This window comes from Ambystoma mexicanum, chromosome 6p, assembly GCF_040938575.1.
Source record: "Ambystoma mexicanum isolate Mex_15411 chromosome 6p, UKY_AmexF1_1, whole genome shotgun sequence".
NCBI classification, from domain to species: domain Eukaryota; kingdom Metazoa; phylum Chordata; class Amphibia; order Caudata; family Ambystomatidae; genus Ambystoma; species Ambystoma mexicanum.
In genome coordinates, this window is record NC_090935.1 from 1,222,513,548 (window position 1) to 1,222,585,636 (window position 72,089).

The following is a 72,089-nucleotide window of genomic DNA, read 5'->3' on the forward strand; positions in this document are numbered from 1 at the left end:
CAGACCGAAAACACGTGTCTGGGGTTGCTGTTGGTACTATTGTTGAGGGGAGAATTGCGTAGCATTTCGGTGCTGGACTGCCCCTGGGCAGGACAAAGACTGATATGATTGGAATATTTTTCCTGTGTAAAAGGTAGTGAGCTAAAGAATCTGGGTAAGGCTCTTGCACCCAGGTCTAATGTCTGGCAGAGAGACTCCCAGGAATCCCTTTGTTTTTTGCATATTTAAGTAACCTTGGGTTACTAGTGGAATCCAGACGTGGGTCCCTTACCCACTATTCTTAGAGAGGCATAGGTCCACCGTACTGATGAAGTCCAACCAGAACGAATGACGTGTCTGGGGTTGCTGTTGGTACTCTTGCTTAGAGGAGAATTGCCAAGAAATTTGGTGCTGGACTGACCCTGGGCAGGACAAAGACTGATATGATTGGGATATTTCTCCTCTGTGAAAGATAGTGAGCTAAAGAATCTGGGTAAGGCTCTCATACACAGGACTAATATCTGGCAGAGAGACTCCCAGGAACCCCCTGTTTTCATGACATGGGTAGATGGAGCACACATTTTTTTTCAATCACTGTGATAAAAGAAAAAACACGTTACTGTAGGTAGTTTATAATGAGTATTGCATTGCATAGCAGACATTTATGTATTTTGTAGACCCTCATAGTTAGCACTTTAGAAGTAATTTAGTTTAAACCAGTGTACTGTCCAATTTGCTCAGTTCCTGTATTTGTTGATTAAATCATTGGGAGTGTGGGAAAAAATCCATGCTGGATTAAAAAAAAAAACGTTCTACGTTGTGATACAATACATTTCTTTCATTGAATTCAGTAGGAGGAATTGAATATGTGTATGGTTTTTGATTTGGTGTATTTTATTTGTTTATTTCTTTTCCCATTGTAGTGGTATTCATCTATCTGTTGGCTTGTTGCAGATTTTTGGGGCAGTTAGATACCTGTTGGTGTCTTGTAACTGTTAATTTCTTGTTTTATTTTAATGGTATACATTGATTTGTTTGCATGTTGCAGAATCTTGGGGCAGTTAGGTACCTGTTGGTGTTTTCTAACTGGTTATAGTTTTGAAGTTCAAGTTTTGTTTAAGTTCATACACAGATTAGTTAGTAAATTTTGGTTTTAAGAATATTAAGTAAGTGTTTACAAGATTTGCTGGTAATCTCTGTTTTACAGTAATGTTAGTATCATTACATTTGACCCATCCACAATTCTTTTTTATATATGCAGTGTAGTGACCTGCATTGGTTGTGGATCCTGCGTGGTAGATTACACCTATTGTTGTAAAGGTTTCCTTACCAAGTGATACTTTATCATGTGTGAATCCACTTAGCTTGCCATTGTTTTTGGTACCTTCTGCATTATAACGTAAAATCATTACTATTACATATTTACTATGTGTCTGTATTTGTAAGGTGGCAAGACCCGCACACCGTTCACCTCGCTAGTGACCCAAAGTGGGATAGTACAAACACACGTGTGCAAATTATAGGCCTCTAATTTACAACTGCGGTCATGGGGTCAAGGGACCGCGGCCTTGCCGGAGGGGGTTGCAGTAGGGCTTGGTCGGAAATTTTCATACGAGCATGTTTTGTCAGGGCTCGAGACTGGCTCATTGCAAAGAATGTTTACGTGATTTGCCGTGTGAAGAGGACATGGGTTGAACTGACAGGTGGAGTGGCCTGGCTGTGGAAGTTGCTGGGGGAGTGCAAAGTTCTCCAGAGGAACAAAGTAAATACGTAGAAATGGTGCCTGCATCAGCGAATGGTAGCACACAATTGATATCTTTCTAAAAATATTTCTAATGCCAGTATGGTGTGAAAGGCTGTTGCCTCCCATTTTGAGTGAAGGTCAGCGCCGTTGAATTTTCGCTTTCGAGGTGAGAAAACCCACACATCGTACAGAGTATAAGGTTCAATAGTTTTTTTACCTTGAAACAAAAGGAGGATTGCATAAGGAATGCAAGAAGGGGGGGATGTAACACTGTTAAATATGATAAGGTTCCCCATTCCAAAACTGGACAAAGGAACAGGTAATTTAATTTTATGAACATATGATGACCTGAACCGAGTGTCTGCGTTACACTGAGAGAATGGAAATGCCAAATATTATGTAAGTTTTACTTTTGACGATTTTATAGACCAACGATTCAACTTATCATTCTCCGACCGTTATTGCTGGTTTATATTGTACTTGGTTGTTGTTTGTGTCATATTGCAACGACATGCAAATACAACTTGAGTGTGTACTTGCCTTTGTCTGAGGCACATGGGCAGTCCAGGATTGAGATACGTGTACTCCACTAGTGGGTTCCCCCAAGTTCCACAAACGCCTAATTCAACACTAATATTTAATTAAAATTAATTAAAATTCCGTCTATGTGTTCTTCCAATTGTAGCGCTAGCCTCCGCATCTCATTTCGAGCTCAACATATTGCATAGCACTAAGCTTTGAAGTAAATTGAACACTACTGCCCACGTTGTTTTCTCTGTGTTCCCATTGTTTCACATCCGTATTCATCATTAGTTTTAACACGGGCCGATCTAATGGGTAAAATGATAAACTGTACTAAAGATCGGATACTGAGACACATTTCTGTTATCATTTTTAACAGCTATTCCAGATACCAACTGATGGGTTTTTCAATCGGCAGCTGCAGATACACGTGAATAACTGGATAGGAATTACTGTTTTTTGGGATGATCGCCATGGGCCGATATGCCCTTACGCGGTACCAGCGATAATGAGAAACCTGACACCATTTACGGTTGCCTAGCGCCAAGCTGATGCCAAAGCCTTGCAATTCACAGTGCGTCCAATGCGCTTTTTATACCCAAAAGGAGCACCACGTGACTCACTATAAAGATTTGTGGATCGAGACTGAAGAAAAAAATTACCCATTTGCTTGAATATGGCAATCACTGGATATTCTCGGGGTGCTTATTGTGAAAGAAAAGTGCTTTAAAAATTGGACATTTTTGCTGTTTCCTTTAAAAGTATGGTTTTATATTCAAAATTGGGATGCACTGTGTTGTGAGATGATGTGTGTTGATATTCCAGGTTCTGCATCAACTAAAGTTATAACGTAGGTGATGACTGGGTGTGTTTGGCTATGGTGTCCAGTAACATCTTGGGGATGGGCGGAGAATATCACTAGGTTTGGTGATATCAGCCTCAGGGGCTGGGCATATGAATTAGTGCTGCCAGGGCAGTCCACCTTGGGCGATGCGGCAACGGATAAGATTATCACAAGATGACCGCACCCTGCTGCCTGATGTCGCATGTGTAAAAAAGAGGAAACCTATGGTAAGGTGCATAGGAAATGTATGTAACATTGATCAACATATGCTTAAAAACGCATGCTGGAACCCTCCGGACAATAATATTTCTGAGTGCACTATTCCTTTAATAGATCCATTTTTTGCTCCATTCGCTGTAGATGATATTCTAAGGTCTCTGCTTCTGTGTTATTTTTAATGTTTGTATGGTGTGTTTAAAACACAAAATTTGATAAGTACACAATAAGTAAAGGGTAATAATTGGTTTATATAGAGAAGTGTAGTATCTACCATTAGTATCACTGTTTTCACTCATTTCATCCTGAGGAAAATTTTCTTCCAGCCATTCCAAAGTACTAGACATTTCTGTTATCTATATTCAGTGAAAAAAACGTTGTTACATGAACGTTATGCTTAAGTTGCGCTACTAAAAACCTATGAAATTCAATTAAAAAAACTTTGTTATAGGGACGTTATGGTTCCAAGTAAAACCGAAAAACCCATGAAATTCTCCAGTTATGGTAAGCTAAGCAACCATGGGGCCGATTCATGGAACAAATGTGTGCCGAAAATCGCGGCGCAAGCTCACGTAAGTGTGAAAAAGCAATTCAATTCATGGAAGGCCCTGCGTGTGTTTTCCCTGGGATGGCTGCCAAATCTGTGCGTGGTGCACACGGGCACACACTTCATTGCAACATCCAGAACGCCATGTGCGACGGGCACAGCGAAAGCGCACAAAGTTAGTGCACACACCAAAAAGGGGGCAGAACACGGGGCGGAAAGTGCGGAATGGGGAACAGCGCATGAAAATAAGGGCGTAACTGGGGAAGTACTGCTGGGAAGTACACGGAACGCCCACACGCACGCAAACTACATGTATTCATGGAATCGAATAGGGGAAACCCGCGCATGGCCAAAGACACGCAAAGGCCTAAACATGTCTGCCACACGAAGGCAGGTGGTAGCGTCCCTGCGCATTACAAAAGTGCGCGCAAACAACAAACGCGTATATACAGCTACGATGAATTTCCCATTCTTTGGCCCCCTAGGAGAAATGACATATCACGCAACGTTCAGGCATCCCAAAAAAGCAAGAAAAAGAGATAAGCGACCCATGTAGCCCACGTGCATGTAAAACAACACACGCAATAACTTGTGGCAGCCAAGAATCCAAAAAATACATACGTGATCAACACACAGGCTAGTATGCCCAAAAAAAAGGGGTACGCAACTAACAGCGACACCCGCATTAGGAAAAATAGCGTGTGCCACTCACCGTCTGCCTTGCGTGTAGAAGAAGAATGCGTAGCCCACGCCAAAAGAAGAAGTACGCACTGTAGCCACTGTGAAGTAATCGCGTGTGAACCCCAACACCTGGAAAACACGCGCACCGCTTTCCACGAAAAGCATGTACAGAGCGATGGAAACCCACGTGGGACCTTCAACCAGTGCCAGGGAAATGCCTGCGCATGCGTTACGTCACCTAGACACTTACGCACGAAGGGCCTTTCATCGGAATTCATGCAAACGTGCTGTTTTTCACATGCCAAATCACTCCGTATCAAGCTGCCCACACGACAACACACGTAAGACCACGCTCCTGCCCAGAAAGCCGAATTACTGCCCTCCAGAGCCCAGAGCAGTCTCCCACGAGCCATCTGCTGCTGCCTGCATGCTGCAACTGTGCCCTGCCATTTGGTGCCTGCACATCTGCCATCTGCAGGGGTCCAGTTGCTGTGACCACCCCTGCTGGAACAGAAGACTCCCGACTGGTGTTCCATCACTCCACAGCCCAGCCCCAGGACCCAGTTGACCACCCTCGCCTGCCTCGGGGGTTGCCATGTCCGACACAACACCTTCCGGCACCAGTGGCAACCCCCCAGTAGAGAGGCAGAGGTCTACCAGCTTCAGTGAAAAGGAAGTTAGTATCCTGGTGGAGCAAGTTCTGGGGCATTATGATGCCCTCTTCACACCATCCTCTGCCGACAAGGAAGGACGGAAGAGGATATGGAAGGACATAGTGGGTGCCACCAACTCGGAGGGAGTGGCAACCCGTGACATCAAACACGTCCAGAAGTGCTGGGAGGAGTACAAGTCTAGGACCCTCAAGAAGGCCCGCCGCCTCTTGGAGGCAGCGGATGCAGTGGGGCGCCGGGCCCCACTTAATACCCAGCAGATGAGGGTCCTGGAGCGCATTCGCCAGTGCTTCACCATCAGATCCTCAGGATGCAGGCCCGTCTGGAGTCGAGCGGTAAGTGACCATGCATTCACGTTTAAAACAGTGCATGTTGTAGTGTACTGGTAGTTAGCTACTGGGCTGCATGTGTGACATGGGTCATGTATGGATGTGTGTGTGTGCAGGGACATGATGGTGCTGCATGTGAGTCCAGTCAGGCATCACCCACATGGATGGTGTATGTGTTACAATGCATCATGCGGGTCCGCATGCGGAATGCACATATGTATGCATGCATGTGCTGCTTTCATGGACATGCATGGTGTAAATGTCCGTCTGTCTGAGTAGTGTGTGCGCCATGGATGCATGACACATGTCCGTGATGATGTGTTGAATCACTGATACAGCCTAGTCATCCTTGAATCCACTGTGTCTGGGGGTGTACAGGGCTTGTTCCCCCCTCCCCCACTCATGCCCCGTGTCTCCCTCCAGTACCCCCCAACCCCCACTCATGCTCCGTGTCTCCCTCCTGTTCCCCCCACCCCCCGCTCATGTTCCGTGTCTCCCTCGTGTTACCCCCATCTCCTGTGTCTCCCTCATGTTACCCCCCACTCCCCGCTTATGCCCCGTGTCACCCTCATGTTCCCCCCACCCCTGTTCATGCCCTGTGTCTCCCTCGTGTTACCCCTCACCCCTCGCTCATGCCCCGTGTCTCCCTTCTGTACCCCCCACCCCCCGCTCATGCCCCGTGTCTATCTCGTGTTGCCTCCACCCCCGCTCATGCCCCATGTCTCTCTCCTGTTGCCCCCACTCCCCGCTCATGCCCCGTGTCTCTCCCCTGTTCCCCCCACCCCCCGCTCATGCCCCGTGTCTACCTCGTGTTGCCCCCACACCCTGCTCATGCCCCCGTCTCTCTCTTGTTCCCCCAGCCCCCGCTCATGCCCCGTGTCTCCCTCCTGTACCCCCCACGCCCGCTCATGCCCTGTGTCTCCCTCCTGTTCTCCCCACCCCCGCTCATGTCCCATGTCTCCCTCCTGTACCACCCCGCTCATGCCCCGTGTCTCCCTCGTGTTGCCCCCATCCCCGCTCATGCCCCGTGTCTCCCTCCTGTTCCCCCACCCCCGCTCATGCTCCGTGTCTCTCTCTTATTCCCCCCACTCCCTGCTCATGCCCCGTGTCTCCCTCGTGTTACCCCCCAGCCCCGCTCATTCCCCGTGTCTCCCTCGTGTTACTCCCCACCCCTCGCTCATGCCCCGTGTCTCCCTCCTGTACCCCCCACCCCCCGCTCATGCCCCGTGTCTACCTCGTGTTGCCCCCCACCCCCTGCTCATGCCCCGTGTCTCTCCCCTGTTCCCTCCACCCCCCGCTCATGCCCCGTGTCTCTTCCCTGTTCCCCCCACCCCCCGCTCATGCCCCGTGTCTCTCCCCTGTTCCACCCACCCCGCTCATGCCCCGTGTCTCCACTGTTCCCCCCCATCCCCTGCTCATGCCCCGTGTCTCTCTCCTGGTCCCCCTCGATGATGCCCTGTTGTGTTCTCTTTATACACCCGCCTTCCCTTTGATTTTCCTTCCTACACCGGGACACCGCAGGCGTTCCGGTTTGGGAAGAAAAAACTTTTTTTCCCAATTTGAGAACCTAGGATGCTAGTGGTCTTCATCCATTGAAAAGGACGTTATGGTTACGTTGCACTAATACAAACCTGTGAAATTCAGTTAAAAAAAAATGTGTTAAAGGAACGTTATGGTTAAGTTGCACTAATAAAAACCTATGAAATTCAATGAAAAAACTTTTTTAAAGGGACGATATGGTAAAGTTGCACTAATAAAAACCAATGAAATTCAGTGAAAAAACTTTGTTAAAGGGACGTTATGGTTAAGTTGCGCTACTAAAAACCTATGAAATTCAGTGAAAAAATGTTGTTAAAGGGACTTTATGGTTCCAAGTAAAACCAAAAAACCCTTAAAATTCGCAAGTTATGGTAAGCTAAGCAACCATAACTCACGCCACCATTGTGCACTGCTAAGCCTAACACCCAGGACATCAAAGATGACATCACAAATGCCATTGATGACATCACTGATGACATCACATGTGCATTTACCTTTCATGAAAAGTCTGTACAAGGGATTCATAGTGTAATGTTGATAAAAAAAAAGTGTAAAGGATTTTTGGAATTAATTAGTGCATTAAGCTATGCATTGATAAAAATAGCATTCTATTATTAAGTTCAATCCAGTATACTAAGGTACTCGTGTAGAAACATAGGCATTGTGTGCAGCATACATGATGGAGGTGCAATATTCATAAGCTTGCCATGTTGAATAGTGAAATGATAACTGTTTTCTTATTAGAGTTGTGCGTACTGTGAAACATGTGATAAGTTGGTAATAAAACCCACTTACTAGATAATTGCATTATTATAGACAAAACACAAAGAGACAACACCACATACAAATATGAATATATACAAGGAAATAGAAGTACAAAAAAACAGCAGTAGTAACACAAAGTGTTCATAACCTAACTGATTACCTTTATGCAGACCAATGATTGCTCTGTTTCTAAGCTGTTACTTACCCTATGTATATATATCACATGATGTGCTTGGACCCTAAGGTAAATAGTGTGAGTACAACATATAAAAATAGGAGCATATACATGGAAAGTACAGTAAGAAAAAAACATCAGAACTATTAGAAAGTGCTGATAACTCTACTGATTATTTTAATGTACAAAAAGGATTGCTGTCTTTCAAGGTTGTGTCTTCCCCTATGTATATGTTTCATGTGATATAACTGGACCATAAGGGAATTATTGTAAGAACATACTTGAAGGACAAGTCTACAAATATAGTATGTTTACAATTCTTAGTTCCTAACTGTTACTGAAGAAAAACATGTGGCCTAGATATGTCAGTAAAGAAAAAAGGGGGAGCCAGACATGTGATGTCATCAGTGATATCATCAATGACATTTGTGATGTCATCTTTGATGTCCTGGGTGTTAGGCTTAGCAGTGCACGATGGTGACGCGAGTTATGGTTGCTTAGCTTACCATAACTCGCGAATTTCAAGGGTTTTTCGGTTTTACTTGGAACCATAACATCCCTTTAACAACGTTTTTTCACTGAATTTCACAGGTTTTTAGTAGCGCAACTTAACCATACCCGTCCCTTTAACAACGTTTTTTCACTGAATATATATATATATATATATATACATATATATATATATATATATATATTAAACAGGCACAGTAGTGGCTGTGTAGTTATGTTTAAATTGCTGGTTCCATAGGAAGAGCCCTTTTTGGGTGGCTTATAACTCTGTTCTCCCTGGACGAATCCTCACTAACCTTTGCAAAAAAAGTATATGGGTCACTCTGAATGTATTTGCAAAGTTTGGTGAGGTTTGGTCCAGGGGGAGCAAAGGTATAGGGGGGTCCCAAAACTTCTTTTTTTTCCATAGACTGAATGGGGAAAAACTTTGCTCACGCCTACAGCCCAAACCGCTGGACGGATTTTCACCAAATTTGGACCAAGAGCAGCAGCTTGGTCCCGAAAGCATGCTTTTGCAAACTTGGTGAAAATCCGTCCAGTAGTTTTTTTAAAATGACCAAAAAGTAGGTCACAAAAAATTAGTGATATCTATGTTTGGTCCACGGACACACTTCTCGGTGCGCTCCGCGGACAGTGTCCTGATTGGCTAAATGGCTTGCGTCATGTCCGTGGACATGAAACGTGTTCGGTGATTGGATGGTGAAGAGCGTGAAGTGCTTCAGATTTTTGGAAACGCCCACCATCTTGGATTCGCGGACATCTGCGAACAGCGCGGTGAAACTTGGTGGAAAAATACTACTTAGTAAAGTGTGTTGGTGTGTAAGACTATTTGGAGAGGGTGGGAGAGTAAGAGATGGGTTAAATGTTGTAATTACTTAGGTGGCAGGCACCCCTGTTGTGTTCGTTCTGACCGCGGACAACACGGGTGTCCTGAAATGTTTGTAAATAAAGGAAATGGTAGGTCCTGAGGACACTACGCCTGTACGTATGGTTCGTAGGCAAGTTGAAACTGTTCTAAGAACAGATCAAGTGTCCTGGGATGTTCGTAAATAAACAAAATGGGGGTGTCCTGATGACGCTATACCTGTTCGTACTGTTCGGAGGCAAGTTGAAACTGTTCTAAGAACACATCAAGTGTCCGCGGATGTTCGTCAATAAACAAAATGGGGGTGTCCTGAGGATGCTATGCCTGTCCATATTGTTCGTAGGCAAGTTGAAATTGTTCTAAGAACACATCATGTGCCCTAGGATTTTCATAAATAAATTAAATGGGGGTGTTCTGAGGACGGTAGACCTGTCCGTATTGTTCGCAAGCAAGCTGAAACTGTCCTAAGAACACAAGTGGTGTCCTGAAATGTTCGTAAATAAACGAAATGGGTGTATCCTGAGGACGCTATGACTGTCCGTATTGTTCGCAGGCAAGTTGAAACTGTTCTAGAATACAGGTGGTGTCCTGAAATGTTCGTAAATAAACGAAATGGGGGTGTCCTAAGGACGCTGTCCGTATTGTCCATAGGCAAGTTGAAATTGTTCTAAGAACACATCATGTGTCCTGGGATGTTCGTAAATAAACAAAATGGGGGTGTCCTGAGGATGCTATACCTGTCCGTACTGTTATTAGGCAAGTTGAAACTGTTCTAAGAACACATCAAGTGTCCTGGGATGTTCGTCAATAAACAAAACGGGGTGTCCTGAGGATGCTATGCCTGTCCGTATTGTTCGTAGGCAAGTTGAAATTGTTCTAATAACACATCAAGTGTCCTGGAATGTTTGTAAATAAACACAATGGGGGTGTTCTAAGGATGCTAGACCTGTCTGTATTGTTCGCAATCAAGCTGAAACTGTCATGAGAACACACGCGGTGTCCTGAAATGTTCGTAAATAAATGAGATGGGGGTGTCCTGAGGACGCTATACCTGTCCGTACTGTTCGTAGACAAGTTGAAATTGTTCTAAGAACACATCAAGTGTCCTGGGATGTTCATCAATAAACAAAAACGGGGTGTCCTGAGGACGGTATGCCTGTCCGTATTGTTCGTAGGCAAGTTGAAATTGTTCTAATAACACATCATGTGTCCTGGGATGTTCGTAAATAAACAAAATGGGGGTGTTCTGAGGACGCTACACCTGCCTGTATTCGAGAACACACGCGGTGTCCTGAAATGTTCATAAATAAACAGAATGGGGGTGTCCTGAGGACGCTATACCTGTCCGTACTGTTCGTAGGCAAGTTGAAACTGTTCTAAGAACACTCATAATGTTCGCAGACATTAAAAGTGCCCATATGGCATAATTAAAATGTTTGACTCTATGGGTGTGATCTATGGGTGTGATATGCTGTGGTGGTTGTGGCCAGGGCATAGAGTCTTGGGTGCATGGCCGTACACCCAAGACTCTATGCCCTGGCCACAACCACTGCAGCATATAACACCCATAGTGGCTTATAACTTTAGGACCCAAGAACAAATTTATAAGCAAGAAGGTTATAAGCCAGTATGAGTGTGATATGCTGTGGTGTTTGTGGGCAGGGCCTAGAGTCTTGGATCCATGGACAAGACCAAATGTATAAGCACCGAAGTTATAAGCTACTATGGGTGTGATATGCTGTGGTGGTTGTGGGCAGGGCCTAGAGTCTTGGGTGCATGGCCAAGACCCACATTCGAGGGCCCCTGAGGGACCCTCGAATGTGGAAACAAGGCAAAGTCACCACACACGAATAGATACGCCAAACACGAGGTTTCGTTCTCAAAATCTAGGGTTTATTGCAATACAAAATAGTCTCAATTGGCCAAGTGGTCTCACGCCCCGCGACGTGTGTCTAAAAAGACCTCAGGGGACGCAAGCAAACAAACGACGTACATCAGTTACATATATACAAAAGGAGAACCTTACAATCAGCAATGACACAGTATGACACATTTGATACCGCCTCCAATTCATTTCCCTTTGAATTAGAGGTGATGATTGACCAGTGTGACAAATATGACACCTTAGACCACCATATTTAGTAACAGGTTGCAATCTCCAGTTTTGCAGACATCATTCTTTGTTTGCGAGAACACAGTGTTTCTGTTTCTCATAGGCAAGCTGTGCGTAGGAGACTGGCGCATACCAGGCCTCACAATCTCTAAGTTTCGATTCTCGCTCTGGAGGTCAGCCCGCTCTCCGGGGCCTCAGTGGGCTCAGAAAAGGGGGCCGCAAAGAAGAACATAATTCAACTCTTTAAATGCTAGTTTCGTACATTGCTATTCTTTCAAGAGACTCGCTGGCATTTATGTACTGATTAAATGCCTTGCTCCCTGTCTTCAAGGATATATGAGGGAGGGAATTGGGCATTTCTGTCTGGCTCTCCAATGTAATGTTTCAACATGTTTTCATAGCCTTGGACCATTGAAGCGAAATAATATCTATCTACAGCAAAGCAGTTTTACATGAGGCAAAGAGGCAACGTTAAAGAGAACAGAGAGAAAATAAAATGGTGATTTTAGTCATCTTAAAGTGCCCACACTCTAGCTGGGCCAATAGCTACGTAATAACTAATGAGCATGTATTCTTAACACTTTAAATGAGGCGATTGATCTTCGGCCAACCAATTATCCTACATCTCCTTCCACTCAAGGGGTGTCCAGTTTTCCCGGACTGACAAACCCTCCTCTTGGCCGTATGCCAAACGCCTCATCCATACATTGCATCCTCCTCCGACCAAGTACCTAGATCAGATTTGGAATCTGATTCGAATACTGACTCATATATGCTTGTTGTCTCCTCCTTATTATTATCAATGTCGATTGCCATGAACTCTTTGATCGTTCTAGATTCATCACCTGTGTGGGTGTCTGGCCTGATTATATTCTTGTGTGTTACCATCTGCACACATTCTTCACTGATTGCAGCGCACACTATGGGAAGACAGTGTATGCAACAACAGCATGTCACAAATATTCCCAATATTGCTACTAAGATTGCAAAGAGTTTCCATCCCCAGGACCACAACACTCCACAGAACCAGGAGCTTATGTTCAATTCCCAGCCTCCTTCAGGGGGGTGGAGATCTGAGCTTGACACATGTAATTTTCTTATCGCCTCGAAAATCGTGGGGGAGGAATCACTTACAAATATGCAACAAGCTGATCCCACAATTTTGCAAACACCACAGCGATCAACTAAGATTATATCAAGGGCCATTCTATTTTGTAGTGCCATTAATCTAATTCCTTTTTCCTCAAGAGTCATATTATATAATATATCAGTAGTTTCATTTATTGTTTCTTCTAATATCCTTGACAGTCGTCTTATGTTATAAGAGTTTATCGCCTGGCCCCAAAACGGTATGAATGATTTTGCTATGTCCTCTACAATCAACCCGTCTTCAATATTATGGCGAGGTCGTGACCTAGTAAATTTGGTTATGTCTGATGTTTTTAAAAGAAACACCCCAGGAAACAGAAATCCCAAATAACACGTACCTCCCCAGTTCCTAGGTAACCAAGGATATGCTTTTTCTCCGCATATGAAATAAACAGGATCTCCCACATATATTGGTTCCACTTCTTTATCAAGGAATGCTATATTCCTGCATCTGCTAAATGTTCCTACCTGGAAAGAACCCTTCTTCTTTAGACAGAATGGGACAGAATGAGGGTTATAATTCACTGTATATGAAGGGGGTTCCACATCCTTATTCCCATGTGGGTTTCATGTGAAACGTAATCACAGAAGTTTTATAAGGTACAGACAATCTATCCTGTTGCATTATTGCTGGTGTAATTAATCGTCTTTTTTGGAGCACGGAGCAGCCCACCGGTTTCATAATTACTTCCTCGAATTCATTCATATTTGTTTTGTCTAGTTGACCAGTTTCAGTTTCGTTCCATTTCCCATAATATAGGCACTTAGAGAAGCATAACATGCAGAAATTAAGGGCAGGGGCTGTACATACCATCCTATTCCCTGACCACTATGCTGCGGCAGGTCGGCACAAACCCAACAATTATTTTTTCTTAGGATTGAGTGTGTCATATTCATTATTAATAGCAATGTGTTGTTCCCATATCCTTCCCTATGTCTCTCTTCCATTGGGGACAAGGTATAGGAAATCACATGGACTGGGCTTTCTGTTGTCGAAATGTTCATAATTGCCGAAAGTACTTCAAGAGGGTGCATTTACTCTAGGTACCATAACACTGTTATGGTCAACACTGGGGCTAATATACTCATTATGCACATTACTATAGTTACACCCAGCATACAATTTGTTTAACCATGTCCTTTTTTCGCTTTCTTATGCACTACGTTTAACTCTCTATCGGTATCGGTGCAGGAGGGGGCATTCACTGATTTCGACATTCTTCTCTTGTCCTTCTTCTTCCGTTGTGCTCGTCGTGAATATTGTTTGCTCTTGTGCTTCTCCGGATGTTGAAATAGTTCAATCAATGTCTACAATCTTTTTATGCCAGTTTTCTGTCTGCCTGGATTGCCTATTCATCTGGCAAGGCCTCTGTGCATTTTCACATTGCTCTAGAATTTCAGAGCAGCTTCCTTTGTACCACGTGCGCCCCGCTTGTTCACTCAGGTTCCTGACACGTGGATTTAGCACCAAGGAGTTGCGTTTCATGAACTGTCTAACTTGCACAACTCTTACGCCACCCTCCTCTAGGCCTCCGGTTCCCACTTCATCCGAAAATAGGAAACAGAGGCAGGAAATTCACAAAGAGATGAAAATGTGATCACTCCTTCTTTCTGCTCCGCAGGTTGTAACGATTTGCTCCTGGTACCGGGTGATCAACAAAATAGTGCGGATGCACTTCCAGTTTCAAGCTCTGAGTCAGCCCGGGGCACAATTTCAGATGATGAGTGCCCAGGCAACAATGCAAGATATCTACTGTGCAATTTGCTCAGTTTCTGTGTTTGTTGCTAAAATTATTGGGTCTGTGAAAAAAAAAAAATCCATGTTGGATCAAAAAAAAAACTTTTTTTGTTATGCTACAGTCTATTTGTTTGTTTGTTTTCAGTGTTCACTTGTTGTTTCTGGCTAATGTTCTATACGTTGGCTTGTTGCAGATTTTTGGAGCAGTTAGATACCTGTTGGCATATTCTAACTGTCTATTTTTTTGTTATAATGAAGTGGTATTGATGTATCTGTTTGGATATTGTAAAATTTTGGGGCAGTTAGATACCAGTTGGTGTATTCTAACTGTCTATTTTTTGTTATAATGTAGTGGTATTGATTTATCTGTTTGGATATTGTAAAATTTTGGGGCAGTTAGGTATGAGTTGGCGTATTCTAACTGTTTATTTTTTTATATAATTTAGTGGTATTCATTTATCTGTTTAGTTGTTGTTGAATCTTGGGGCAGTTAGATACCTGTTGGCATATTCTAACTGTCTATTTTTTGTTATAATGAAGTGGTATTGATTTATCTGTTTGGATATTGTAAAATCTTGGGGCAGTTAGATACCAGTTGGCGTATTCTAACTGTCTATATTTTGTTATAATGTAGTGGTATTGATTTATCTGTTTGGTTATTGAAAATCTTGGGGCAGTTAGATACCAGTTGGCATATTCTAACTGTTTATTGTTTGATATAATTTAGTGGTATTCATTTATCTGTTTAGTTGTTGTAGAATCTTGGGGCAGTTAGATAGCTGTTGGCATATTCTAACAGTTTATAGATTTTTAATAGAGATTTTGTTAATGTTTAAGTACAGATTAGTTAATACATTTTGGTTTTAAGAAGATTAAATAAGCGTTTGTAAAATTTGCTGGTAATCTCTGCTTTAGAGTAATGGTACTATCATTACATTCAAACCATCCACATTTTTTTTAATATAATCAGAATAGTGACCTGCATTGGTTGTGGCTCCTGCGTGGTAGATTATACCTATTGTTGTGAAGGTTTTCTTACCAAGTGATACTTGACCATGTGTGAATCCAGTCAGCTTGCAGTTGTTTTTGGTACCATCTGCATTGTAACGTAGAAGCATTAGTATTACGTATTTACTATGTGTTTGTATTAGTAAGGTAGAGCGATTATCCGAATTGCAGGTAGTACATAATCTACCATAGTTTGCATTTTGTACAAGTTGCTGAAATGGAATGGATTCACAATTAGGTATGGATACATATACGAAGCGCTCATTAGGGATTTGTTCTTGTGTCACATTGTTGCAGAGAGTACATGTATGTTTCCACATGTATGAAATCTAGAAGATTTCATTTATAGGTATGTTTTTGTTTTCCAGTACTTGTAGTAGGTACATTAAAAAATGTTGTGGATCGTCCTGTGAGTGTATAGTGAATTTCACCATTCCAGCACAGTAGTCCAATTGTTGTCCTATTCCATGAACACTATACATGTTGTCAGGATTGTTTGTTGTGTTTCTATGAAGTACTAACATTTGCAAACACAATTGGTCTGTACTGTGTAATTAAAGGTTGACAATAATTGGTGGTAATTGAATAGAATATTCATTGCTACATTTGCGTAGCAACTTACACCAGTTATATTTGAACGTTTAAATGGACCAGGTAGTTCTGTATCTGAGTGTTTTTTTTGGAGTTTGTCTTCCTTCTTTGAAAAAGTACCTGGTTTACTTTCCCTAATGGATTCTTTTTTGCTTGTGGTACTTGAAGTATTAGTTTCTTTTACTCTCTTTGGAGGATTTGCAGTGACATCCTGTTGCATTTCTGTTTGATTTAGTTTTCTTTTACAACGTTTTACTTTTTGTGGAACAGGATATGTTTGTGGATGGGGGTGTATAGTGAACAAAGTCTATTGTATTCTAAAATGCAAGGAATATCAGCGTATACTTTACTTGCATCAAAGTTGATTAGAAATAGACCTTCAAGTGAACGTAAGTGTGATAGTGCTACGTAGCTCATGCCTTCTTTAAAGACTGTATTACCAATATCTATCAATGCTTTGGGCCTGATCATGACTTTGGCGGTAACGTCGGCGGTATTACCGTCAGTGGTATTAGCCCTACCGCTGAACTCCCCGGCGCTAATAGCGCCGGATCAAGAGTTCGGCGGTAATGTAATTCCTCATTCCCCATTGAGCCCATTCGGGAATGCCCCATTCCCCATTGGGCTCAATGGGGAAAATTTGCGCTCTTACCGCCAGCGGATTTCCCGCCGGAGGTAATAGCACAAATTTTCAGCGGATTTCCCCCCAGCCAAGAGCTGGGGCGAAATCCGCCGAAGTCCTGATTTGGCGGACCCTTAAATCTGGCGGTAATAGCGCGACTGCCAGATTTAAGGGTTACCGCCAAAGTCGTGATGAGGCCCTTTTTCTAGGGTAAGACCTTGTGATTTATGAATGGTGACTGCATATGCAAGAGTTAGAGAAAATTGTTCTCTGGGTACATACATGTCTTTGAAGAGAAGGAGTCGAGCTCTTGAGCGTCCTATCCTTTTCAATTCTGAAAGTTTGTCAAAGAGAATATTGAAAACTGAATGTTGTTGTCACGTGGGTATGTTTGAAAGCCAACAACTGTACCCAGTGCTCCATTAACTAGTCTTTGATCCACATCAAGGTTATGTTTAAGCATTACTCTACAATTTAAGGATAATTTTTTCCAATCCAGCTGTGTTGGAGATTGAATTTTCTAAACTATTTAGTCTTGTTGTGGCTTGCTCACACATGGGTAGTGTCATACCATGTACGTCTAGTTTGTCTGTGGTGCTAATTTCAATTATGGTTGCATTTCTTTTTTTAACATTGTTTCATTGAATTTTAAACAGCTTGCAAGAGTTGGCATTAAGGCCATACAATTGACATTTTTGTGCGCTAATTGTTCTATAACATCCGTAACACATGCATTATCGCCATAAAGTGCATGAATGTGCCGGGTTTTCAATATTGCTTGTGCTTCTTGAGATAGTATACCAACTCTAATACTTTTTAAGATGTTGGCATAGCAGGACGTTTCGCATAGTACAGTTTATAGACTAGATTTGTTAGAGTTGAATGATGTGTTGAAATCATTTTGATATGTTGGAAGGTGGTTTTGCAAATAGGTCCTGAAATACAGGCCAATGAATGTCCTTGTAGTCCTGTGAACTTGCGCACTGGACAGGTATCCATATTTTACAGTAGTTTAATTTTGATTTTGTCTTTGTGTTTCACATACTGATTGAGGAATTGGCGTAAAGACTTGAAAGTTTTTTTGGGAATGTTACACATTGACGTGCATGGCCATTTGTATACTAGACATTCTGGTTCAGTTGAATTGAGAGGTAATTGTAAGTTTTCTGGGGATATTTTTATAAGCAGTATTTCTCGTTCCATTATGGTGATATTAACTTTTTCATAACCTCGTCCACTGCTATGTATGACAATTGTATTTGTTCCCTTTTGTTTGTATGCTTCTTCATTAAAATATGGTTCTGTGCTTGTGATGTGACTCCACTCATCTCCACAGATATTTAAGAAGTTATTTTTGTTGACATTTCATTTATTGAGAACTCTTTTTTGTAATTTAGTCATTAGTTTTGTTAGTGGTTTCATTTAGTTTAACACTAAAATAAATAACTTTCTTTTGAGCGAGTATTGCACTGTCTATCAAAGCTTCTAAGATTAATTTCCTACGGTAGGTTTTAAGGGATTTTGAAGGACTCTGTGGCGGAACATTTTTGCTAAAATACTTTTTTTGGTATGCTTACTTGGCACTATATCAAGATTTATAGGAACAGTTTTAAAAGTAGTGTTAGCTGAATTCTAGTTAATCGTTTTCTGTTTCGTTTTACATTTTGATAGAGGAGACAAAGTTTCTATACTTGAAGCTTGTTTTGTTTCGCTAATTCACTGTATTACTTGTTTTGTTTGAGCTTTTTGTACAAATTCTGCTAGAGATGGGTGCTTATTGTGGACACTTCGATTTTCATTTGGTCTACTTCTGCGTTGCTTTCTATGGACTTGATTTTTGAGAGGCATTCTTTAGGGTCTGTTCAAATAAATAATGAAGGTGTGGGTAAGGGTGTCCTGCAATGTATGTGTGTTGTGTGCATGAGTGCCTGAGTATGATTTTAAAGATGTATGTGATGGTGTGTGATTGTGCATCGGGCAACTACAACTAGTTGGGATGGGTATTCTTGAATGTATGTGCTACTAACCTGGGGTTCAGATGAGAATAGAAAGTAAGCTAGTGGTGAGGAGAAGCACAAATAGTAAATCTAATGGCATAAAATTAAAATAGTTGTTTGTTCTATAATATTAAAATTCTAGGGGCTGAGTTATGTCATTTGTGCACCGAGAAATGGGGATTTGTGCGCCATTCTGCCTTTAAATCCCCGTTGAACAAATTGGGATTTGTGGACAGAATGGTGCACAATGACTGTTTTTAGGCGCAGAAATAGCATGAATGAACCCCACAGTGTGTTTGAGTAATAGCAAAAATATTATGGTGGTATTTAACTTAATTTTTTTTGTGGAATGAGCAGGTTTCTTCTTAGTTGTTCTTTGTACTTCAAATTCTGCTGCTGCTTTTCAGGAGAGTTGTCTTCACTGCAATTGTGAAGGAAACAAATTAGTAATTTTGTGTATTGATAGCACTGATGTTAATTTAGACAGTGGGCCTCATTACGAGTCCGGCGGTAACCGTGGCGGTAAAACCACCTGGTTACCTCCGGACTCGTATTACCATTCCGCCTCTGTGATTCCCGGAATTACCAGGGCATTACAAGCCCGGTTTTCCGGGAATCACGGATGCGGAATGGTGTTAATCCCCATTCCCATTGAGTCCTATGGGGCTCGATGGGAATGGGGATCATGGAAACACCGGCAGCATCTCGTAATGCTGCCGGTGTTTCCTCGGCCACCTGCAGGCGGGCGGTGTTAAACCCGCCAGGTCAGACCTGGCGGGAACATCACCTCCCGCCTGCAGGAGTCGGGATCAGGAGGTCCAGAAACAACGGTGGCGGCGGGTTTACCGCCACCGTTATTTCCGGACCGCCTGAGTTGTAATGAGGCCCAATGATTTTTATGTTTTTGTACAAGTATTCTTGTTTGATATCTGAACATAGTGTGTGCATGCAATTTTGTTTGACTATGTGCAGTCTTTATATTTTACTTTAAATATGTTAGTTCAACATGCTTTGCAAATGTGTGTGTAAAAAGAAATTAAACAGCAGATCGGTTTGGAAGTGACAGTTGATTATAGCAGATGGGAAAAATGACAGTAAGTTCATTTTATAGGTTATACAAGTTAAAAGTCAGTTAATCTGTTTATATGAATGTATAAGAATTGTACATGTACTATACAGAAAATATGCATACCTGTAGTTTGCGTTCATGCATATGGATATGCATGCAGCTGCAAGTAGAAATCTTGGAGACGTGTAGAGTATTTCTTGTAGTATGTGCTTTCCAATGATATGACACTTGTACTCAGAGTGATTAACAGTACATTTGAAGTGCTGATCTATTATGATGGAGTTAGATGTAGAGGTTTTGGATGTGATTGTTGGATGGTCGTGTGACTGCTTAGCTATATCCAATGAGGGAATGGCAAAAAGAGTGAAGTGGAAATGGTAGAAAGGCTGTCCATGTTACGATATGTCCGCGGACATGGCGTTAGTCCGTGGACATGGCGTGTTACATACAGGGATTTTGGGGTGGGGAGTCATGCAAATGAGAATGAGCAGAGCAAGGGATTGGTCAGTAAAGTTTAGTGGGTGTGTTGTGCCAGGAGAGAGTTTGTCAGATAGTCTTTTTCCTGAGAGAAGAACAGATAGCTATGGCTGTGTGTTTCAGAAAACAGATTGTTTGGATTTTGGGAGACTCGTGGATACATTGGTTGAAGGTGCATGCAGAAAGCTGTGGAGTAGCTGTAGATCTTGGATTCCCACATGTGGAAGTGCACTGGCATGGAGTATGTGGAATGAAGTGGTTGGACTTGCTGCCTCTCTGTGCTACTTTGGAGACAGAGCCTCATCCAGACATAATGATAATTCCTTGTGGAGGGAATAGTTTAGGACATGTGTCTGGAATTTCTTTGCAATTTGCAAAGAAAGAAGGACTTGGGAAGGTCATGGACATGTTTCCAAATTCTCAAGTAATTTTTTCTCGGATTGCGCAGAGACAAATGTGGCTGCGTTCTTCTTCATTTGGTCCACAAATGGAGAAAGCGAGGCGCAATGTCAATAAGGCTGTTTGTGCCTTTCTAAGAGATGTTGGCATGTCCTCTTTTCATAATGAAAATATTATGTTTCGTAGCCCATACATTTTTTGCAAAGATGGAGTCCATCTTACTTATGCTGGCAATCAGATTTTTCTGAGAAATGTACAAAATGCATTGCAACCTTTTTTGGAATTACAGCCATCCATTTTGCAGTAGGTGTTGACCATTTCAAGTTTTTCAAACACAAACAAACATCACTAAAAGGCTCTTTTCAGAGCCACCACTTCCTCCCAGAGAAAGGTGCAATGGTTACGATAGGGCAGCACCCCAAAATTTTAGATGTCCGCGAACTGTCTGCGGACTTCTAAAAAATACACAAGGCCCTGCTCCATTTATTTTCCACTTCTATTTTTAAACTGTGAAAGGCGGCTCTGAAAAGAGCCTTTATTTTTTTATTTTTGTTTTATATTTTTTGGGGTTTTTTACACACGGCACGCTAGGATATGGGGGGTATAGGAGGGTAAGAGGGGACACCAACCATGGGGATAAGAAAGGGCGGGTGGAGATAATAAGATGTAGGATGGGCCTTACTTAGGTAGTGGGCAGGTCTTCTCGTGCTGTGAGACCGTAGTCTCGAAAGCAGTACAAAGTCTCTCCCCCCTGTAGAGTACTGTGTCACAGTACATACACACAACTGTGACCCTCGAAAGGTAAGGGTCATCAGCATTATGAATGGCCTGTGAGGCAGCTGGAGGGATGCACTCTCCCACAGGAGTGTCCCTTGTGATGAGAGGAGTGGAAACGGAGGATGTAGTAGAGGAACTCAACCTACTACGCACCTTGCAAGGTAAACCTTGCGATTGGCCGCACTGTGGAAAGACTTTAGGTGTTGCTTCATAGTTGTCGTACCAAAGCTGTACGAACCAGGTCTCCCGCGACTGAGCACCATTTTGCACTCGTTGCAGGTGACTTTGTTTGCACACACCTTGGGTACGTTACCATGAATGGTAAATAACCACCACACCCAAGAGTCACGGCGTGTGCTGGTAGTAGGGACTTCCACTACCTCATCCTCTTCATCCTCTTCATCCTCCTCTACATCCTCACTCCTGTTCCCCTCTTCAGGTCCTTGGGGAGGTGGTGGTGGTGGAGCGGTACGGGTGGTGCTGAAGCAGATGTATCACCAGGTGGCAGTGGAGGAGCCATTGATGCCATCAGTTTTCAGATGAAAATCTGGAAAGTTGGCAGCAAAATGCACTGTGTTCTGTAAGGTAGCCAGAAACACAATGAGAATGAGTTCTGGGGTGTGGACCTTTATAGGGGTGCTGGTGCCAGTCCGCGGACACCCGCTCTGTCCGCGGATGGATCGAACACCAAAAAAAGGCTCAAAAAATCCCCAAAAGTATGTACAAAATCTGGATTATTGTCTGGGACTTGTGCTATGGTGATTTATTATTATAAAAAAATGTGGATTGCCTGAAACAGTAGTTTTAAATAGTTTGCGGACAAGAACAGTGTCCGTAGTCAGAACACACGCTCAGCGTGGGCGCGGTCACATGATGGCATCGCGAACATGTCCGTGAAGGGAACGGGTGTCCGCAGGACACCAAATGCAGTGAAACTGTTTTGCGCATGCGTGTTGGTGTTCTATGGACAGTGTTCGGGTCCTGAAACTAATTAAAAGTGCAACACACGTGAAACGAACAGTTACGAACCGGCGTTTGTTCTTAGAACAGTTTCAACCTGCCTACGAACAAAACGGACAGGCCTAGCGTCCTCAGAACACCCCAATTGTGTTTATTTTCGAACATCCCAGGACACTTGATGTGTTCTTAGAACAATTTCAACTTGCCTACGAAGAATACGGACATGCATAGCGTCCTCAGGACACCCCAATTGTGTTTATTTTCGAACATCCCAGGACACTTGATGTGTTCTTAGAACAGTTTCAACCTGCCTACAAACAGTACAGACAGGTATAGTGTCCTCAGGACACCCCCATTGTGTTTATTTATGAACATTTCAGGACACCACCTGTGTTCTTAGAACAGTTTCAACTTGCCTACGAACAGTACGGACAGGCATAGCGTCCTCAGGACACCCCCATTTTTATTATTTACGAACATCCCAGGACACTTGATATGTTCTTAGAACAGTTTCAACCTGCCTACGAACAGTACGGACAGGTGTAGTGTCCTCAGGACACCCCCATTTCATTTATTTATGAACATTTCAGAACACCCGTGTTGTCGGCGGACACCAACACTGACTATTTAAAAAAAAAACACACACACAAAGGACTAAATTAACACATACATAACATTTATTTTCATTATATTATACACATGTACAATTTATGATAGAGAAGGGGTAGCAGAAACTGACAACAAACACAGGGGAATTGGGGTTTTCAATAGGATGGACAGGAGAAGATGAAGGGATGGAAGTCTCATCAAAATGTTTTTGTTCGTGGAGAGGGTTTGGGGATAATTGACTGGGATATTGAGAGGGGGACAGGTACATGTTGCACAATGGTATCTAATTTTTTCTTTTATATGGTCCTCCACAAAATCTTTTAAAAGGTGGAAATTTGTCATTAGCTTGTTCATTTTTTCTTCCATGCGCTGGAGAGTTTGTTGTAAAGTATCTTGTTGAGTACTGTTTTCATTGTTTGTATGGTCTGTTAAAAAAATATTTATATATATATATATATATATATATATATATATATATATATATATATATATATATATATATATATATATATATGTTAAGTGCACATAAAGTAATGCTTATTCATTTGGTTATAAAGAGAAGTGTCTACCATTAGTTTCACTATCTTCAGACATTTCACCATGTGGGAAATTCTCCTCAAGCCATTCTAAAGTATTTGACATTTCTGTGAGGTAAAAAAAAATATACATTACTTTTATTGTATCTAATATAGATATTTCAGCAATATATAACAAAAAAAGTGTACTTACTAGATTGTGGTAAGTTATCTTCTAACTGTTCTGTAGATGTGCTTCTGTTCCTAGTTGTGCAGTTTCTGTGACGTAATTGTGTTAGAAGCATACCTTTCTTGTTTTGGTATATTCCATTTTACTATATATGGTATTTAAATGGATATTTGATGTATTAGATATATAAGTTCTACTTCTTATTTATTACTATATATAATGTGTTTGTGTGTTGGTTTTTCAACTTGTATAGTGTTCATGTGGCATGATATAACAATTTAAGATACCCCTGAGTTTTTGGGTAGTATTGGTGTTGTGCGCATGTTCGCGGACATCAAAATCACTAGGTGGGAGTTCAGTATGTTTTATGTTACATGTATATAGAGTTAGGGATATTATGGTTAACTTGTCTTACTAAAAACCTATGAAATTCAGTAAAAAAAACTTTGTTAAAGGGACGTTATGGTTAAGTTGCGCTACTTAAAACCTATCAAATTCAGTAAAAAAAACTTTGTTAAAGGGACGTTTTGGTTCAAAGTAAAACCGAAAAAACGCTGAAATTCGCCAGTTATGGTAAACTAAGCAACCATAACTTGCGCCACCGTGTACTGCTAACATTAACACCCAGGACATCAAAGATGACATTACACCAAATTAAAAAAGCACACTTTTGGGACCAAGCTGCTGCTCCTGCCACAAATTTGGTGTAAATCTGTCCAGCGGTTTGGGCTGTAGGCGTGAGCAAAAAAATTTCCCATTATGTCTATGGGAAAAAAAGAAATCTTGGGACCCCCCTATAACTTTGCCCCCCCCCCGAACCAAACCTCACCAAACTTTGCAATTCAGAGTGGGCCATTTACTTTTTTTTTTGCAAAGTTTGGTGAGGATTCGTCCAGGGGGAGCGAAGTTATAAGCCACCCAAAAAGTGCTCTTCCTATGGGAACAGCAACTAAAGCATAACTACACTACTGTGGCTGTGTAATATACATATAAATATATATATATATGAAAAAACACATGTGTATAGAGGGTTGTAACACTACAAAAAAAAACCTACCAAACATGCCAAAAGTATTCCCAGCACTCAAGACCAAAACACCTTCTTACAAAAATATTTCGTTTTTATTAATTATAAAAACAAATAAACAACTGTGCAAATATGCAGTGAAGGGTAGGTGTAAATAAAAAACCTCCCCATGGCATACAGGTTAAACAACACTCACCCCCCAGGGTGGAAAATCGCCACGCGTTCCGCCTGGATATACCAAGCTTCCTCAGGCTGATCAAACTCCACATCCGTGTAAACACATCCCATTTAAAACTCAAGGAAAGCAACTCGAGCGAGGGGCTCCTCCCCCTTCTCATTATTTCCGATCACATGATCGCTTCGTGCCGCATTGTAAAATACATGGAGCGGGCCGCCATTGTTAAATGACTAAATAGTCATTGTGTTACTTCTGAATACAATGCGCTGGCCATGAAGTAAATGCCATTTTAATACGAGAATGAGTGGGCAAAGAGCTCCTCGCTACACATTGCATCTCCCTAATTAAAAACATTAATTTCTTAACACATTAGCTCGTGTTTAACTGCGCTAGTGTGCCTTTTTCTGACATGGGTAAACCTTATCAACCTTGACAAGAGTTTACCCATTACGTCCCTGGGTTTGTAGTGTGTTATTTTAAAAGCCGAACACGGCTCGCCACCAAATTCATAAAAACCAAAGCTCTCCACTTCAGATGTGGGACATAGTGCCCTCTAGTGGAGAAAAGCTATATCTATTTTAGTTTGATCTTATGTATAAAGCTTTCACATACTCGGAATAATTTCCACTGTCATTACATTTGTCTAAGAAATGCATATTCATTTGGATATTCAGTCTGGTTAAAAATAAAAGAACATGTGTTACCACTCAATTGTGATTATTCAACATGACTCATCCATATTGGAGGAGACAATATTCAATTGTTAATATTATACAGCTAACCACAGTATGTATGCAAAAACTGTTCAAAGTGCAAGTGCTCCTAGTGTTCATACTTCAACAACATCTTGGGCAAAAAAGTGTATATATACTAGTGTGGTGAATCCTAAGTTGTAATTTAATACTTCTCAACTATAGTCTTATGCTGCACATTGAAATAAGTGATTCCTTCTTACTAACAGTGGCAGCATTAAAGGAATTCACCAAAATTACCAACTGGAGTTCTGCTATTACATGCACTAATATATACATTGATCCATTCTATTGTAGAAATACATACATCTCTGGGTCAATATTGAGTCCATTAGGTCTTAAAGTATCAAATTTACAAATTAGAGATGCCTCTAATTGCCTGAGTTTCAGTTCTCGGTTACCCAATCTCTTATGTTGTGGGACATGGGCAAGACCAACAAATGACATTTCCTCCACATTACCCCCATGTTTCTCTATAAAGTGACCTGTTAAAGGGTTAGTTATGTCTCCATTCTTAATGGCTCTATAATGTTGGAGGATCCTGAGCTTAAGCATTCCTATGGTTGATCCAATATAATGAAGACCACAAGTACAAGTAATAGCATATACTATAAACTTAGTCAAGCATGTTATTCTATGTTTATATCTCCATGAGAGACCATTAGAACTGACAAATGGAATTTTTGATACAAAGCTACACATTTTACAATTTGCACATTTGCGAAAACCTCCCAGATCTTGTTTCAAAAAGTGGCCTGACTCTGTGGCTTCTGTGACCACCATGCTTGGTGATAGTATGTTCTTAAGAGTGGGTGCTTTGCGATATGTCACATTATATATATATATTCAGTAAAAACAACTTTGTTAAAGGGACGTTATGGTTTGAAACACTTTTGTATAGGCGCGTTACAAATGCCATATCATATCATATCATAAAGTAAAACTGAAAACCCCCTGAAATTCGCCAGTTATGGTAAGCTAAGCAACCATAACTCGCACCACCACCATGCACTGCTAAGACTAACACCCAGGACATCAAAGATTACATCACAAATATCATTGAAAGCTACAAAAGTGAAATTTACTGAGTGCAACTTTGTACTGAGTCGGGGACTACCTGGACATTACTCCTACAAGAACACCTCCACGTGCCGCTGCACTAAATCCAACTACTGCAATTCTCTCAGAAAGAGTGTTCCTTTCTTAGCAAGTAGTAGGTTGTCGTCCTCCACATCATCTTCCTCAACCAATACTGTAACCACACAGCCTACTTCTGTGGGACCCAAAATCCCACAAGCTACCCTGCAAGCAATAAAAGAGGCTGTTGATCCATATCTTTGGAAGACAACATTCCTCTGTATATACTGCAACACACCACTCTGCATGAGGATGCAATTTCAAAGTGCTTTTGAAGCCGTAATCAAGGAGCATGAGAAACACTGCCCACTACCTTAGAAGGAAAACACGTGCAACATATTCCCTTGTCCACCTGCCCCTCCAAATTAGTGCTCATTTCCCTCCTCACCTTACGTTCTAACCTCTCCTGCAAACATTGTTTTTTAAAACAACTAAAGAAAGGTTCCTTTAGGAACCACCTTACACAGTTAAAAAATAGAACAAAAAAAATCTTATGGCCTCCATCTTCTTTACATTTCTCAGTAAAATACATAGGGCCTCATTACGAGTATGGTGGCAGTCATGCCCTTAATAAGGGCATGGCTGCCTCCATACCGGGTCCCAGTACCGGGTTCCTTCAATGAGGAATAACCGGGTCATTCCGACTTTGGAGGACCCGGTAATTCCTCCTTGAAGGAACCCATCCCCAATCCCATTTGAGCCCCCATAGGGCCCAATGGGAATGAGGAGGGAGCTAATAACGGGACCGTTATTAACGGCCCGTTATTAGCTCCCTGTTCCCCTCGCGGGACCCGCTAAGGACGCCTGGTTTTACCAGGCGTCCTTACCGGGTCCCGCAAAGGGAACCTCGTAATAGGTACTCCCGTAATGAAGGGTGCCGGTCCCGTACTGGCACCCTTCATTACGGGAGCGCCTGCCTCGTAATGAGGCCCATAGACTCAATACGTTTTTCCAACATTTCCGTTAGCATTTTGTATTATGCTAATGGGAATAATGTGGCATCAATCCCCCGTTCCAGGGACTGGAACATGGGATAACGGGCCGGCAACCCAAGTTATCGGCCCAAGCGACGTGTGTCTGTGTGCACCCTGATGCCTGCGGGCTTCAGTGCGTTAGAAATAAATAAACTAATAAATACATAGCGAGGGCTCCAGACCCTTATCCTCCATTGCAGCCCCTGCAATGGGGGATAAAAGTCATTAGCACCCGTGGTTCCCAAAGCAGGAACCCGGGGTGCTAAAAAATAGATTTTTCCAAGATGGCGACCATGAAATCCTTTCAAACCTATCCCACGTTCGAATAACTTTACCACATAGCCGGTCCAAGGTGGACATGGCCACTTTAACCCTCGTCCCTCATGGTCATGGCCAGTAGCCAGATTGTCTGGGTCATGACCTTATACCATGATGCAGACAATCTGGCCAATGCCCAAGGCCACAGGCTATACTTCAGCCACCAAAGGTAGATCACTAGGTTTTGTACCTACATTATGACACTTGTCAAAAAATAGAACAATGACTCATTTGCAAAACCATGCTTTAAGGTCCTTGCCAATGCTCCTTACACAAGTTTGCTTGAAATCAGCCCATGTTTTATTTGTTCAAAAGTGTCAAAATGTATGTACATACAATAGTCATATAACTTAGCACCCACTTGACAAAATCCATTCAGACTTCACACAAACATTGAAGGTTAGGCCTATTATCATTCTGAAAACTTCCGTCCACATCCGTCCAACAACAACAAAGTGATGAGCCATCTAAAAATGTTGAGACACCCCTTCCAATTTAGCCCCTCCTGACAAAATCACATCAAACCTTACAAAAGCAATTATATATAGATCTAAAATCTTTGTTTGCAAACCTTTGTGTAGATTTATCAAATGGCACCACATTTATGAGTCTTTTCAATATTTTGGGACCCCCCGTCTAAATGTGTTCCCTCTTGACAAAACAGCTCCACACTTTCCAAAACCATCCTGAATCAAGTCTAGAATAACATTCCAAAATGTCATGCAGTTTTATTGAGTGGCGCAAAAGTTATAAGCCATCCAAGAACTGCTTTTCACCAACCCTGTAATGCAGAAAAAGGCACAGATGTCCCCGAACATCGGGAGCGGCTGCATACTTCGGGTGTGAAAACCACACGTATTTTGGCTTCATACGGCATTATCCCATCCCATCCTCATCACCCTGACCTCCCCAGAGATTGTTTGATAAGTTTGAAAAGTGCAATGTTGTGTTTATTCATGTTTCTACCATGATGACGGCGGCAATGGCGGATGTCCGCAAATCCAACATGGCGGGCATTTCCAAAAATCTGACGCACTTCGTGCTTTTCACCATCCAGTTGGTGGATTGGTCTGATGTCCAAGACATCACGGCACACTCTAGGCCAATCGTATACCTGTCCGCTGACCAAACAGGGAAATGGGTCTGCGGAGCAAAGCCAAATAACACTGAATTTGTTTTACCTACTTTTTGGTTGTTTAAAATAATAATACTCACGAGATTTCCACCAAATTTACAAAAGCACGCTTTCAAGACCAAGCCGCCACTCCTGCTGCAACTTTGGTGAAAATCCGTCTAGCGGTTTGGGCTATAGGCGTGAGCTAAGATTTTTTTCCATTCAGTCTATGGAGAAAGAAAAATGTGGAACCCCCCTATAACTGTGCCCCCCACTTGACAAAAGCCCACCAACAGATTCATAGCGGGCCATATACTTTTTTTGCAAAGTTTGGTGAGCATTCGTCCAGGGGGAGCAAAGTTATAAGCAGCCCAAAAAATGCACTTCCTATGAGTTGAGCAAGGCCGTGTAATATATATATATATATAAATAAATATATATATATATATATTACATTATATATATACACGTGAACAAGCGCTATGTAGAGCGTGAAACGTGTTGTAAACAGGGCTTGCCCCATGGTGTCCTGCCTCTGTTGTTTTGTTATCGCTCGTCATTTTTCTTAAATCAATTTAAGAAACTCGTCAACAATTGTTGTTCGAGTTTTTATTTCTTTGGCTCGGAACACGTCGACATTCTTCTATACTCGCCTGGAGTGCGGTTAGGTTTCCTCTTTTTCTCATGCATATATATATGACGAAGCCCGGTTTGGGTGAAACCTGTAACTGTGTGTTTGTTTTCTTCATGTGTCCACCTACTGAACAATAAAGGACTTTTAACACGAAGATGATGGCCAAACGTGATTCTTTGGATTCTAAATGGAGGAGTGCCGCTGTGAACCGCGCAATTGCAGTTCTTGTTTTTTCTATATATATATATATATATATATATATATATATATGCATATAAATATGTATATATATATATTCAGTAAACAAACTTTGTTAAAGGGACGTTATGGTTAAGTTGCGCTACTAAAAACCTATGAAACTCAGTAAAAAAAACTTGAGATGTTATGGGTTCAAAGTACAACCAAAAAAAACCTGAAAATCGCTAGTTATGGTCAGCTAAGCAACCATAACCCATACCACCACCTTGCACTGCTAAGAATAACACAGAGGGCATCAAAGATGACATTACAAATGTCATTGATGACATCACTGATGACATCACATGTGCATGTACTTTTCATGAAAAGTCTGTACAAGGGATTCTTATTATAATGTTGACAAAAAAGTGTTAAGGATCATTGGAATACATATGATGAGCTATGTAGTGCATTAAGCAATGCATTAATATAAATAGCATTCTATTATGAAGTTATTTACAGTATAATAATGTACTCATGTATAATTATAAGCATTGTGTGCAGCATACATGATGGAGGTGCAATATTCATAATCTTACCATGTTAGATAGTGAAATGTTAAATGCTTTCATATTAGAGTTTGGTGTACTGTCCAACATGTTATAAGTAGCTAATGAAACCCACTTCCTATATAATTTTATTATTACATACAAAACACAAAGACACAACAACACATACAAATATGAACATATACAGGGAAAGTGAAGTAAGCAAAAAAGCAGCAGTATAACCAGAAATTGTTCATAAACGACTATCTTTATGCACAGAAATGATTGCTCTGTTTCAAACCTCCTACTTCCCTATGTATACCTATCAAATGATGTGACTGCACCCTAAAGAGAGCAATGCAAATACAAATATGTACATATCGAGAGAAAGTACAGTAATAAAAAAAACAGCAGAACAATAAGAAAGTGTTGATAACCTTACTGATTGTCTTGATACACAGAAAGCATTGGTATCTTTTAAGTGTGTATATTTTCTTTGTATATGTTTCATATGCTGTGAGTGGACCCTAAGTGAATTATTGTAAGAACATATTTGAAGTATAAATGTACAAATATAGAACTTTTTGATTTCTTTGTTCCTAACTATAACTATGTACCATATACCACTAAAGGAAAAAACTGCGAGTCAGACATGTGATGTCATCAGGGAGGTCATCAATGACATTTGTGATGTCATTTTTGATGTCCTGGGTGTTAGTCTTAGCAGTGCAAGGTGGTGGCGCGAGTTATGATTGCTTAGCTGACCATAACTAGCGAATTTCAGGGTTTTTTCGGTTTTACTTTGAACCATAATGTCCCTTTAACAAAGTTTTTTTACTGAATTTTATAGGTTTTTAGTAGCGCAACTTAACCATAACGTCCCTTTAACAATGTTTTTTACTGAATTTATAGATTTTTAATAGTGAAACTTAACCATAACCTCTCTTTATCAAATTTTATTTTACTGAATAAACATATTCATAGTGTGAATTTGATTGATGTTTACTAGTATTCCCTTACTTTATATACACGTAACATAGAATATACCGAACCCCCTGCTAGTGATTTTGATGGCCGTGGACTGTGCGTATGTCCGCGGATGGACGCGGACAACGGCAACACTACCCAAATACTTAGGGGGTATCTTAGATTGTTGTATCACATTATATAAACACTGAACAAGTTCAAAAAGCAGTACATAAACATTTTATATGTAATAATAAATAGGAAGTGGAACCTATATATGTAACACATCAACCATCCATTTAAATACCATCTGTACTAAAATGGAATATACCAAAACAAAAAAGATATGCTTCCAACATAATTACCTCACAAAAACTGCACAACTAGGAGCAACAGCAGACCTACAGAACAGTAAGAACACAACTTACCAGAAACTAGTAATTAAACTTCATTTTTTTAAATATATTTCTAAACTTTCTGTATTAGGTACAGTAAAAGTAATATATATATATATATTTTTTACACATAAATGTCCAGTGCTTTGGAATGGCTTGAGGAAAATTTCCCACATGAGGAAATGTCTGAAGACAGTGATACTAATGGTAGACACTTCTCTATATAACCAAATTAATAATCATTACTTTATGTGCACTAAACATATATATTTTTTTTTTAATAGAACATACAAACATTGAAAATAATACACCAAAAGAGACATTAGAACATAAACTACAGCGAATGGAACAAAAAATTGAAATGCTCATGGAAAATTTCAATCTTTTGAAACATTTTTTGGAGGACCACATAAAAGATAAAATTAAATATCATTGTCTGACATGTACCTGTTCCCCCTATCCATGTCCCAGCCAGCTATCCCCAAACCGTCAAAACCAAGAAAGACGTTATGATGAGACTTCCATCCCTTCATCCTCTCCCATCCCTCCTCTCTAAACCCCCAATTTCCCTGTGTTTGTGTCAGTTTCTGCTTCCACTTCTCTTTCCTAAATTTTATATCTGTATATAATTAAAAAATATTATGTGTGTTTTAATTCAGTCCTTTGTGTCTTATTTTTTTTAAAGAGTCTGTTGGGGTGTCCTCGTACACCGCGCCTGTCCGGGATGTCCATAATTAGCCAAAATGGGGGTGTCCTAAGGACACTATACCTGTCCGTACTGTCCGCAGGCAAGATGAAACTGTTCTTAGAACACACTAGGTGTTCTGAATGTCTGCAATGAACCAAAATGGAGGTGTCCCAAGGACACTAAACCTGTCCGTACTGTCCGCAGGCAAGATGAAACTGCTCTTAGAACACATTCAGTGTCCGGAATGTTCACAATTAACCAAAATGGAGGTGCCCTACAGACACTATACCTGTCCGTGCTGTACGCAAGCAAAATGAAACTGTTCTTAGAACACGCGCGGTGTCCGGTATGTCCGTAATTAACCAAAATGGGGGTGTCCTAAGGACACTATGCCTGTCCGTACTGTATGCAAGCAAAATGGAACTGTTCTTAGAACACACTCGGTGTCCGGGATGTCGGAAATTAAACAAAATGGAGGTGTCCTAAGGACACTATGCCTGTCCGTACTGTACGTAAGCAAAATGGAACTGTTCTTAGAACATGCGCGGTGTCCCGGATGTCCGTAATTAACGGATATGGGGGTGTACTAAGGACACTATCCCTGTCAGTACTGTCTGCAGAACATCCACACACATGCGCACCACACCCATAAGTCCTACGAACATCGCACCTGTCCGTAACTGTCCGTCTCACTTGTGTCATACTTTTAATTAGTTTCAGGACCTGAACACTGTCCGTAGAACACCCGTTCACACACACACACCCGTTCCTGTGCATTTGGTGACATGCAGACACCCGTTCCCTTCACGGATGTGTTTGCGACATCATCATGTGACCACACCCATGCTGAGCATGTGTCCTGATTTGTGGACACTGTCCGGGTCCCCGAACATTTTAAAAGTACTTTTTCAGACAATCCAAAGTATTTTACAGTACAAATGCACCATTGCACATGTCCCAGACAATGACCCTGACTTTCTACATACTTTTTTGAACTTTTTGAGCCTTTTTGGGGTGTTCGATCTGTCCGTGGACAGCGCAGGTGTCTGCGAAGTACGTCCCAGTACCCCTATCAAAGGCCACACCCCAGAGCTGATCTTTATTCTCTCTTCCTACTATTGAAGATAACCTGATTCTGCTGTGCTGCCGTTGCTGAAACCTGATGGCATATATGGCTGCTATTATTCCACCTGGTGCTACATCTGCCTCAGCACTACCCCCACCCCCTCCACCACCACAACCTCCCCACGGGCCTGAAGAGGGGAACAGGTGTGAGGATGTAGAGGAGGATGAAGAGGATAATGAGGATGAGGTAGTGGAAGTCCCTACTACCAGCACTCATTGTGAGTCTTGGGTGTGGCGGTTGTTTACCATTCATGGTGATGTACCAAGAGCATGTGCGAACAAGGTCACCTGCAACCAGTGCAAAATGGTGCTGAGTCGTGGGAGACCTGGTTCATACAGCTTTGGTACGACATCTATGAAGCGACACCTAAGGTCGTTCCACGGTGGGGCCATTCCCAAGGTTGTACCTTGTGATCAACGTAGTAGGTTGAGTTCCTATACCACATCCTCCGTTTCCACTCCTCTCACCACAAGAGACACTCCTGTGGGAGAGCGCATCCCTCCAGCTGCCTCACAGGCCATCCATGAAGCTGTTGACCCTTACCTTTCGAGAGTCACAGTTTTGTGTATGTACTGCAACGCAATACTCTGCAGGGGGGAGAGTCTTCGGAGTGCTTTCGAGACTGCGGTCAAGGAGCATGAGCAGGTCTGCTACCTACCTAAATAAGGCCGACCCTACATCTTCCTCTCTCCACCTGTCCTTTCTTATCCCTGTGGTAGGTGTCCCTTCCTTACACTCCTTTCCCCTCCTCTTCTAGTGTGTCGTGTGTAAAAAAACAAAAAATATATAAAACAACAAAATCTCCCAAAAAAAGGCTCTTTTCAGAGCCGCCTTTCACAGTCTAAAAATAGAAGTTGCAAATAAGTGGAGCAGTGCCCTGTGCATTTTTTATAAGTCCACAGACAGTTCACGGACATCTAAAATGTTAGGGTGCTGCCCTATCAAAGCCATTGCACTTTTCTCTGGGAGGAGAAAAGAGCCTTTTGGTGGTGTTTTTTTTGTGTTTGAAAAACTTGAAATGGTCAACACCTACTGCGAAATGGATGACTGTAATTCCAAAAAAGGTTGCAATGCATTTTGATTGCCAACATAAGTAAGATGGACTCCATCGCTGTGAAAAATGTATGTGCTACGAAACATAATATTTTCATTGCGAAAAGAGGACATGCCAACATCTCTTAGAAAGGCACAAACAGCCTTATTGAAATTGCCCCTCACTTTCTCCATTTGTGGGCCAAATGAAGAAGAACGCAGCCACATTTTTCTCTGCGAAATACGAAAAGAAATGACTTGGAAATTTGGAAACATGTCCATGACCTTCCTAAGTCCTTCTTTCATTGCAAATTGCAAAGAATTTCCAGACACATGTCCTAAACTGTTCCCTCGACGATGAATTATAATTATGTCTGGATGATGCTCTGTCTCCAAACTAGCACAGAGAGGTACCAAGTCCAGCCACTTCATTCCACGCACTCCATGCCAGTGCACTTCCACATGAAGGAATCCAAGATCTGCAGCTACTCCCCAGCGTTCTGCATGCACCTCCAACCAATGTATCCATGAGCTTCCCAAAATCCAGATAATCTGTTTTCTGAAACACACAGCCATAGCTATCTCTTCTTCTCTCAGGAAAAATAATTTCTGGCAAACTCTCTCCTTACACAACACACCCAGTAAACTTTACTGACCAATCCCTTGCTCTGCTCATTCTCATTTGCATGCCTCTCCACTCCAAAATCCCCGTATGTAATACGCGGTGCATAAAGAATTTAAATTTAAATAGTGTGCCCCATTTCCCCTTTGAGATTGGCTCTGAAAAGAGCCATGTTTGGGGGGGGGGCGGGGGTTTGCAGATGCTTGACAGACACCTGTTATTTTGTATTTTCCTTTTCTTACTTTACTCCTAAAATCTTTATATAACCTTCTCCAAAGCAACCCTTACATTCCAAAACAGAATGGCATTTCCCATTAAAGATAAGGAAATGCCATCTTCTTTAAAATAAACAGCATTACTGGAATCAATATTCTCATTATCACAGAGGAACATACCAGCTCTAAGCATGAAAGCACACATGCCTCGGTTGATTGCAGACCTAGCAATGTTTTTCTGAGGACAAAAAACAGAAATATTGTCCCATATGGCCCTAGGTACAAATCCAGAAAAAAAATACTTTGGCATTTGGAATGATGTTCATTACTGCTTGAACCAAGTGTTCCAAATCTGCCAACAAAGTAGGGGCACTGACATAGCCCAAATGGAAAGCACCATAATGCAAAACTACCACATGGGGACAAACGTGTACAATTCCCTGTACATTGCAATCAGGCACAGTGCTCCACACCACCTCCACTCCTTTAACATCAAAATTGTTTGCCACATGCCTGCATTGAGCACACTGCTGTAAACCATGCCCAAACATATCTCCAAGCACCAACACCCTGACTTTCTCCGCCTCTGCCATCTTCACTACACTCAGTCTCTTTCAACACAAATCCACAACCTCAACATCTGATTGGCTGATCCTTACAGTCCACTTTCCATGCTGGATTTGCTAGGAAACTCCGGATGTGGCATGCCTTGTCCGCAGACAGCCGCGGTGTCCACAGACCGCGTAACTCTTGGACAGCCCTTCTACCCTTTCCACTTCACTCTGTCTGCCATTCCCTCATTGGATACAGCTAAGCAGTCACACAACCATCCACCAATCACATCCAAGACCTCTACATCTAACTCCATCATCAGAGTTCAACAGTTCTAATTTACTGTTGATCACTCTGAGTACAAGTCTCATATCATTGGAAAGGTCCTACTACACAAACTACTGTACAAGTCTCCAAAATGTCTACTTACAGATGTATGCCTATCCACATGCATGAATACAAACTACAGGTATGCATATTTTATTCAGAGTACATGTACAACTCTTATGAATGCCACTTAACCTGTATAACCTATAAAATGAACTTACTGTAATTTTTCCCATCTGCTATAATCAACTGTCACTTCCAAACCTGTCTGCTATCTAAATTTATTTTACACTCACAGCTATCTAAAAAATTATAATATTAGAAGATGGGAGAAATAACAGTATAATTGTGGAAAAACGCTTAGTAGTGTATTATAAAATTACACACAGCCCGGAAAAGGTTATGCATCTTCCTACACTCACACCGATAGACACTATCATTGAAAAGCTCCCAGCTGCAATAACACCACTGCCTGTAAATCACATCTTTCTGCTTTATTACCCACACCTTCACAAATGCATACATTCCATGCTTTTCTATACAGTTTCTGCCATTTACCTTATAAAAATTGAAAAATAAATATATCATTATTTCTTCTTTCTTCTAACATTCTATAACACAGCTTTAAAAAACCAAGTGAGTTTCATACACTTAATATTTTACTCATTTGCAAAGCATGTTGAACTAACATATTGTAAATAAAATATAAAGGCTGCACATAGTCAAATGAAACTGCATGCATACACTATGTTCAGATATCAAACAAGAATACTACTACAAAAACATAAAAATCAACGTCTAAATTAACATCAGTGCTATAAACACACAAAATGACTAACGTCTTTCTTTTACCACTGCGGTGAAGACCACTCTCCTGAAAAGCGCAGCATCTGAACTGCAAACAACAACTCAGAAGAAACCTGCTCATTCCAAAAATAAGAGTAAGTACAATACTACCATAATATTCTTACTGTTACTCAAACACACTGTGCGGTTGATTCATTTAATTTGAGCACCAAAAAAACTGATTTATTCACCATTCTGCCCACAAATCCCCATTTGTTAAACAGGGATTAGCAGGCAGAATGGCACACAAATCCCAATTTTTCAGAACACAAATAACATAACTCAGCCCCTAGAATGTTAGTATTACAAAACAAAGAACTGTTTTAATTGTATACCATTAGCTTTACTATTAGTGCTTCTCCACACCGCTAGCTTGCTTTCTACTATCATCTGAACCGCAGTATATTAACATACAATAGAAGAATAGCCTTCCCAACTAATTGTAGCCGCCCAATGCACAATCACACACCACCACATACATCGTTACCATCATACTCAGACACTCATGTACACAGCACACATACATGGCAAACAGCCCAACCCATACCTTCTTTTTTTTTCAACAGACCCCAAAGAATGCCTACCAAAAAGCGAGTGCGTAGAAAGCAACGCAGAAATAGAGCAAATGAAAATAAAAGTGTCCAAAATAAGCATCCATCTCTAGCAGAATTTGTACAAAAAGTTCAAACAAAACAGCTAATACAGTCATTAAGCGAAACAAAACAAGCTTCCAGTACAGAAACTTTGCCTCCTCTATCAAAATGTAAAACGAAACAGAAAGTGATTAACAAGAATTCAGCTACCACTACTGCTAACATTGCTCCTATAAATCTTGATGTAGTGGCAGGTCACCATACCAAAAAAAGTATTTTAGCAAAAATGTTCCGCCACAGAGTCCTTCAGAATCTTATAAAAACAGGAGACAAATCGTGCACAACCCTTAAAACCTACCGTAGAAAATTAATCTTAGACGCTTTGATAGTGCAATCCTTCTCAAAAGGAAGTTATTTATTTTAGCGTTAAACAGAATGAAACCACGAACAAAACTAACTACTAAACTACAAAAAAGACTTCTCAATAAATGGAATGTAAACAAAAATAACTTCTTAAATATCTGTGGAGGTGAATGGAGTCACATCACGTGCACAGAACCATATTTCAATGGAGAAGCATACAAACAAACAAACAAAAGCAAACACAATTGCCATTTATAGCAGTTGACGAGGGTATGAAAAGCCTAATAATACCATAATGCAACAAGAAATACTGCTTACAAAAGTATCCCTGGAAAACTCAGTATCACCTCTCCCTTTGACTGAACCAGAACGTCCAGTATACAAATGGCCATGCACGTGAATGTGTAACATTGCCAAAAAATCTTTCAAATCTTTACGCCAGTTCCTCAATCAGTATGTGAAAGGCAAAGACAAAATCAAAATGAAACTACTACAAAATATGGATACCTGTCCAGTGCGCAAATACATAGGACTACAAGGAAATTCATTAGTCTGCATTTCAGGACCTATTTGCAAAAGCACCTTCCATCATATCAAAATGATATCAACACATTATTCAACTATAAGAAATCTAGTCTATAAACTGTACTATGCTAAAAGTCTTGCTTTAGCACTAGCCAATTTAAATAACAATCTTCTACATGGTACAGCCAAAGACCTACTTGAAGAAATAGAGCATATCCAGAGAAAATATTTTGGAAGTGAAAGCCACTTACAAAATGCAATAGCTTTACAACAGACTACCAACAATTGTACAGATGGCAACCTTCTACTACACACATACAAAAAATGTAAAAGTACATCCACTGAAGTACCAAACCATGTGTGTGTGTGTGTTGCCACAGAACTTTTTATAAAAGTAACACAAAAACTATAGATGTAACATACAAAATAGAAGACAATGAAGATTCCAAATGGTTTGAATTAGCTTTCTACCTTAAAGCAGAAAACAAATAGGAAATAATTGACCCCTTAATACTTTGCAGTTACTGCACTACAAAACTTGACAACAACCAAACTCCTTCATGTGCTATCACAAATAACACTACCAAAACTCCTGCAACAACTCAATTTATATGAGAGCATCATAATTCAAACAGTGCACCCATTTCAAGCAATAATACGCCTTCAACCAAAAACAACAAAATTACCTCCCTCTGAATTAGGGAAAGACATTCGTGGCAAAGTAGTTTATTTACCATTAGATCTAAAAGAAAATGTGCACACTATGGGAGTGCAACGTCCAATAGAGCAATCTTTAATTGTCTCAGTAAATGGTGTACCTACAAAAGACAAAAGAATTTGGCAACAACTCGTAGACTTACATAAAGATAGACAAGCCTTGCAATATCTAAAAGAAAATAATGAATACTACAAAGAAATGAATATTGAAGAAAACTTAAGGGAAACAACTGAAATAATTCAAGAGTCAGCAGAAACTTGTCAATTTGAACTTCTAGATCCTGCTACAGTATCCAATATTTTAGACCATTATACAATTCATCCATTCCACTCTAATGACACCATAGATGATGCACTAGAAACGTACCAAATGCGACAAACCAAAAGATCACCAATCAGCATATGGGAAAAAAGTATAGAAGCACATACTTTTCCTCTACTCTTTGCTACTGGGAAAGGAGGAAGGTACGATGATAGACCCATTCAGATAACTGCATCAGAATACCGCTTGTTACAAATGTATTCTTAAGATCCCAGATTTAGACAAAATGTGGAATACATATTCCACCTACTCTTTGACAATGAACTAGCAACTCTATGTTACGGAGTTGCACACACATTGAAATCCGGAATCCACTTTCAAAATATGTCAGCTACACAATTACTACAAAAATTGCAAGAAAAAGATTTTACAATCAAGCATTACAAATCTGTTAGCAAACATGTGTGGTGCTAAAGAGTACGGGTTCTGACGTCACAGAGATGTACGTTGTATGATAAGAAACCTTGTCCTACCCACTTGTTTTTTTACATTAAGTAGTGCAGAATATGCATCAGAAGATATACATGATTTCCTACGCATATCAAACAAAAACAAAACAAACATAGTTATACTAACACCTGGAGAACTTTGCTCTCTAGATCCTGCTAATGCTTGAAGATATTTGCATCAACGCTTCATTGCTATTGTACACTTTATTTGTAACTGTTCCTCCCCTCGGAGACGTGCATCACTTTTTTTGGAGAAAAGAATACGAAGCCAGAGGAGCACCACATATCCACATGCTTTTTTGGATTAAAGAGGCTCCTAAGATTTGGTCAAGACAGTGATGCCACTGTTTTACAGTTTATCCAAAAATATGTCACTTGTGAAATTCCATCAGAAGCAACAAATAGTGATCTTCATGCACAAATTGTACAATTTCAAAGACACAAATGTGGCAAATATTGCTGTCACAAATACAAAAACAAAGGGAGATACTACACCAAATGCTGCTTTGGTTTCCCTAGACCAGTTACCAAAACAGGTCAAGTAAACAACTTCATGTCTTCAGTTAGACATAGTGTTAAAGGTAAATCACCCAGGAACACATATTACATAAAAAGAACAGAAGAAGCAAAATATATCAATGATTACAATGCAATCATTGCCTTCTTATGGAATGCAAACATAGATGTGCAGTACATTGCAGTCAATTCCACTGCAGTTGCACGATATGTTACAGCCTACTTAACCAAAGCAGAAAAGACAGAGCTTCAAGACCTCTGGAATGACCCATCATCGGACAAAACACTGCCTCAGAAATTGTACAGCTTAGTCATAGAAATGCTCTCTCATAAAGAATGTGGCGCTATGAAGCTGCAGATCTTTTAACTGGTACTGCTTTGTATGGAAAATCTGAAAATATAGTATGGCTATGTCTTGGTCCTACTAAATCTAGAAAAAGAGTTCTCAAATCATACGCCGACATAGAAACAATAGCCAAAAATGATCCCAACAGCCAAGACATTTTGAAAAACAATTTACTAGACACATACTACCCAAACAGGAGTACCACTTTGGAAACCATGTGTCTATACCACAGAGCCCAAAACTTCACATACAAAAATAATCTAAAACCTGATGAAAAAAAGGTAGATACAGAGTGACAAATTGTGAAGGCAGCTTAGTGAAACTTACCAAACCAAGCTTAATTAATCATATCAAATTGTCATTAAAAACTCCTCCACATAAAGAACTATATTACATGTCCCTTCTACAACGTTTTAAACCATGGAGAAAAGAAGAAGAGATACTAGATATCTATGACTCCTATGAAGACGCTTTCAAAGCAAATGAAAGCACTATAACCGATGTAAACTTTACACAGTACAAAACAATGTTGCACAATGAACAGCAACACGAAGAAGAACTCCAGGCCCAACTAGATAAGGACACTCCCGACAATAGTTAACCTTCTGTAATAGGAAGCCAAGAACCACCGGGACAGCCACTAATAGGCAGAATTAGCTATGACAGAAGTAGAAAACACTGTGGGCCTCATTACACGTTAGGCGGTAAGGGTTTACCGGTACCGGTAAGGGCACTGATACCGGTAAACCCTTACCACCTTACTACAAGTTCCCTTTGCGGGACCGACATTAACGGCTGGTTTTACCAGCCGTTAAAGTAGGGTGCCGCAAAGGGTCTTGGAGCTAATTACGGTACCGCAATTTGCGGTACCGTAATTGGTGCCTTCCCCATTCCCATTATGTCCTATGGGGGCAAAAATGGGAATGGGGAAGTGCCTTGGTGAATGGGGAATTACCGCCCCGCTCACCTTGGAGTAGGGTGGTAATTCCGCCATCCACCAAGGCGGACACGGTAAAATACCGGTGGCAACCATGGCGCTAATAGCTGACTTCCAGGTCAGCAAGTCTAGGCCACGTGTGGCGTTGCAAGTTGTTGTCACCAATCCACGTGGATCTGGGGCATCTATGTCATCTGCTGCCCCAAGTATGCAGGGTGGGGAGGCTGCAGGGGCAGCTCCATCCGCCCCAGCTCTGACTCTCCCAGCCAGGACAATGTCAGTCCCAGTCCATCAAACTGACGTTCCCCCTGCCAACATTACCCTGCAACCAATGCCTGCATCAAGAACTTTGGTCATTGTGCATTCCCACACTCCTACTACCCAGTCCACCGGTGATTCTGCCCCTACTGACCAGAGCGGCGTAAGCCACTCTGGCTCTGCTCCATCTTTAAAGAAGAGGAAGAAGAGTGCTCTGGCACGACAGGCTGAGACCCCAGACATGGTTACACACTCCGGTACCTCAAGGAAGCCTTGCTTTAATGATCCGGAACTTGATGCACTTGTTGGCTATGTGTCGGCACATAGCCACGAAATGCTGGTGACTGCAGGGTGCAAGACCACACCTGGTCAACGTAAGGCACACTGGCAGACCATCGCCGACCGCATACGTGTCCTTGGATTTGTGAGGCGCACAGCTGATGATTGCTACAAGCGGTGGAATGACCTGAAACGCAGAGCAAAGGACAAGCTGGCCTCAAATCATGCCGCTAATCTGGTGACTGGTGTGGGTCTCCACAAGAGGAAAACAAACTCACTGAACATGAGTCTGTTGCTGGGGCCTTCGTCACAGAGGAACAGATCCAAGGTGTGGGAGGACTACCTGATTGTGATGCATTGTCCGGTGAGTGCCCATGCATGTCTGTGTAATGCATGTGTATGTTGTTTGGGTGACGGGTTCTGATTGAGTGTCAGGTGAGGGTGTGTGTGCCTGAGTGGTATGGGTCACCCATGTGCTTCATCCAAAACATTCAGCGGCCTTGGATTTGGGTGTGACAGTATCCCTTCTGCCCACATTAGTAATTTTGCTCAACATTACGGCAGTTGCCCTTGAAGTGGCATCTTGCAACAAAATTGTTTGTATTTTTCAGTGTTCGTTCAGGCTGATTGTTTCAATTCTCCCACTTTTGCTACGCATTCCTCAGCACTATTGTCACATTTGTGACATGCTTCTGTCATTGATGAACCCCACACTGGCCCACATGTGTTACCTTGTTAGGTGAATGATTTGACCATTCAGGCTAATTGAGTATTGGCCTGATCACATACATTTTTGGGGCCTGTTTGAATGTGGAACATGATAGTTGTTTCCTGTCATGTTGAAGTGCACAACCATTGATGTGTACATCGGTCTGCAATCACTGTATTTTTGTACACTGGATGTGTTGCAGTGTGTGGCACATGCCTATTTTGTCACACTATGTAGCATTTTTCATCTCATCATGTCCATCTCACATGGATGGCTGACAGTATTCATTCACTGACATATGGATGAACTTGTGGAATGTACCATGGCTATGGCACATGCTATCTGTGTGATGGCATGTGTCATGTATGTGTATTGGACATGCCACTCACAGGCCAATGTGTGATGGCAGTGCTACCCAGCATGCAGCAAATGTGTTGCTCTTCCATCTTGGTGTCATCAGTGTCTGCCTTTTGCCTCCCCTTCCAACTCAGTGACAGTGCATGCATGGGAGGGTTATAGTCATGTGGGACATGTGTAAATCATGTACTGGTTCTGTAGCTTGTCAGGCCTATTTGTGTGCTATGGTGCTAATGCCTGTTTCCATTTTTTGTCTTTCATGTTTTTGCAGGGGATGATGCACTTGATGCTGTTGAGGTTGAGGAGATGGTACAGACCCAGGAGGAATCTCAGGCACAACCGGGCACCAGTGGGAGACGTGGTGTGGTGGTGGGTGAGAACCCAACCTTGCTGCAGAGCATTCTGTCGAGGGGTGCCTCTGGGTGCACCTCCCCAGACCTCTATTCAGGTGCTGATTCGGATGATGAGACCTATGTGCCGTCGCAGGTAAGTGTTTCTGGCAGGGATTCTGTTCTGTCCAACCCACCTGAACCAGGGGTAGAACCCACTATGGATATGTCACTGTTGGTAAGTCTGCCTTTGGCGGTTACGGATGCAGGGTCACACTCCACAACATCTGATCCTGTTCCTGGGCCAGCAGATCAGAGGGGGAATGCAGTCCTGCAGCCTCAGGCAGTGCCGGCACAGCAAGGCGCAGATCGCCTTGCCCCAAACAGGTGTGGTGCCTGCCGACGCGGTGGCTGTACGCCACCAGGCAATACCGCATGGGAACATTCCATGTACGGTATGGCAACCCAACAGGCAGCATCAGTTGAGATGATGGCTCAAGTAATGGAGAGGGTGGCCACTTCCATTGTCCCCCCTGAAAGGCAGATGGAGCAACTACAGCAGGAAACAGACTCCATTTGCCAATCACACAGGGAGGACATGTTGGCATCCAACAGGGACAGACAGGTGGCACTCGAGACTCTACGCCAATCGATATCAATAGAGTCCCAGAGCCAAAGGGAAGCCCTGAGGGTAGAACTCCATCACCTCAGGGAGACTCTTGTTGACCTTGAGGCTTCCACTAAATTGAGGACAGAACAGCAGCTGGAGCGGCTCACACATTTGCTCTCAGCTGAGATGCAGGCAACTCGGGAGGAGATCCGGGCATCATGTCAGGTGCTGCATGGGAATCTCTGTACTATAATCCTCCAGAACGAGACCTTCGCACCTGCATGCTTGCTGCCATGGAGGATCATACCAGGGCTTTGCGTGGGCTGCCTCCCATAGCATCACCACCTGCTGTGGCAGCACCACCTCCTGTGGCAGCAGCAGAGGGTGATGAGAGCGACAGCAGCAGTTCTCCCACAATGGCAGAGCCCATGGAGGTGTTTTTTTTTTCCCAACATCCACACAGGTGGCTGTTGGTGCGCACCCTGTCCTCGGACCTCCTGGGTGGCCTCCGCCCTGCTCGGGCCCCACATGGCCATTTTTGATTTTTGATTTTTGATTTTGTTTTTTTGTTACAGTGTGTTGCCTTGTGTGGCTCCGGTGGGCATACACTGTATTCCGGCTGGGCACAAAGGCAGGCTTGTCCTGAGTTTGGGTTAGATGCTTGGGTTTGTGAGACACACACCACTCCTGCTTCCCGTTTCCATGGGCTTGCAAAGGGCGTGCCCAAGTGACAGTGACTTACACGGTGACGTAGGACTCCCATGAGCTGTGTGGGCAGTCTGTAGTCAATACTGTGTATACATTCCTAGTGGATATTGTTGTTGAATTGTACACTGCATGGTGTATTGATATGTGCTTGTGCATCCATGTCTTTCGCCTAATTTGCAGGTTAATTCCTCATGTCTTCACAAGGCCGTCTTTGGAGATGGAATTCATGTTGTAAGCAGTGCACTTAGACATTTGAGTGGCAGCAGCACTGTACAGTTGGAAGAGGCCGATGTGCTGGCATGATCAGGTTGTAAGACTACCACTACTTTAACTTAGTACTGTCATGTTTATGCTATGTTTAGGTTGTGTAGCTGCATTGTATTGTTGGTAAGTATTTGGTCATGTGTGTTGTTATTTCTACATTACTGGGAGCATATTGTGTATGGGCAGTTTCCATTAGGGACACTGTACTTTGACACTTGTGTCATGTTTTGGGGATTGCTTTGTTTGCTCTCACATAGCATGACATGCTATGGTATGTTGGGTGGCGGTGCTGGGGAGGGGTTGGGTGACATGGCACTGTTGTCATGTTGTATTTTGCAAGGGGGTAATGATTTTAGCAGCATAGAAGTGTGTCTTTTGATAACACAGCATTGGTGGTGTTTGTGCAGGTAGGGATGCACACAATGTAAAACTTCCAGGTGACCAATCTCAGGCTGGTATGGTTGTGACAGTTGGCTGTCCCTTATGTCATCATCATTGATTGTCAGATGGTATGTGCCAGGGCTGTGTGTACTCCACAGGGGTGTGATTTTAGGTGAAGTAATTAGCCACCAGCTGCGTACGGGCTGCCTCACCCATGCCCTTTCCCCTCCCATGCGCAGCGGCCGTGCATGTGGTTGGGGATGTGGGGGCACCACCATGTCCACGGGCAGGCCACGGCGTGTTGCAATGTTGTGCAGGACACATGCTGCCACTATGATCCTGCACACTACTGGGGGAGGGTATAACAGCTGCCCGCCAGAATGGTCAAGGGAGCGAAAGCGTGACTTGAGCACTCCGAATGTGAGCTCCACTATGCCCCGGGTTGCAAATTGGGCTGTGTTGTATTTTACCTCGGGTGGCATGGTGGGGTTCCAAATTGGCATCATCATGTGGGTGCTCAGAGGGTAGGCACTGTCCCCTGGGGAGGTGGTGGTGGGTATCATTAGTTGGGTTGTGACATTGCTCAGTGTCTGACATGCATCCATGTGCTGTAGCATTTATACTCACCGAGCAGCCATGCATCGCCATGCCGCCCAGCTTCTATGTCCCGGTTTAGGGTTGACATTCTGTAAATAAAACTGTCGTGGGTGGACCCTGGATAGTTGGCATATACTGAGGTGATGATTCCCTTGGCATCACATACTACCTGCACGTTAATGGAATGCCAGTGCTTGCGGTTTCTATAGATGTGCTCTGATGCCCTGGGGGGACGTAGAGCCACATGGGTGCAGTCAATGGCAGCTAGCACTTTGGGGAAGTCTGCCACCCCATAAAAATCCTGGACGACAGCCTGCCTTTCTGCAGGTGTTCTGGGCAGTATATGTGCCTGCGGACTGATGGGCGTGCAGTCATGATGGCCAAGACCTGGTGTAGGCAGCGTGACTGCGTGGCCTGTGACACCCCCCCCCACTATAGCAGTTGTCCGCTGAAATGATCCAGTGGCCAAGAAGTGCAGTACATTGAGGATCTTATGCAGGGGGCTGAGTGCTTGGGAGCACAGGGTGGGTGATGTGAGGTCATCCTCCCACTCACTGACCAGGTTGAGTATTATGTGAGGTGGAAACCTGTACCTCCCATACACCTGGTCATCAGGCATCCCAAAAAGGCTGGTTCTGGGTGTAAAAATTCTGGGCCTGACTATCCTCCTCCTCCTCCTGCGGTATCCCACAACCACTGCTGCTAGGAACGGTATATTCATCCTGGCGTCTGTGCTTGTTTGTTGTTTGCACACACTTTTATGCTGTGCGGGTCCACGTACGCCTGCTTCCTGCTGGCGTAAGTGTTTCCTGATTAGTGCGTCTTTTTTGGCGCACGCCTTAGCCCCGTTCGATTCCATGAATATGTGTTTTGAACATGCGTGTGGGCGTTCCGCGCACTTGCCTCCTTTACTTCCCCCGTGACACCCACATTTTAACGAGTTGTTCCCCATTCCGCGTGTCACGCCCCCTGTTCCTCCTACTTTTGTTGTGTGCGCTGCGCTATGTGCGATTTCGCTGTGCGCGTAGCGCACGCTGTTTGGAGACGTGTGTGCCAGCGTGCGCCACGCAGAATTTTGGCGAACATCCTGGGATTTACACGCGCACGGACTTCCATGAATCGCTGTGCGCTAGTTTCACTGCGATTTTCGCACTGGCACTGTGATTCGCACGCTTTTGCACGCTTTCAGCGCACATTAATTCCATGAATCGGCCTCTTAATCTGTTCCACATTAAGTTTTCTTTCAAACATTTGTTTGAAAATGTTTTGATGTATTTTGGCGGTTGGTTTATTTTGTTTATCAGTGGAGGGATGTCAGTTTGGTTTTGTTAGCCAGGTCTTGTGTGGTTATCCAGTCTTGCGCCAGCAGTTTATTCTTAACTTTGAATGGACTGATTAGGAGGTCCTCCTCTGCACAACAGATCTGCTCCAGTGAATGGTGAATGTCAGTGACCCATCTTGACATGATCTTTGTACTTTTTCCCTCCAACTTCTTTCTGATAAGGCCAAAAATGTGAGGACTTGTTTGGTCGATTACCTTCTTATATAGCATGATTTTATTGCGGATCACGATTGATGAAATTGATTGGAGACTTAGTTCCCTCCGAATGGACGCTATCGGCGTTGATTGTGGAAGTGCCAGAACCTTTTGCCAAAACTTTCCTTCCCGCTTGTCCCATAAGGATTCTGGTAAGTTTGGCATTGCTTCCACCCCGTATGTTAGACTAGGTATAACCCTGGCCTTATAGAAGTTCAAACAGGTATGAAGGAAAATCTTCCATATTTCCTGTTTACAGCTTTGGTCTGTGTAATCAGTGATTTTAGTTTTTCCTGTAGAGCTTCTTAAATCGGTAGTTCTCTTCGGTTTGAGCTTAGAATTACTCCAAGGTATTTAAAGCTTCCGACTTTATCTAGTCTAGTTCCATCAATGAACCACTTTGGGTTTTCATTGTTCTTCTAGCTGGCCTCGAAAGACATTATCTTCGTCTTAGAATTATTTATCTCCAGGTTGTTCTCCTTGATGAAAAGAGACAAGTTGTTTAATTTCCTCTGGAGACCGACTTGCGTTTGATGTATGATGATAATGTCGTCCACGTAGATTATTCGAGAGAGCGCTTCACCACCGGAATTCGGAGGAAAAGCTTTTACATTGTGGTCACGAGTCTTGTAGTCCACGATATAGGCATTGTACAACACTGGAGCCAAGGAGCAACCCTGTTACACTCCCTGAGCAGTGGGGATAGGTTTTGTCAGTTGCCCTGCTTGACTGAGATGCACTTTAATTGATGTTTCTGAGTATAAGGCCTTTATCTGAGCCAGTAATGGCGATGGACAATTCCAAGAGGCGAGTTTTTTACACAATTTGGTCCTGTTGACCTGGTCGAATGCTTGGACCAGGTCAACGAATCCCACGAAAACTCTCAATTTGCCTTCCAGAACTTTATTTTTGATTATGCTGACGAGGAGGATATTTGCAGTTGTCCCCTTCGATTTCACAAAGACTGTCTGGAAGGGATCGTTGACTTTGGTAGTGTTTGTCCAATGCTAGAATTTATTCAGTACAAAAGAGGCGAAGATCTTCCCTATAGTGTCGAGTAATGCAATTGGGCGAAAATGTTTGGGATTATCCCTGGCCCCTTTCTTGAATACCGGAACAATGTTATTTTTTTAACATATTTTATTTTATTAATTCCACACTCAACATTTAACAACATTCCCCACATTCCCAGTTACATCTGTTCCACCATATGCATTACATATTTGTCTTCTACAATGTCTTCCCCCCTTCCATCCCAAAAAAAACTAAAAAAAAAACTCAAGCACTACTCCTTGTACCTCCAATAACTGTTGCTCAGGGTAAACCCTTCTCAAGGTTCTCAAGGAGGTCCTCGTCACTGGAGTCACTAGGGGTGCACCCATGTAGCGAGGCAATCTTAAGTCTCCATTCCATTAGTGGTCCCACTTCCTCTCCCTCTCCTTTGCTAGCTGCATCATACCATGCCATTGTCTCCGCATCTGCCCATTTGAGGAGGTCCTCCCACCAACTTTCTACCCTAGGTCTGTGAGCGGCTTTCCAGCTCATAGCTATTCTCTTCTTGCTCAGGATATATGCTAAATCTTTAAGTTTGCATACATGTTTAAATGTACGCGGCCTGGTAAATCCCCATAGCATGCATGCCCAGATAGATTCTACATCTAATATAATCCCCTTCTCGGATAGCTTGAGTTTCACCTCCCCCCAAAATTTCGCGACCTCCGGACATGCCCAGAACATGTGGATCATCCCGGCTCTCTCTCCGCCGCACTTGGGGCATTTTTGTGCCTCTGTGTTTCCAAATTTCGCTATCATACAGGGGTCATATATGCTCTATGAGTGACATATAGATGTTGTTGCCCGTCTTGCAAGGTTTCTCCTATCTCCTCCTCCCAATCCCGCATTAGATCAGCAATATCCTTCCCCACATTCAGCATAGCTAATTCGTAAATCCTGGATATTTTGTGCCCCCCCCTCTGAAATATCATACATTGTTTTGATGGCCGTGACCGGGAGCTCTGCCAACTCTAGCTCAGACCACGTTTCTTTCACTTTTTTGACAATTCTATTATATGTGATATACTGTCCAAGCTGTACCTCAGTCTCCTCTACTAATGTTTGGAAGTCTACCGCTTCTCCCTCTTGCCAAATGTCCCCCAGGGAGGCCAGGCCCACAGGCTCCCAGAATTTTCGGATCATTCTCCTGAATTGGAAATCTGCTCCGTACAGCGCCACCAGTGGCGCCTGCGGGGAGCATGGGGTCCCGCCCCCCATGGACCGGCACGCTTTATGCCATACCTCCCATCCTAGTCTGAGCAGTCCTGGTCTCTCTTGCATCTCAGGTTTGGGGAGCCAGATTAGTTCTCGTAAAAAATAAGGGGCACTGTCCTCTTGCAGCAGCCTAGATTCCCCCGTCTCGTTTTCCGCCAGCCACCTGGCCACATATTGTAATTTCTCTGCTAAGTGGTATATCTCAAAATTTGGTAACTTAATCCCCCCCTTATCATATGCGTTCTGAAGCTTCCACAGGGCTACTCTGTTATTTGTATTATGCCAAAGGAAACCCCTGCACAGACTGTGCAGTTTAGTAAAGAAGCGCTTGGGCACCATGTATGGGATGTTTGTAAAATAGTGCAGCAGCCTGGGCAGAACCACCATCTTCAGCAGGGCCGCCCTTCCCACCATAGCCAGGGTTAACTTAGCCCAAAAATCCATGCTGTTTTTTACACCCTCCACCGCTTTCTCTATGTTATGCTTTGTGCTCAGCTGCTACAGTATGGTAGATGTTAATCCCCAGGTATCTAAATGTGTCGGTCTGCCATGCTATTTGCAGGGTGGGAAGGTTAATTTGTGGAGTATCTTTGTATCTGCCCAGGGGAAACATGATAGACTTAACGGGGTTGACCTTAATCCCAGAGAAGGCCGCATATTGCTCCATCACTTCCAAGATACATTGCAAGTTCTCCTCCGGGTAGCGCAGATATAGGAGCATATCATCTGCATATATCGATATTAGGTGCGGTCCCCCTTTGGTACGAACTCCTATTTCTCCGTATTGTTGTCTGAGATAGATGTCCAGGGGCTCAAGAGCTAATATACACAACATTGGCGACCATGGAAAACCCTGCCTCGTGCCCCTACTCAACTGCCAGCTTTCCGATATGATCTTCCCCGTTCTTACTCTGGCTATGGGGGAGCTATAAAGCATTGTCACACACCGCAAATACCCGGGTCCCATCCCAAATCCCTTTAGGGCCGCCATTAGCCATGGCCACCGGATAGAATCAAATGCCTTAACTGTATCCAGTGAGACTACTGCCATTTAGCCTGGGTCGTCCTCCGTCTGCTCTATGATATGATGGAGCCTCCTATGGTTGTCGGATATGCTCCTACCTGGAACATAACCTGTTTGGTCGCGGTGTATTAATTTATTTATCATTGTGTTTGAGTCTATTAGCGAGTACTGTAGTAAGGATCTTGCTGTCCTGGTACAGCATGGACAGTGGTCTGTATGACCCAAAGTCCACACTGGGTTTGCCAGGCTTGAGGAGGGGGATGATCATCGCCTCTCTCACAGACTCCGGTAATCTTCCAATCTCGTAAGCCTCATTCAACATGTTCAACAGTGGGGGTATGATCTCCTGTCTGTATGTTTTATAAATCTGGCTGAGGAGCCCATCCATTCCAGGAGCTTTACACATGGGCAGATTCGTCACCACCGCCTCTAGTTCCACCAACGTGATAAGGGCTTCTAAGCTCTCCCTATCATCTGTGCCTAGCTGAGGCAACCCTATGTCCTCTCGGACCTCGACAGTTTCTCTTTCCATGTTGTCCCCCACGTCTGCGTAGAGGTGTTTGTAAAATTTGAGGAATCTCTCGTTCACCGTCTCCTGGGTGTTACAGATCTGCCCCGCCTCCCCATTATCTCTCTAATCACGGGCCTATGTTCTTCATTTTTATATAGCCACGCTAGCAACCTTCCCAGTTTGTCCCCTCCTGCATGTTGCCGTTCAATGTATTTCTTATAGTTTAGGTTGCTGAGCCTTTCCCATAGCTCTATTCCCGCCAATTGCAGCTGACCCACCCCTTCAGAGTGAACCTGCGAAGTCCCCTCCTTCTCCATTATCGTTTCCAATCTCTTTTCCACTTCTTGCAACTCCCGCTCTATGTCTCTTTGGAGCCCTTTAGATTTGGCAATGGCCGCCCCTCTGATTATCACCTTAAAGGCCTCCCACAGGGTCCCATCCGATTCCACACTTCCCGTGTTAAATTCAAAATAGTTCATTATCTCCTCCCGGAGGTCCTCACGAAATGAAGCGTCTCTCAGGGCCTCAGCTCTGAGTCTCCATGTGGGGACTCTGGCCCTAGGGGGCTGATGTCTCCACTCCAGGACCACGGGGGAGTGATCCGACAGAATTCTGGCTTTGTACTCAGAGCCCACCACCTCCCTAGACACGCCGGGGGTGGTGAACATGTAATCCAACCTTGTGTAAAGATTATGTGGGGCCGCGTAGTGGGAGTAGTGTCTTGGTGTCGGGTGCTGCTGCCTACATGTGTCTTCAAGCCCAAAATCCCTCAGGAGGGCCTGTAATGCTCTTGCTGCGGGTGTGGGTCTATCAAATTTCGTGTCCAATCTATCTAGTGTAGGGTCTAATGTGCAGTTAAACTCTCCCCCCCAAATGACTGCCTATAAAGGGGCTAATATTCCTGTACAGCGATTTATAATATGACACAGTATCTTGATTAGGAGCATATGTATTTATGATGCTTATTTCCCTGTTTTCCAGAAGTCCCCGAAGTGCCACCATCCTCCCATCAGGCTCTGCCACAGTCTGTAATATCTGAAGAGGGACCTGAGGTGCCACCCATATAATCACCCCCCTGGCATAAGCTGAGTAAGTGGCGCCCACCATAGTGCCCTTCCATTTCTTCTTTATAACCTCCTGTTTCTCCTTCGTGAGGTGGATCTCTTGCAACAGAGCTATATCTATTCTTTGCCTCCTCAAGTACATCATCAGTACATCATCACTTTATTCCTCTTCAGGTAAGTATTGAGCCCTCTGACATTCCAGGTTACCACCCTAAGATCACCCATCACCATTTTGGTCTCTCCTCTTATCTCTCTCTCTGAGATTCCCGGCTCGGCGGTTCTTATCTTGGATTACGCGCGGGTACATGCTTGTTCGCTAACTACACCCCCAACACACACCCAACTCCCTTCCCTCCCCCCTCCCTTCCCAACCCCAACAATTGCCCAGATCCATCCCTGGATCTGAGGCGATCCCACATTTTGATCCGTCCAGCTATTCCGGTACCGAACACCCAACAGGAGGTTTCCACGCTACTGGCAACCAGACTAAACTATCTAAGGGAGTTATGAGGTCGGGTGCTCTTCAGCTCCCCGTCATGCATCATCAAACTCTGCCTTCCCATTATTTAGCACAAATATAATTAAGTCCCATTGGCTCATCCTTATACGGCACCTTACTCGTTGGTTCGCAGCATAATTTCTCCACGCTGATTCCTTTCCTTTCCGGGGAGTTTTGAACATCCAGCCAGTCCGACGCTTCCTCTGGGGTGTCGAAAAACAGTGTTCTGTTCTTATGAAATATCTTCAACCTTGCTGGATACATCAGCATGTATTTATGGCACTGCACCAAAATGTAGTCTCCTTCATTGTACTTGGAAAGTGTAGTCGGGGTAGGCTGTAATTGAGGCTGATGCCCTCTCGATTGTGCCACCCTTGCAGACGTATTCCAGTATGCTTTCCCTGTCGCAGTATTTTAGTATTTTGGTGAGGATGGGTCCTGGGTGGGAACCCGATGGGGTCTCTTTGCCAGGGCCCTGTGCGCCCTCTCCACAGCGAATCCCTGACACAGAGTACCCCCTTCAATCTCCTGCAAGAGCAGAGATTCCACATATTCTGTGAGGTTCACTCCATCTTCTCCGTCAGGAAGCCCCACGATGCGTATGTTGTTTCTGCGTGCTCTGCCCTCAGCCTCTTCAGCTCTGCCCTCCAGATTGCCCACCTGCTGTCGTAACGTGTGGATCTCCCGGGCGTGTGAAGCACAAGCAGCTGTGTTGGCCTCCACTCCCTTTTCTAGTTCTCCTGTGCAATCAGCTATCAACCTTACATCTTGTCGAAGGAGGTTCAAATCTATTTGTACTGCATCTTTTTTTGTTTGCAGTGCCACCTTCAATGAAGACATGGCGGCTTCCAATTTAATCTCCCATGAGGCTTTCAGGTCATTGATAGCCTCCAGGATATGCCGGTCTTCCCTTGCTGGGGAGGCTGCTTGCTAGACGCTTCTATCCTTGCTCCTGGTGCCCTCTGCGGGCTGCTGGGTCTTGGTGTAATCCTCCATCGTGGGATGTTTCCCTTTGGCTTTGATGAGCTTAGACGCCATGTCTATCGCTCCGCTGGGCAAGCGGGCAGCCTGCTTCAGGCTTGACAATGTGATGCGCCCTCCGGGACTTAGGTTAGTGAGCACGGGTGGCCAGGTAGCCCTCTTCTAGGGCAGAAATCCTCTTCAACTACTATGCGCTCCCGCAGTATCACTTGTGGGACAGTCTAATGCAGTTCTCGTTTGGGCTACATATGTCCAGATCTTACCCTTCCATGTCTGTATGGGGGGGCACCAATCTGTATAGGGCCCAAGGTCCTTCCCCTGGTCACAGTTTGGCTGGCTCAGGTTGTGCCCCCGGACGTACTCCAGTGCGGCGGTTCCAGTCACTATGTGGTCTCACAGACTCCTGTGGCTTCCCAGCTCTCCCAACATGGAAGGCCCTGCAGTATCAGCTCCTGCGCGTTCACTGCAGGTACACCGGCACCCCCTGGTCTGATTGTGTTGACTTAACTGAGCCCTCTCCCGTAGGGGCAGGGTGCTCCTTTGTAGGGCAGAGTGTACCTGCGCTCGACCTATAAGCAGATTCAGCGGTGATAGCAAGGAGGATCAGTTCCTCTAAAGATGCAGGGGCGCCCCGGGCCGCACAGAAGTTACTTAAGTTCGCCCCCCACTCCCAGTAGGGAAGGGGAAGGTGTTCTCACTGCACCAAGTCTTAATCTGGAGCTTCAGACCCAGCCCTCGTATATCACGGGCAGTCCGTGACCCCCTTGTGCTCGGGGGGGGCTGCCGGCGCTGCCCCACACTACCGCTTCTCCTCATCGCCCTCAGTGTCTGCACGTCCCTTCGGGAGTGCCAGACAGCTTCCAGGACGCGTGCGTCCTAATTGCGGGGGCGTGTGCCTCTGTGATCTGGCCACGACTGCGGGCCCCGCATGCCCCGAAACTCAAGTTGCTTCCGCCATCCTCGTCTCGATCTGCCCGTCTCCATCCCCCTTTCTCATCCGGGGATGTCCCAAGCACACCGCCGTCACAGGCGCCCGTACCACTTCAACAGCCGAACCATCTCCATGCCGGAGTCTCCATTCCCGACGGGTCTGCAATCGGGTTCCATAGGGTGTCCCTGTTTCCTCACCGCTGCGCCCCTATCTCAGAGCCATTGTCCTGGAGAGCAGCAGCCGTTTTGGGTGGCGTTCCTCATGGCGATCACGGCAAATATCTTCATCACCAGACTGCCGTTGGGGTCATTGAAGCTCGCGATGCATGCCGCGAATCTCCCATCCATCATCCTGTATTTGGGGCCTGGATTTTGCCACTGGGAAGGCAGGTAATAACAGGATATGTTTTGGATCGACGGGAGCTCCGGAGATCCCCAGCATCCTACATGGCCAGCTAGCCACGCCCCCATACCGGCACGATGTTAGCGCATTTCCACAATAGGGGGTTCAATCTGGTTCCCTGATAGCTTAGGAAAACTTTGCTGATAAATAGAGACCAGGCCACTGCTTGTTTTTTCAGTTCAAAGTTTGTCACACTATCCGGCCCTGGGGCTCTCGAGTGTTTAGCTTCTTAATTTTGGCTAATATTAAATCTGGGTTGTGTGGAAAATCCCATGGATCATTGTCTGTCACGGTGTTGTTTTGACAGTTATCTTTTGGAGTTTTATACAATTATTCAAAATAGTCGATCCACTTTGCTTGAGCCACGCTGTTCTGTAGAGCTTCATTTGTTGATTTTGCAGTGGATTTTATTAAGGACCTTGTGTTTCTACTGCAGATAGCTCGTAACATTTCCTGAGAGTCTTCTTGGTGCATTTTGATTCTGTGGTTTCTGACCCAAGTTTTATAATCTTTTTCAGCTTCAATAGCATCCATTTTTATCTTGACTGAGGTTGTCTTGTTTGCTAGTCTTTTCAGTTTTCATACCATTCTTCGCTTGCAGACGAGCTCTTGTTCATATATGTTGGTGGGTGGCTTTGAGGATTTGGTTGATTTTGAGTCCGTTTTCTTGAAAGCCAAAAGGATAGGCAGTAATCTATTGTGTTTTTACCATGTATGAAATCTCTGCAGCCAATGCCGACATACCTTTTTGTTAGTTGGGATATTCCGGCTTCTGTCAATTTGAGGCGAACCGTGCCGCAGCCTACCTCCACTTCAAAATTGATGGTTTCTGTTGGTGGCTTTGGAGATTTCCATAAAGTCAACAGTAAATTGTGATCACTGTGGATTGTTCTGATTACTTTGAAAGCTTTTATTGCAGGATGCACTGTTCTAGAGACATAAATGTGGAGTCTAAAATCAGATTGTCCCTTTTGGGCGACACTCATCCAAGTTTGAAAGTTTTCTCAATCCCTTTTTTTATCACTTGCGGCGGTGGCCGATTATGGTTTAGGTCAAGGTCGTGCAAGTGGAGCTTTGTTAAAAACGGAGTCCTTTCCTGTAGCGGTTGTCTCGCTCTGCAGTGCTCTAGTCCGTTTGACCTTTGAATGGTCCTTTTTTGAGGATGTATATTATGACTGATTTCAGATTTTAAATTGGCATTTTTATTCAAATTCTCTTGATATTTTCCTGATCTTTGGTTTGTGGTTTGATCATTTAGGTTGTCTGGTTTGGGCTCCTTTGAGGTGTTTCTTGATTTCTTGATTGTTTGAATTTTTCTTTTGTCTTCCATCTTGAGGAAGGTTTGCGCCAGAGATCCTATCGTTGTTTTTTTTTTAATTTGTAGTATTTCTTTATCAGCGACTACCTCTGAATCAGCTTTTCTCTTATGGCTCACTGTCGACATAAGTTCCAAGTCCAAATCTTCATCTGAGTAAAGGCTCATATTCATCAAGTCATGTATACCATCACAAGGACTATTTTCCGTCATGGGTCGGGTAGTTCCTGATTTGGATTTTGAAGATTTGGAACTGCCCTTGATCAAATTAGCAGAAATGGGTTTTTGAATGTTCAGCAGCACTACTCTCCTAACGTTGTTCTTTGGAGCTTTATCAGTGATTTGTTTGCTTATAAGCAAATCTGCTGCCGGATTTGTGGTCAAGGCTGTATCTGTAATTGTCAGAACTTTTTTTGAGAAAATGACGAAGGACAACACCTCGCCCGACTGCCTCTTTGAGGAGGTTCTTACAGCGAGGTCTCGTTCTACGTCGGGCTAAGATCTTATCTCCGAATTTTTGGATTGAAATATACATCCGTTTCTGGTTGAAACTCCCTTGGAGTGTTTATCTGTGTTGCCATTTTGCTCTTTTTCATCAGGAGGTGACATTGTTGCAGGAACAGTAACCTTTTTTCTTGTTAATTGAAGTTTTCATTCACCTTCGTCACCCTTCAGATCTATTTTTCGGTTGTCTGTGTCCAAGATGGAAGTGTAAGAAACTTTAGGACACTCATTCGTTTGAGTTCCCAGTGAGCTTACTGACTTGACCGATCTGATGTTATTTTTTTTTTTGGTTGGCTTTTGAGGAGATTGGCTGGATGTTTGCAGAAAGTGTCTCTGTTGATTGATCCTTCATATGCAGAGGTTCTTTTGATTTAGCCAGGATGAAACCTTCTAACATCGAAAGTTTGGAGTTCATTGGTGCAGTTAAGTTTGTGTGGTCCTTTAAAGTTTCAGCAATTGCCTCATACAATTTGCAGAATGGAGCTAGTGCAATTGTGACAGATAACATAATCGTTAGGAGGTCAGGTTTTTTTCCTGGAGAATCTTTGGATTGAGGTTTTGGAGTTCTGACAATCATCTGCTATGGGGGGGGGGCTGATAAAGGATAGATCTTTCCTCAGAGTTGCATTGAAAGATTTTGAAGATCTGGTCTCTATCACGGGAAGAACTTGTGATCTTTTTTCTCGTTGCAGGTCTTCTGGTGGAAATCGAAGATCGTCCAGTAAGCCCCCAGGAGCTCCAAGAGTTGTGATGTCTTCGTTGCACGTTTTTTTCTGTTGACCGAGTAAATCGATCACATTGTCAATGGACCTCCGATTGGCACAATCCAGAATTAGTTTTTGACTTGTGTATATGGGAGTTGCCTTTGGTGTCTTGCAGCTTTTTGAGTGAGCTTGCAGCCCCTCAGACAGTGTAGAAACTTGATTTTGTAAATGATTTTTTTGAAGCAGAGGCCTTGTGCTTCCATAATGCCATCTGACAAATTGTTGGGGTTTGTTTGTAATTGTGCCAGTCGGAGAATCAGAGAATCCTTCTTTGAAGTTCTCAGCTGTGCAATTTGATTCAATCTGAGTGACTGGTTCGTTAAGACCTTCCAGGATTTCAACATTTAAAAGTTCACCTGCAGGTTTACTGGATGTTTGGCCTTTTTTTGTAAAATAGTTTTGGACTGATTTGCAAGATATTATTTCCTCTTTTTGAGTTAGATATAATCCATCTTTTTTGTGTTCTTGTTTTTTTTTGTTGATTTTATTGCTTTAGCCGTCTTGTTGATGTAATGTCAGGTAAGGAAGATTGTTTTTACCATTGTGCATTGAAGCCACTTTCTTTGGAAGTTTTTCAATCCAGAGTCTGACTCACACAAATCAGTTGAAAACATTTCTGGAGGGTCAAGTGGTAGCTCTTCAATCAGTCTGTCAATCAGTGTTGACTGGGCCGACCTGAAGAGTTTCATAAAGCTGTTCCGATAAGACAGGAGACAGATGTAGAACCTTGTCTTCCGATTCGAGGTCAGCAGACTCGTCAAGAGCGTTTTGGTGGATTTGGGCCCGCAAGGTCAATTGAAGATTCGATGTTGTCGGGCTGGATTTCTGAGCATTCGGCGAGATTGATAGGTCTGTCCCCGGCTCCTCGGGAAGTGGATTTTCGATCATAGTAGCAGGTGAGTCGAGTTTTTTGTGTTTTTGAGAGGCCACAAGGTCTGCAGAAAGATTTGTTGATTCGCAGGTGTTCTGCAGGACCGTTGAGCTTTCCTGTTGAGTCATTTCCTTATTCGGTAAAGACACCAAAGGAGACATCAAAAGATCTGTAGATTTGTCAGGTTTCGGGTGAGTCGAAACCGGACCAAGGCGGTCCAACAAGGGATCGGCACAGCCCAGCTTGAATGCAGCAGGTTTGGACACATGCAAACTATTAAAAACACTGGGCTGTTATGTGAGCGCAGAAGCGGTGATGATTGTTCGCGCTGTAGCAGAAAGTTTAGTTGGGGGACGAGTAGAGCCCCCGGATTTTGATAAACTTTCCATTTTTTATAAAGCTGTGCTGGTAGTTGGGACTGTTGTGCAAGAATTGGGGCGAATTGTCTTACCTGCGATTGGAGAGCTTGGAGGATGTAACACCGCTGAGTCGCCTTTGGTTATAGTTGTGTCACCGATGTAGGCTGTGCGGGGCCCCGGGCACCGCAATACAGCACTTCTTAGTAGAGGTCTGGACAGCTGTTCCGGCCAGTTTGTAGACTCTGCCCCAGCTGCCATCGAACGCCAATGACTGCAGTCTTCTCCGCAGTCAACTCCGCGTCCGCTCCATGGAGAGTTGAATTTTTTGAATGTTCCACCCACCAAAAGTGAAAGATATCGAAAAAAGACTCTCCACTCCTCGCAAGCAGACTGCCAATTACTGCAGTCTTCTCCGCAGTCAACTCTGCACCTGTGTGACTATTTACCAGTACCGAATGAGGGGGTACTGGAAGAAGATAGTGGAAAGGGAAGAAGGACTGTTCCTGCTTTACTGGGGCGTGGCCCTCACGGTACTTGGAGGGTGCACGTTATGTTATGTTATGTTACTTTGCATTTATATAGCACCTTATGTAGCATTGGTCTCAAGGCACTGGTAGGTTGAACGCCCTCAGGAACCGAAGTTCAAGTCAGTAGAGAAGATAGAGAGAGTCATAAGGTGCGTGTGAGCACCGGATATGTGTGCAGCTGGTGTGGCATTTGTGTGATAGCTGCTTCTTAACTGTAGGTGTGGTGGTTGAGAGATCATGAGTATGTGTTTGTTCTGGCAGGTTATTATTCAGACCGATTCTGGCTGTGTTAGGCCTGAGGAGAACGCCTAGGCTGGAGGGTGTGTAACCAGCAGTGTTTAGTTAGGGTGATGGGGAGTATGAGGCAAATTATGGTATGAGAACAGCTGTACCAAATGGTGTCATAGTATCACTGTGTTCTAGTTCAGTGGTGGTGTTAAGAAGAGAGTAAGCATGGAGATGTGATATGGTGGTTTACCTTAGGTGCTTGAGATGAATCCCACTCCAATGGTTCCATGTACTCCATCCGTTCCATGCACTCCGAACTGTTCCATGTATTCCAGCCGTTTCAAGCACTGAGAACTGTTCCATTCTATGCACTCCAATCCGTTCCATGCACTCCAATCTGTTCCATGCACTCCAATCCGTTCCATGCACTCCAATCCGTTCCATACACTCCAATCCATTCTATGCACTCCAACCCGTTCCATGCACTCCAAGCCATCTTATGCACTCCAACCATTTTATGCATTGCTCCTTTCATTCGATCTACCCACGTTACCTTTCTCCAAGCATCATCTTTCCACATACGTCATCTTCACCCGTTCCATCCACTTCACTGGTTCCAGCCATTTTACACGTTTCATCCACTTCACCCGTTCTACCACTACAACAGTTCCATCCCCTTCACCGGTTCTACCCATTTCACCGGTTCCTGACACATCACCCATTTCATCCACCTACTTCATCCGTCCTACCATTTCACCCGTTCCACCCACTTCATCCATTCTACACCAGGCCATCCGTTCCATCCACATACTTTACCCTTTTGATCCACAAACTTCACCCATTTCTTCCAAATATTTCACTCGTTCCAACCACATACTTCACCTATTCCATCCACATACTTCAACCGTTTCACCCACATACTTCATCCGTTCCATCTACATACTTCATCCGTTCCATTTACATACTTCATCCGTTCCATCTACATACTTCACACGTTGCATTGACATACTTCAACCATTCCAACCACATACTTCACGCATTCCATCCACATCCATCCACATACTTCACCTTTTCCATCTACATACTTCACCCTTTCCGTGCGCATATTTCACCTATTTCACTGTGTTCACCTCCAACGCTTTGTTCATGTGTTCCACCCAGTTCATCCGTTCCACCCAGATCATCTGCTGCACATTCTCATCCGCTCCATGCCCTCATTCATTCTGCGTTCTGATCCACTCTGCGCACTCATCCGCTCTACGCACTCATCTGTTCTACGCACTCATCCACTCTATGCACTCATCCGCTCTACGCGCTTCATCCACTCCAGCGACTTCACCCGCTCCACTCACTTCGTTCATTCATCCTGCATTATCGGATCAGCCCATGTCACTTGTCGCACTCACTTGGTCCGTTCTGTGCTCTACATCTGTCCCATGCCCTACACCCATCTCATGTACTTGAATCGTCTATACAGTACTTTCCATTTATACATGCCTTCTTACATTCCATGGCTTTAGTCAGTGCACTCATCCGTCTCCTGTATTCATCTTTCTATCCTCTTTGCTTTGTTCCTTTCGTCCATTTTGTTCCTTTCGTCCATTTCAATCATTTCATCCATTTCACAAATTATAACCGCTTTCCTGCTTTTGTACAATTTATTCTTTTATCCACTTCACTGCTTTGGTCTACTTTACTCATTCTATTCTGTTAGTCTTTTTTAGTTTCCATTGGAGGTTATTAGTTTTCAAATTCTCATATGGTTCTTGAGGTTGTATTGTTATTTGTTTTATTGTTATTTATGATCTAATAGTTTGGGATAGTTGAATTGTTGTTATCCACTTTAATCCTCACGTCCACATTGATCCTCTTGTCCATTACATTTATTTCGTCCATTTCATTAATTACCGCTACTTTACTGCTCTGGTACACCTTATTCTTTTTATCTACTTCACAGGTTTGATCCTTTTTGTTCATTCTATTTTGTTTGTTCTTTTTAGCTACCCAATAGAGGTTATTCATTTTCGATTTCTCGCTCAGATTGTGATGCGGCATTGCTATCTATGATCTAGCATTTGGGCCAAAGTCATTGAAGTACTGTTATCCAGTTTGAGTTAGTTTGAGTTCGGGGTCGGTTTTTAGGGGAAGAGCCAAGTTTTCAGTAATTTGTGGAAAGACAAGAGGTCTTCGGTGAGTCGGATGTGGGGTGGGAGTGCGTTCCACAATGTGAGGGCCAAGGCTGAGAATGATGATCCGCCTAACCTGACTGAGTTTGTTTTTCGTATGACTAGGAGGCCAATTGAGCTTGATCTTAGAGTATGTGCAGGGAGATCGGGTTTTAGTTTGTCTTGAAGATATTGAGGTACGGTTTTATGCAGTCCTAGGTGAGAAATGCATAAGGTTTTGAAGGTCACCCTTCGGGCAACCGGAAGCCAGTGCAGAATTTTGAGGGCTGGGGAGATGTGGTCTCTAGGGCCAAGCGCTAGTAGTAGTTTGGCTGCTGCGTTTTGTGCTCTCTGTAGTTTAGTCAGTTGGTATGTGTGGACTCCGAGGTAGAGGGGGTTAGCGTAGTTCAGTCTTGATATAAAAATTGATTGGACCGCTGACAGTCTGTTGGGAAAGGAGAGGTATGGAAAAATGCACCTAAGAGTTTTAAGGTGGTAGTGGCAGGACTTTGAGACGTTGTTGACTTGGCGTGAGAGTGTTAGGTCAGAGTCAAGGGTGCATCCAAGATTTTTTACTGAATTAGAGGGAGTTGGTGGATTACCCATGGCAGATGGCCAGGGTAGTGGGTGTGGAAGAAGTTTGGTGTTGCCACATACCATGATTTCGGTGTTGGAGGAGTTTAGCAAGAGGTGGTTTGTGGTCATCCAGAGCTCTATGTCGAGGAGGCAGGAAGCGAGGTTGGGTCGGCAGTTGGGTTTTGAGTTCAGGATTTTTAAAATTAGTTGGGTGTCATCTGCGTAGTTGTAGCACAGGATGTTGTGCGAACGAATTATTTGTGGGAGGGTGGCCATGTAGAGATTGAAGAGGAGGGCTGATATGCATGCTCTTTGGGGAACTCTGGTGTCGACTGGTCGGGCTTGGGAGGAATAAAGGGAGAGTACGGTTATTTGGTTCCTATTTTTGAGGAAGGATGCTATCCATTTCAGAGCAGTTCCACGAATTCCTAGGGAGTGGTGGCGGTCAAGGAGGATTGAGTGGTTGATTGTGTCAAAGGCGGCGGATAGGTCAAGAAGGATTAATGCCACGCATCCCACAGAGTCTGCCGTGTTTTTAAGGTCATCCCAGATTGCGGTTAGGGTGGTTTTGGTTCTGTGTCGGTCCCTGAAACCTGATTGTGCGGGGTCTAGGAGATTGTTGGCTTTGACAAAGGCATTTAGTTGGGAGTGGGAAGTTTGGTCGATGAGTTTGGCAAGGAACCTGGTGTTGGAGATGGGGCGGTAGTTTTTGGGCTTGAGAGGGTCGAGGGAAGGTTTTTTTATTAGAGGTTTGACATGAACCGTTTTGAATGAGTCGGGGAAAATTCCTGAGGAAAGGGAGTCATTTATGATGGTTCTTGCGTGTTCTCCTGCGCAGGTAGATTCGAATATTTCTTTGAGGGTTGTGGCCGGGCATGGGTCCAGCGGAGAGCTGGATGGTTTGCGGGCAGAGAGGAGTTTGTGAAATTGATCAGCTGATATTGGACTAAAGGAGTTGAATGTTGGTTGGGTAGTGGTCGGATGGCCGGTATGAAGGGTGGGTTGCCTGGTGGGTGTAAGAGAGCTAGTTTGTTGGTTAGAGTGTTTGTTCTTTCGAGAGCTGTGGAGTAAAAGTGGAGCGAGTGAGAGTCGCACAGCGATTGTGAGGGGGTTGGGGCGGTGGTGGTGCATGATGGTTTGGTGAATTCGGTGATTATTTTGTGAAGTTCTTTGCTGGGGTTTTTACAGTTTAGGATTCGGGAGTTGTAATGGGCTTTTTTTGCTTTCCGGATTTCGGCCTTGTACTGATGAAGGTGACGGGCCAAGGTGGATCTGCTCATGGGAGTTTTGTCTTTCTGCCATTTGTCTTCTAGGTATTCATATAGTTGTTTACTGGTCTTCAGTTTAGGTGTGAACCATCTAGGGAAAAGGCTGCGGCGGGCTGATGGTTTGCAAGAGGGTGTCAGCCGCATTAGTGAGGTGTTGAGCCATGAGTGAAAGGAGTTGGGGGTTAGTTGATTATTGAGTAGGCAGGTAGGCAGACGAGACTGGAGGAGTGCATCGGCTAGGTCAGAAAGGATTATTAGTTTCTTCCAGCATTTGTGTAAATTCGGAGGTTCAGGTTCGGGTACGAGAAGCGGGTTGGGTGAGCGAATGGCGAAAGAAACAATGAAGTGATCGGACCAGATGATAGGGGTGGGAGGGTTTAGAACTATCAGGTTATGGGTGCTGAAGATGGCATCAAGAGTATGTCCTTTATAGTGAGTCGGGCCGTTTAAGTGGGGTTGGAGGTTAATTGCGTCTAGGCCGTCAACCAGAGAGTGTGTCATAGGGTTGGTGGGAATGTCGAGCCAAGACAGCTAAAGACAAACGCGCCATGGCCATCAAGGAGCACGTTACAATGGTGCTCCCGGTGGCAATGGACTCGGGACCCCCATGGGAGGGGTGCCCTCAAAGGTCTTAGAAGCCTGCTCAAATTTCTTGGAACCGGGAGAGGTATTCTGCTGGGACCCACCCAGAGCAGGAACCTTGGCCTGCAGCCACACCTTCAGCTGCCTATGCCGATCCTTCAGCGTGCGAGGTGGCATCTCCTGGCAGAACGCATAGTCTTCTCCACGTGCATCGGGTACAGGCAGTAAAGACACTGGGAATGCTTATTGTATGAAAAGACATTCCGCAAGCCGCAGTCAGAGCACATCCTGAACAGAGGTGCTGAATCCTTCTCCTCCGAAATGGTCCACGTGGTGTAGGCCTGAAGAACCTGGAAGCCTCCGCAAAGAAACTCGACAAAATTCGCCCTCATGGGGTGGTGACGAATCCGAAAAACAGTTCCCCGTTAATAGGAAGGTTGATTAACAACATTCCTACCTGACAAACACACCAGGGAAGCCAGTAGTTTTCACTGTGGCACACCGCAATAAACTCACACGTCCTCCCCGCTCAGACTCTCACCCCAGAGAGACCACGAATAAGGAGACCATACCATCCCCACAAGACAAAGATCGTTGCAGCCGAGCAACAACGAAGACTACCTACACCATGTCTGTGGACACAGGCTGCAGGCACGTCCATACATCCATACACCATAGAATGCAGCTACGGCTATGCTCGTCCGGTCTAGAAGTGCACAAAGCTGGCCACACTGAAACACCAGACGTACCTCGACACCTCTGCCACTAGCATACAGCGACTACCAAAGAAAGAAATCTGGTATAGCTGGCCACACATCGACTCTTCAGCAATTGCACTTTATTTTAAACTACCAACAGCACCCACCCATGTGCCTGACCTTTCTGGGCTGCTTAGTCGAGCCTAGCCAGCCAAGTCCTAGACCTACAAAAATGCACACACGCCTATCCAAATCTAAAACCCTCAGAACCTCCAGCACATTGACTACGGTCACCAAGGGCGTTCCTACCACAAAGCGCTTTGAGGCCATAGAATTGGGGAAGAGCGCTATATAAATAACCTAATATACCAGAGCCATCAGAACCACATTCGGGTCCCATGCCAGTACAGGCCTGCATTAGGGAGGGAATACATTGAAGAGCCCCATGCAGTGGCACTTGACAACCAGATTAGATCAGAAAATCAGCCACGCTTTCTTGTAAAGATAAACCCAGGTGCTGCCAGCTAATTTCTGCAGTGGTGGATGAAGGGGGAGAAAAGGGGAGATAACTGCATTCCAGAGCGTGCCATGCTTGATAAAGATGGAAAATCATCATCCACTGATGTTTGCAGAGCTAGGATAGGTCATTTATAACACGCCTGTACACAATTGTTTCTGGCCGTGCCAAGAAAAGGAAGGGAAGACAGAGAGGACAATACAAACCATCTTACTAGGCCTTGTGACATTCAGATCGTGCAAGTGCGACAGCGCCGGAGGGAAGGGGGGGTGCTAGGGAGAGGGTGAGGGAGGGGGTTGAGGGAGTGCGATCAAGGCAGCCATGCTCTGAGAACGCGCATCCAGGGCAGTGCGGCTCTGGTAAGTGCAGGGAGCAAGGGGACTGTAGAGGAAACAGTTACAGCCCCTAAGTACGTGGTGGCCCGGAGGCAGTGCAAGGAAGGCTGATCATGGGGGAGCCTGGAAGCAGTTATGGTCAGAGGGTAGCCAGGCAACCAGTCGGTGCGGCAGACAGTTAGGTCAGCAGGGGAGGGAGAGAGAAAGCAGAGGAGACTAGGAAGGTGCTGACTTCTGGAACTTCAGGTGGACCAGCTCAAGTTTGAGTGTGGTGGGCGGCCATTCCAGAGGAAGGCACCTGCAGAGGAGAGAGATCTACCACCCACTCTGCCTAGTGAAGCGTCCGACTCTCAGAGTTGGAGGTGGTTGAGTGAAGGGCTCAAGAAGGAAGGTCATTTTTAGAAAAAGTACGTTGGATGTAGTTAGGGCCACCCGGTCCCAGAAACCCTTATGGATGATGCAGAGGGTCTTGAACTTAATCCTTGCAGACACGGGGAGCCAGTGGAGATATTTCAGTACTGGAGAGATATTGTCCCTGGGCTGGAGGCTAAGGATAAGTCTTGCGTTGTGTTCTGGATTCGTTGCAAAGGGCAGAGAGTAGAGGAAGGCAGATTGAGGCTGTTGCCATAGTCCAGCCTAGAGAGAACCAGGGCTCTGGAGACACTGAGCTTCTGAAGGAAAGTGAGAAAATGAAGAACACCTCCGAGGAGGTACAGCTGGCTATGGGACTTCCTGGCAAGGTCCGAGGTGTGAGGAGAGATGGAGAGAGTGGAGTCGAAGATCCCACCAAGTTTTTTTTCCTCAAAGGAAGACGAAGAAGTCTGACATACGCAAGCATTACATTGCAGAATTGGAGCCGCTTGCCTTCATATTGCAACAGGGACACAATGTTCCTTGCAACCGCAATGACCCACAGGGTATCTTCAGACAGGACCATGTATGTGGCCAACGGTCTGTTTTTCAGGTACCAGAACACCAAGGAGAGCTATTGTGGAGGGGGGGGCACTGCTGGTGAAGATCATCCAAACTAAGATGTAGAGGTGGGCCAATTGTCATAAGCAGCAGGTCCGGCAAACCAGTGACTTATCGGCCAGTAAAGCGCTGCCAATAGAATCTTGCAACTCATGGAAGTGCAGAATCTTTGGAAGATTCTGTGAATCGGAGGGAACGCATAAGCAAACAGGTCATTCCAAAGTATGGCTAGGGCATCACCTGGCAAATGTGCCCTCTTTCCCTTCCAGAAGGCAGTTTGTTTCCATTGCAAAAAGATCCATCTACAGTATCTCCCATTCTTTTCTTTTCAATGACACATTTTATTGGTTTTATAATAGACATTACAACACAAGTCTCCAGGGGAGACAAACAATGCCAACATCAATTCTTCTAAGACAGCATTAGATTCGTGTCAACTATATAGAATGCAACTTGTATTCATTAATATTTATATCTTGTCTACATCAATGTCACTGCAGTAACTAGTTCGGTAATGAAACAAGTCATTGGGCTTCTTCCCAATTATGGCAAATTTTTTCAGCTTTCTCAGGGCATCCTCTCGCCCTGTATACCCTCCGTTCCATGGCTATACAAGTATCCACATCCGCAATCCATTGTTCAATCCTTGGCATCACGCTTGAGCCCCATAGTTTCCCAATGTTCCTTTTAATAAGGGGGGTTGTGGTTGAGAGGAGCACCTTTTCTACAGTGTCATCTCACAATCAGTGCCTATACCCAGTAATAACAATTTTGGTTCATTAGGTATTCGCTGTCCCATGACGGTTGTAAGTAAATTACAGCATTCCTACCAGTATTGTTGTATCCGTGGGCATTCCCACAAAATATGAAAAAAGGTTCCTTCCTCGTGCTGACAGAGTAGGAAGCTGGGGTCTGTGCTCTTCCCCCAGCAGTAGAGCATCACTCTTGCATAATATACCCTATGTAGTATCTTAAGCTGAACCAGCCTGAGTCGGGTCGAGATGGCCATTTCGCGTGGATACATCAGCTCCCCCACCCTGTCCTCTGGCAGAATCTCCTCAACATCTCTTTCCCATTTAGAATTTAGACTCAATAGTTCTGGTGTGGCGAAGGATGTTATTACATTCTACATGGTGGAGGTGATTTTATCATTTATTCTCTCAAGCACTACGTTTCTTTCCATGGGGGTATAATCTGGCATGTTAGATATCAGTGGGAGGTGTTTGTCTATTGCATGTTTCAACTGCATATAATGATATCTCTTATTTTCAGAGAGATTACATTTTTCCTGTATATTGTCAAAGGGTAATAACTTCCCATCTGCAATCACATCACCCACTGTTATTATTCCCTGCCTTGCCCAGCTTGGCCATCTCGGTAATTTGTACATCTCAGGTATGTACTTGTCATCCCACAATGGTTGGATCGGAGTTACCCTCTTATCCCAGCCTATACATTTGTGTGCTTCCGCTCAGAGTAGTGTGACTTGCGCCATTATTTTATGGGGGGGTTTTGTGTTTCCTATCCGATAGAGCAGTTGCAGGGAGTTTAGATCATGTCTCGCATTTACCTCAGCTCTTATATGAGGCATTGTTTGATCCCCATGTAGCATGTCGTTAACTATCGCCATCTGGCTCGCCCAATAATAGGATTGTAGGTGGGGCAGTCCGATACAACCCTCCCAGATCGATCGTTGCAGTGTGCTCAACGCTATCCTCGGTTTCCCGTTTCCCCATAATATTTTCCTAAGTGTGCAATCAATTTTGCGGAATACTTCCGGTGGGATGCTTAACGGGGCATTCTGAAGGATATATAGGAAACGGGGTAGTGTCAACATTTAAATAGTCCCGCTTTCCCCAAAAGGGTTAGCGGCAAGAAGGACCAGTGGTGTACGTCTTCTTTAAAACGTCCCATCATCGGATATATGTTCTTTTCTATATATTCATTCGGGTCTTTCCTAATCAGAATACCCAGGTATCGGAATTGTGTTTCTTCTATCTTATATGGACAGTTTTCTGGGATGATTGCATCACCTCCCTTAACTGGATATAGTATGGATTTTGTCCAGTTTACTTTCAGGCCGCTGAAGGAGCCATATCAACGTAGGAGGTCTGTCACTATGGGATATGAGCTGATCGGGTCTCGCAGGTATACCAGCAGGTCGTCAGCGTAGAGGGAGACTTTATCCTCCCAGTCTGACAGTCCTTGGAAACCACTCCAGCTCTGTGATTCCCTCAGTAGCCTTGCTAGCGGTTCTATCGCTAACGCAAAGAGCAGTGCTGATAGGGGACAGCCCTGTCTTGTTCCCTTACCTAGCATTAAAGGTGGGGAGGACCAACCATTGACTTTGACTTCTGCCTTCGGGGAGCTATAGAGTAGTTGCACCCATCCCATGAACCCTGCACCAAAGCCCATCCTGTGCATTATCTCCCAAAGGGCCTCACAGTGTACCGAGTCAAATGCCTTTTCAAAGTCTATTGCCAAGAGTGCTAGGGGGTGGTGGGATTCCTGCGCTCTTTCAAGTGCTAGATGTAACCTACGTATATTCATGCGTGTTGACCTATCTGGCATAAACCCACATTGGTCTGGGTGTACCAATGATGTTATAATACCCTGCACTCTATTGGCTAGTATTTTGGCTAGGATCTTCGTCTCGCTGTTTATAATGGAAATTGGCTGTATGAGCTACATTGCTCCGGTGGCTTGCCTGCTTTGGGGATCACTATAATGGTAGCCTTCCGTAGGTCGGCTGGCAGTTGGCCCAGCTCCTTTGCATGTGTATATAGCTAAAGCAGATGCGGGGCAAGTACATTTGGGCCTATATTCCTCCAGATTTCGATCGGGAAGCCGTTCGGGCCTGGGGTTTTGCCAGACTGGAGTTGCGACATTGCTACGATCAGTTCTTCCTCCGTGATTTCTCTTTCTATAAGGCCCTTTTGATCAGCATTCAGGGATGGTAGAGATATCTCGTCTAGTATGGAGATGTCCATGTGGTCACTGGGGGATCTATAAAGTTCAGTATAATATGTTGCGAATTGGTCCGCTATCTCTCTATCTGTAAAGAGTGGGTCCCCGTTTGTTTGGTTAATCCTCCTCATATGACTATGTCTTGCCTCTCTGCGCTCTAGCCAGGCTAGCATTTTGCCTGCCTTATCTTCAGTTTCATAAATTCGCGCTCTCATTGCTCTGTGGGCGTTTTGGGCATTGTCTAGTGCTATATTTTGTAGTTGTTTCTGTACTACCACAGTCACCTGTTTGTTTCAGGGAGGTTTTGTGCAATGTGGGCTTCTTCTGCTTTTTTGACCTTTAGTTCAGCTGTTACTAGTTTCTCTGCATATTTCTTTCTAGTGGCCGCAGTCCAAGACAGAATCTCCCCACAGAGTACTGGTTTATACGCTTCGCACAGCATCCCTGGATTATCTACTGATCCCTTGATTATCTCAGAGTAGGCATCAGTTACAGTTTGTATGCGTTATATGAGCTCCGGGAGCCTAGATAGTAGTTGTTAAATCGCCAGCAAAATGGGGGACGTGGTCTCGAGGTTTCGAGTTCCATTACCAGGGGAGAGTGGTCCAACACACCTCTCGGAAGGAGTTTTGCCACCTTGTGACTGGTCACTGCGGGTAAAAAGAAATAGTCAAACCTGGACAGCGATGCATGCACCCTGGAGTGTAAAGAAAATTCTCTAGCACCAGGGTGCAGATCGCGCCACACATCTTTAAGTCCCATTGCAGCGGCAAAAGTTGCTAGTTTAGTGCTGTTTTTAGGATTCCTCCCTCATAGGTGTGTGCGATCATTCCCGACCTCCATCACTTCATTAAAGTCCCTTCCCTGTCATGATCTCTGCTTCCAAAAGGTCAGGGTTTTCCCAACTCCCTTGGAAGCAGATCCATAACCCAGGTTCCGAGTGCCAACCAGTCCCAATTGGGACCTTTTGGACCCAGTCCTGGCGCCAGTGGCACCAGGCTCATAAATATGCCCAGTCCCAGCGCTGGAAGCGCCGGGCTCATAATGCTTGGGTGGACTTACCTTCAGCAGACCATGCTGCTTACTTGCCTGCCAGTTGAGCCTCTGATCCTCTTCTGTTTGGAACTACTTTTCCTGTTGGGTGGGGCTGGAGCCACTCCCTAGATTCAGAACACTGGAACTCTTCTGGAAGGCAGGAACTCTTTTCTTACCAGGAACTCTTTTCTTACTTAGGCGTGGCTGTGGAAGGAGACACCTAAGCACTACAGGAGGCTATTTAAACCACACCCGGTGGATGAATCTTGCTTTGCGTTATTCTGCAACCTCTGCAGCAGAACGCTCATCGTGTCTTCTGCATCCGGTCCTGGGCCTAAGGAAAAAGGCTTACCATCCTGAATCCAGTCTTCAGCAACACCTATAAAGACAAGAAAGAACAGGTTAGCATTCCGGCATCTGAAAGGCAAAGGCTTACCATCCTGAATCCAGTCTTCAGCAACACCTATAAAGACAAGAAAGAACAGGTTAGCATTCCGGCATCTGAAAGGCAAGTTTACCAACTCTTCGCACGCTCCGGAGGCCTTCGGCGCTGCATCCCGCATCTGAAAGACAAAACAAGGTGCGTTTAAAGACATTGGGGAACTTTAATACTCACGTGCCATTACTCCTTTCCACATCTAATCCAGTGGGTATTCCGGCACCCTGCAGCCGCTCCGAACTCGTACCTGCAAAATAAAAA